This window comes from Tasmannia lanceolata, unplaced genomic scaffold (genome assembly GCF_043159265.1).
Source record: "Tasmannia lanceolata isolate RefF3 unplaced genomic scaffold, GAP_Taslan_0.1 ptg000007l, whole genome shotgun sequence".
Taxonomy (NCBI): domain Eukaryota; kingdom Viridiplantae; phylum Streptophyta; class Magnoliopsida; order Canellales; family Winteraceae; genus Tasmannia; species Tasmannia lanceolata.
The window spans coordinates 24,697,647-24,769,735 of record NW_027518684.1 but is presented as its reverse complement, the minus strand read 5'-3'; the positions used below and the strand labels follow the sequence as shown (position 1 = coordinate 24,769,735).

The following is a 72,089-nucleotide window of genomic DNA, read 5'->3' as shown; positions in this document are numbered from 1 at the left end:
AGATTCTGCTCCTTCGCTAGGTTCCTCACTGTCCAGCCTTCTCGCTTGGCGTCAGCTGTTCTTTTGGATCTCGTTGATCAAATGGATCGTGGCGCCAATCCAATTCCTACTATACTTGCAGAAACCTTCAATGGGTTAGATGATATGGCTCGCCTTCATGCTAGCTGAGATCCAGGTCGTTATGTTCGCTCTTTCAATGGGTCCTTCTCAGGATGTCCTGCATTACTCCAGGTGTGGTTGTGCTAGAAGCTAAAAATTGTAGCTCCTGTCCATTTTGATCATACATTGTATACCTTTAGCAAGTGGCGTCATGATGTTTCCTTCGATCATAAAAGCGACTCGGCTGATTGGTTAAGTTCTCGCCAACAAGATCAGATTTGTTGGCAAATTCCTGGAATCCAAGAAGCTGTCTTCAACACTGGAGAAGCTAACTACGTTCGCCTTCTTAGTCTAAAAAAGACTTCCTTTTATGTTCCTGCCAGGATTCTTCGTCAGTATGGAAGGGAGCAATCTATTGTGCCTCCCCTTCGTCATTTTTATCCGCCTGAGGATCTCAAGCCCAAGATCGTCAGAACCGTTTCATCTGCTTGGGATGTCAAAATTATCAAACCTTTAAAGAAGTCAGTTGAAGAAGATTATCGTCCGAAGAAAAAGTCTAGAAAGAATGTTTAGTCTTTTTAGTCCTGTCAGTTTATCTGTGATTTAATAAGAGTGAACCATGTACTCAAGCTTTAATGAATGATCAATAAAGTTCATCTTTCTCTCTCATTATCCTGGTCTATGTATGTATTATTGTCTGCTTCCTTCTGTAATTTTAAAATATGCCTTTCAAATATTTCAGGGCAGTAACACCATAGCTAAGCCTACTACTCATTGGGTTCGGATTTCTTCACGGTTGGAGAGGAAATCTGTCTCTCCACCACCTTCTCTGAGGACCCCGTCATCTGCTTCTTTCTCACCCTCATCATCGCTAATGGCAGAAAACCAAGATAATCCTCCACCCGTTGCTGTTACCAATACTCTCACCTTAATTCTCCAGCAACTTCAAGAGCTCAAAGAGGAGAACCGAGTTATCAAGGCTCAGCTTTCTAAGAAGTTGGAGCCGTCGTCTTCCAAAGATAAAGGGCTTATGCACCATACAGCTACTTCGGTAGCACCTGCCCAGCCAGTGTTCATCCCTATCCCTGATAAAATCGAAGAAGACTTAGAAAAAGAACAGTACAGCGAGGATCGCAGTAAGCCTTCTCAGTCCACGGTTGATAAGCCAATCACCCATTTACAGATGTTTACCACCATGTGTCAGCCTTAAGGCTTATCTCCTGAGCAGATGGCTCAACTGTTCCATGTTTCACTTACTAAAGTTGCTAGGAGATGGTTCATGGTCCTAGACAAAACCCGTTATAAGACATGGAAGGACATTGGTGAACAATTCATTAAGCAGTTCAAATACGATGATGGGACAGAAATCACTAGAAAAGATTTGGAGAGAACCAACCAAGACTCAAAGGAATCTTTTCTAACCTTCGTAAAAAGATGGAGGAAACTGGCAGCGCAAATGATGGAGCGCCCTTCTGAGGAAGAGCAGGTCCAAATAATTATGAAGAATATTTCCCCCAACTCTAGTATCACATGTCTCTACAATATTATCCGGATTTCAAACATTTCATCGTGGCAGGCACCCAAATAGAGGAGGCTATGGCTCAAGGTGTATTCAACCGTAGTAACTCAAACACTAGGGATTTCAAAAAGTCTTCCCCAGCCCACGTTAGTAATATTTCTCGTTCGAATGCTCAGTCGTCTAGGTCCCAGGAACCTTTAGGGATGGACTATGCCCAACCCGCGGCTGCACCTCGACAACGAACCCAAGTAGAATTTACCCCTCTTCCTATTCCATCTTCAGAGGTACTTAAGCAGTGTCTTGCCTCAGGTCGCATAACCCTACCTGCCATCCGGCCTCCCCCCAATCCTCTACCTGCAAATTGGCGAGCTGACCAACACTGTGAGTATCACAGGGGTCCTGGTCATCTTACTGACAACTGCATTGCCTTGAAATTTAGAATTCAGAAACTCATTGATGAGAAAGACATTACATTCCAGCCAAGACCCAATGTTACCCAAAACCCGCTACCTGGTCATGCCAATCCTCCTGCTGCCATTAATGCCATAACCATAGGAGATTCTGAGTTTGACCCTCTCACCCTCCTCTGTGCCTTAGAACCCGTTTCTGAACCTCAAATCATCTTCTGTGATGAGTCATACCTAAGAGAGTCTGTATCTCCCTTGGTGATCACCTATGAGCCACAAGTTCCTCAAGTTATTACTTATGACGAGCCGGAGCTAGATGAGGTCAGACATGTTACTAGGGGCGGAAGGATTTTCAAGCCTGCTGAATTGAGAGTTGAAAATCCAGGGGCATTAGCTCGAGGAGAAGAAGCGCAGTATATGAAAGACCCGAATGGTGAGGTTGTGCAGCAGTTGAAGAAAACTCAGGTTGTTATATCTGTTTGGGGATTGTTGATAGCGTCAAAGAAACACATAGAAGCCGTATTAAAAGAATTGAATACTACACAGGTATCCTCAGAAATATCTCCAGAGCAACTGGCTGAAATTGTTGCTCTAACCCAGGCCGCCAGAGTCATTAGTTTCTCAGATCAGGAGCTGCCTCCTCAAGGTCGGAATCATGCTAGAGCTCTTCATGTCACTATTGTCTGTGAAGGCAAGAAACTACCATCAGTGTTAGTAGATAATGGATCTGCGTTGAATATGTGTCCGTTGAGAACTGCCATTACCTTGGGTTTCAGCCCCACTGATTTTGCCAAATCAACCCTTGGAATCCTCGCATACGACAACACCCGCAGAAATGCAGTCGGGGTCCTTACCACCAAGATTGTTGTAGGTGGTCAAGAATTTGAAGTTGAGTTTCAGGTTATTGACATCAAGGCCTCGTTTAATATGCTTCTGGGACGTCCCTGGTTGCATACGGAAGGCATTGTTGCTTCAACCCTTCATCAAAAATTAAAGTTCATCAAAGATGAAAAGTTGATCACTGTCAGAGGTGACGAAGAGCCAGAAATAGGACAAATAACAGGAGAAACTCTGATCCTCCCAGTTGCAAAAGCAGAAGACTACAACTTGAATGGTTTCGCGTTCGACGTTGCTGCTATTTCCTATGAAGAGTCCTCTCAGGAGGAGTTGTGTTTACCTTTTGCCATCAGTCCTGTGGTTGCCAAGATAATGAGAAAAATGAATTACTTTCCTGGCATGAATTTGGCCCGTGATCCAAGCAAGGCGTCTCACTGGCGCCCAATCAAAGCAAACCACGAAACTTTCGGTCTCGGATATATACCTACTGAGGAAGAGGAAGAAGCCATGGAAGAATTGTTAAAATTGAGGGAAGAAATCCGCCGCACCGGAGGGGTACTCCCAATGGCTCCATACTCCTTATCGATGAACGGTCACTTTGTCAAAGAAGGTGAGACTTCACCATACTATGGGTTTTCCGAACCATGGTATGACTCGGTGACAGGAATCATGATACCTGGTTTTGAAATATTTAGTGGCCTTGTTCTCCCAGAAACAGAACCGCTGGTGCATTATGTTAAGAAAACTGTTGAGGACTGGTTAGTCTACCTTAAGCCAGATATGTTGGGGTCATTGTTTGAAGAAGATGAGCCTGATGTTGCTTGGCAGGAGTTGCCAATTTTATACCATTCTGAAGAACAAGAAGAGACAGACCGTGAAGATGTGCTAGTAGAGGTTATTCAGAGCGATGCTACCTTTACTGAATCTCAGAGTCAGATTACATCTGCAACAGAAAATCTTTCAAACTGGAGTTCTGATGTTTTTCCTACTTATCTTATTACTAAGTCGAGTCCAGTCAAATCTGTTAAGTCTGTGTCGATGCCTAGTCCAGGCGAGTCATTTTCTGATTTTATTTTCAATGTGAATCCTGAGCCTGTTCAGGATGAGTCCGATGATGATGATGTAATTTCTTTTAATCCAATGAAATCTAATTCTCAGCATGTCTCTGTGTTTGCTTATGACTTTAATAATAATAACACTCCCTCCTCAGACGAGGAAAAAGAGATCGACGAAACTCCCCTTGAATTGCAGCATATGCTCAAACAAGAGGAGGAGCGCCGAGCCTAGCCTCTTAAAGATGAAATCGATATTATAAACATCGGAACAGAAGATTTAATACAGGAAATATGAATTGGAAATACTCTATCTCCTGAAGAGCGCGATGAATTAATAAACCTACTTAGGGAATATAAAGAAGTTTTTGCCTGGTCCTACAAAGATATGCCCGGGTTGAACGAAGACATTGTTCAGCACAAGCTACCTTTGTTACCAGGAATTAAACCTAAAAAGCAGAAGCTAAGGAGAATGAAGCCCGAGTGGGTCTTGAAAATAGAGGAAGAGGTTACTAAGCAGTTGAATGCTGGATTTCTGCAAGTAGTGGAATATTCAAAATGGCTCACAAATATAGTACCTGTACCAAAGAAAGATGAAAATGTGAGAATGTGTGTAGATTTCAGGGATTTGAACAAGGCAAGTCCAAAAGATGATTCTCCTCTACCACATATCGATATCCTGGTGGACAATACGGCCGGGCATGAATTACTATCTTTCATGGATGGTTTCTCTGGTTACAATCAAATTAAAATGGCACCTGCGGACATGACTAAGACCTCGTTCATTACACAATGGGGGACCTATTGCTATCGGGTAATGCCATTTGGTCTTAAGAATGCTGGTGCGACATACCAAAGAGCAGATACAGCCTTACTCCATGACATGATACATAGGGAAGTTGAAGTCTATGTCGATGATATGATTGTGAAAGCCAAAGAAAGGAGCGATCATATCCCGAACCTTAAGTAGTTCTTTAAAAGAATAGTCAAATATCAGTTGCGTCTGAATCCAAGTAAGTGTGTATTCGGGGTTACCTCTGGTAAGTTGCTAGGATTCATGGTGAGCCAAAGGGGCATAGAGGTAGATCCTCAGAAGATTAAGGCTATCTAGGAGATGCCGCCGCCTAAAACCGAGAAGGAAATTCGAGGATTCCTAGGAAGGATACAGTTCCTAAGATGATTCATTGCTCATCTTACATCAACTTGCGAACCTATCTTTAAGCTCTTAAAGAAAAATACTTCCAAAGAATGGACAGAGGAATGTCAACAAGCCTTTGAGAAGATAAAGCAAAGTTTGTCTGAACCACCGATAGTAGCACCAGTAATACCGGGACATCCATTGCTGCTTTACTTGTCAGTAACAGAAACCACCATTGGTTGTATGTTAGCACAACAAGATCCAGAAACCAAGCATGAAAGGGCTGTATATTATCTTAGTAAGAAGATGTTGGAGTATGAACATAAGTATACTGTCCTAGAAAAAACCTGCTTAGCCTTGGTTTGGGCTACTCAATGACTCAGACATTATCTTTTATCACATACGGTTATGCTTTTGTCAAGGATGGATCCTCTGAAGTATCTCTTTGAAAAACCAGTCCTGACAGGTTGGACCGCCATATGGTTATTATTGTTATCTGAGTTTGACATCAGCCATGTAACCCAAAAATCAGTAAAGGGTCGAGCCATTGTTGAACAATTGGCAGAAGCACCCCGAGAAGGAAGTCAGCCTTTCAAGCCAATGTTCCCAGATGAAGAGATCATGATCGTAGAAGATGAATATCCGAAAACTGGTTGGACCCTCTATTTTGATGGTGCAGCAAACAAAACAGGGCAATGAGTAGGGGCATTGCTTGTGTCACCCCGAAATGAGCATGTTCCCCTTGCCGTTAAGTTACAATTTAATTGCACCAACAATATGGCAGAGTATGAAGCATGCATTGTTGGGCTTGAAGCCGCATTGGCCTTAGGCATAGAGAATCTTGACGTATATGGAGATTCGAAGTTAATCATTTGCCAAACTCAGGGAGAGTGGAGAACCAAAGAAGAAAAGCTACAACCATATCATAAATACTTGGACGTTCTTGTTCAACAATTCCGGTGCATCACTTTCAGTTATTTACCAAGATTGAAGAATAGATTCGCCGATGCCTTAGCGACGTTAGCTTCTATGATTGACATACCTCACAATATGAAAATGAGACACATCACGGGTCAGGAGCAATGGGCTCCTGCATATGTTGATGCTATAAAAATAGCTGCAATATGTCCTGATGGTAAGCCATGGTACACAGACATAAAGAATTACATCTCAGGCCATGAGCATCCCGACGAGGCCTCGAATAAAGAAAGAAGGACTTTGCAGAGATTGGCAGCTAATTTTGTCATTTGTGGAGGAGAGTTATATCGACGGTCTTTCGACGGAATTCAACTCTTATGTGTCACTGAAGATCAAGCAGAAGAAATTCTCGCAGATATTCATGAAGGGGTGTGTGGACCTCATATGAATGGAAAGATATTGGCAAGGAAGATCCTACATCTAGGGTACTATTGGCCAACGTTGGAAGCAGATTGTCACACGTTTGTGAAGAAATGCTATAAATGTCAAATACATGCAAATCTTATCCATGTACCACCCACCGAATTGCATTCTCTTACTTCTCCTTGGCCGTTTTCGGTGTGGGGAATTGACATTATTGGCAAGATTTCTCCCAAATCGTCTAATGGTCACGAGTACATACTCGTTGCGATTGACTACTTCACCAAGTAGGTTGAGGCCGCTGTGGACCCCGATCCTGAGAGGACGAGTGCGGCGAGGGACGCGAGGTCCCCACAGCAATCCTCTAAGATCTCCACAATGTGAAGGAGAGCTCTGCCAAGGAACTCTCGAAACGGATGCCACCCTCACAGCATAGCACGAGTGGCGATACAAAACGAATGAGATACATCCTGATCAGGAGCCAGGGCTCGAAACCGAGATGTACCTATAATAACTCAGAGTCGCCATCCATGGATAGGCCATGGAACCCTAAAATCAAATCCTCTGTGCAATGGATAACCAGAAATATATATGGGTTCGTGCCTGGTTACGAATGGGGAAGGTCTGAGAGCACCCCCAATTCGCCCGAGTGCAAGCACTTGGTCTCTTATGCCATTTTCATTAACTCCAAAGAAGTTTGGGTAAAAATCATATGAAATGGGAACAATCCTCAGGAATCGTCTACCTAAGCATGCATTTCCTGAGAATGAAGAAATAAACACATAAAATGAAAATGTGTCACCTAAGCAAAGCTAGGTTATGGGTGACATGCCTAACTCTAATGCAAGACTGGACTCGGACCAGAATGGCCATCCATCCTAGCTGCACTACGTATCCCGGCCTCGGGAAGAATCGGAGCCCACGTAGTTCGATGCCCTATTCAAAATTATGATGCCTAAGACACCTAGACCTCTATCCTAGACTCGATCTAAAAGACCGGACTAGTTATTAAAGCTTCTTGAACTATTATTTAAATTCCAATGAATGGTGGATTTTAGGACATCCTATATGCCCTAACTAAATGCAGATTGATTAGCCTTAAGCTAATGCAGGTGGTTCCTACAATCCTATGTGTAACTAGGCCGTGCAACCTAATGAAAACCACGGGATGACTATATGCCTAGTCTAGCCATCGGTTCGACTAAATGTCTAACCGATCGACTCGAGGCCTCCTAACTCTAGGGACACTCACACGACAGGACATACCATATCAATACAAATCAAGACAAACTCCTAACTCTAGAACACAACCTAAACAGCTAGGACATACTCCTAACTCTAGAGGAAGATCTTTTCGAAAATGGTTTGAATATTTTTGTAATTTTCAAAGGTTTAAAATTTTTATTTTTAAAGGTTTGGCTGGACTTGGGATGTGGATCCCAAGCTGCACTACGTACCTCGTGGAAGAGGATCAAGCCAACGTAGTTCGAAACGAACTCTCAAACTACGCTTCTAAAAGAAACACTCACACTTCAGATTTTTTAAGGTTTTTTATATTTTCAAATGTTTTTGATATTTTTAAAGTTTTCACATGTTTTTGGATTTTAAAGCTTTTCCAATGCTCTGAATCTTTAAATGTTTTCAATCTTAAAGGGAACACGCAAGTAATACCACAAACTAGGGCAAAGCCCTAAAGCAAAAGAGGAAACCCCGAATAAGCAATTAGCGTCTCAAAGAGACAAACCACAACAAGAAAGATAGCGTCCCAAGAAGAGAGAAAACGATCCAAGATCCCAAGCAAGCAAAGCTCTAATAAGACTGAGTTAGCCTCTAATCAAAAGCGAAGTAATCAACAACTCTAAAGGAGAAACTCCGAACTAACAACACTAAAGAGGGGAACAAATGAGTCAGAGACTCTCTAATACTACAACTTGGAGGAGGAATGAGTCAAAGACTCCCAAATAACGCCAACAGAAGAACCAATGAGTCAAGGACTTCCTAGTAATACAACAAAAGAACGAATGAGTCAAAGACTCTCTAAAAGAAATGGAAACATGAGTCAAAGACTCCAATAACACCAACTAAAGGATAGATGAGTCAAAGACTCTCTAAAAGAAAAGGAAACACGAATTTGCACATTTTATCAGTGTTACCTGAAGGCATCAACCCTAACCCTAATCTAGCGGAGTGGAGAAAGGATCTCGACTCATGACTTTGTTTGTGTACCTAGGACCGATCGTAGCCATTGGAAGATGGACTACGGCCTAATCTAGACACAAATGGGTAGGATATCCTAAACTAGGCTCACACACGTGATGCACATGTGTTCGTATACTACATGCATGTGTGGGTTAATCTAGGGGTAAGGCCAAGAGTTCCCTTAGCGCGAATCCATGTTCGATATACTGTACCAGTGTCCGGCGTATCAGTACGTGAACAAGAGATCCGTTTACGTACCATAAAGGTACTAGGCTAAGGGTGGAATGCTTCTCTAGCACAGAGGCACCAGGTGATGAAATCCCAGTCAACCATGCTAGATAACACTCCGGGTTCCTAAAATAGGACGTGTGTGCATGTGAGATGCAGGGGTTTAGATGCAAGTGATGTAAGTGTGTGCATTAAGTTCGCGCAATCTATGATGCCTTCAGGTTTTGTTAGATTAAGTTTGAGTAAATGTGATGAGAAAATAAAGCATACAAACTAATCACAGCACCAGGATTTTACAAAGGAAATCAGTGATTCCTAAGGTTTCTATTTTGATAATTTAATGATTGAATATGTGATGGAATATTATGATCTGGAAATTTTTAAAACAATTTGATTTTAATTCAATTTACTCAAGGATTTTAAAAGGTTTCAATTCAGATTGTAGATTTACACATCAACATATAACAAATCTTTTCAGCACAAGATGAAATTTTTACAGTAACTTCTCCTTAATTATATAAGATTATAATAAAAATTTCATAGATTTTAAATGTGGTTTGCTATTAGTTTTTCAATGTTGAAAGTTTCTGTCCAGATTGTGAATTAACATAGTAACGTATAGCAAATCAATTCAAAACAATATGAAATTTCTATAGTATGTGTATTACAATAAGAAAGGATTACTGTAAACGTTTCATAAATTTTAAAAATGATTTACTATTAATTTACGATTTTACAAATATCCATCCAGATTATGAATTAACAAAGAAACACATAGTAAATCAAATCCAAATCAGTTTAAACTTTATGAAAACATGTAATTCCAGTAGTAATTATCAAACAAATATTTTCAGAAGTTTTCATTGCAATTTACTATTTTTATCAGATTTAATACAGCATGCATGATTTTACGTAAAAAATCATAAACAAATATCCAACAGCAACCAAAAATCTTGAAAAATTCACGGGAGATTAGATTAGATTTAATTTGCATCTCATCCAAATTTCACTTTTGAAAACATTATAGAGTTTTTGAAAATTGGTTTTTTCCAAAAATACCCCTAGAGTTAAATGAATTTTTAAACCCTTTAAATCAAATCAAGAATTCATAAAGAAATTCGTACTAATTCAAAATCTTACAATTATGTTATGTTTAAATTTTCATTGATTTTGGATCTATGTTGACATCTTCTTAAATTCAATCTTTAGAATTTTACCCCTTTGAGGGTAAAGTTCAAAAGGTCAAATTACGGTCAAAACGAAGTCAAAATTCTTCGAAATTCCAGATTTCTACACTTCTTAATGTTCAAAACACTCAGAGATTGAAAAAAACATATTTTGAATAACAATAAGAAAAAATAAAAATAAATCACAAATTCAATCCTAGCATGCTTCTAGTTTAAGATATATGAAAGAGGGTTTTGGAATACCAACCTTGCTAGCTCTCCTTGTCTCTAGGGTAAGTAATCCTCGGATATACGCTTTGTCTTACCCTTTCAATTAGCAAAGAAAACCCCCAAAAAAAATGTTGCCGCCGATCCGTTCCGCCGTCTTCACTTTCTCTTAGAGGGAAGGATTGGGAGGTGATTGGGAGAGATAATGGAAGAAGAATATAGGGAAAGGGATTGGAGGGAGTGATTGGAAGAGATAATGGAAGAGAAAAAGATAATGGAAGATAAATCTCTCCTTTTCTCCTCCTTTTTTATGGATGGGAAGGAAGATATATATAGGGAGAGAAAGAGAGAGAGAGAGATGTGTTGGTGGAGAGCTCATCATGTTGTCCCTCTTAGTGGAGAATCCATCATCATTCTTCTTAGTGGAGGGCCCATCATGTTTCTTAGTGGAGAATCCATCATCATTCTTCTTAGTGGAGGGCCCATCATGTTTCTTAGTGGAGAATCCATCATCATTCTTCTTAGTGGAGGGCCCATCATGTTTCTTAGTGGAGAATCCATCATCATTCTTCTTAGTGGAGGGCCCATCATGTTTCTTAGTGGAGAATCCATCATTATTGTTCTTAGTGGAGGGCCCATCATGTTTCTTTAGTGGAGAATCCATCATTATTGTTCTTCATAAGAGGCCTCACAAGAGGCCCTACTGAGGCCCCACAATGTGGGCCCCACAACGCGGGCCCCACAACGTGGGCCCCACAATGTGGGCCCTCGGTTGATTCGAATTTTAAACAAATGTTCAATGCGGGCCCACCAAACGGGTCCAAATTCTCCCTCGCTTGGATTCTTATGAATAATCTCTCTCAACCTCTCACGGAAAAATGCGAAACATGGCGGAAATGATCGGATGGGGTTTCTCCCAAGCATAGCGAACTTGGGTCTGGTCAAAATGGGGTGTCTACAGATGCCCCTCTTTGGCAGAGCGTGTGTAACACGCGAATGGCAAAGCTGAACAGACGACACATTTTGACTGACCCGAAACCAAAACAAAGCAAATTTTTGGGTTTTCAGTTTTAAAACGATATTCACAAAGATAAAACTCTACTAACAATAGGGAGATAGTCTCTCACCGACTCTTAACTCGGCAACTAAGACATCTCAAAGAGATAGTCTCTCCCTAATACTCATGACTCGACTAATTAATAAAAAACGAACGAACGATTACAAAAACACAAACATTTTTTCTTTTTCTTTTTTTTTATATATCAGGCTAAGCCAAAGTACACATAACAATTGCTCAAAGAGCACAAACCAAACAAACAAACCAATCACTTCAATTACTCAAAGAGCTTTCATTTTTTTTTTCTTAGAAACCACGTTGCAATTTGTCTAAGACAAGCACAAACTCAAACACTTAAAGAGTTTTTCCTTTTTAGAAACCTGCAAAAATAGGCCAAAGACCAATGTATTGAAACTCGTCCAAAACAAGTTCAAAACCAAACACTCAAAGAGTTTTTCTTTTTTAGAAACCTGCAAAAATAGGCCAAAGACCAATGTATTGAAACTCGTCCAAAACCAAACACTCGAAGAGTTTTTCCTTTTTAGAAACCTGCAAAAATAGGCCAAAGACCAATGTATTGAAACTCGTCCAAAACAAGTTCAAAACCAAACACTCAAAGAGTTTTTTTCTTTTTAGAAACCTGCAAAAATAGGCCAAAGACCAATGTATTGAAACTCGTCCAAAACAAGTTCAAAACCAAACACTCAAAGAGTTTTTTTTTTTTTTTTTTTAAATCATGCCGATCAGTCAAAGACTCGACCAATTATTAGGGTAATCGAATATTCAAGCTAAACTCAAACTTCTAATACCCGAGGCGAGACTAAGTCTCAAGCCCAGCGATAGTTATACAGATCATTGCTGAAAATAAATCTGTGTAACTATCCGAGTAACTCTGACTCCTCTCTTTCAAGGTAGCGAATCACTTCGGATCATGCGGTTCTGCTAAACAGTTCCACGTAAATCCAAATTCGTAGGTCCTGCTAAACAGTCCCCTACAAACCTCTTCGCAGATACACATGACTCCTAACACGTTAGGAAGCTGCACATTGCGGGACGATGATTAGGTAAGTCACCACTTGACATTACACTACTAATCATCTGGGTACTAAGTACCAGAGGCGAGACTAAGTCTCAAGCCTACGATAGTTATACAGATCATTACTGAAAATAAATCTGTTTAACTATCCGAGTAACTCTGACTCCTCTCTTTCAAGGTAGCGAATCACTCTGGATCACGCGGTTCTGCTAAACAGTTTCACATAAACCCAAATTCGTAGGTCCTGCTAAACAGTCCCCTACAAACCTCTTCGCAGATACACATGACTCCTAACTCGTTAAGAAGCTGCACATTGCGGAACGATGATTAGGTAAGTCACTACTTGACATTACACTACTAATCATCGGGGTACTAAATACCCGGGAGAAGGAAGAAAAGACCAATCCGTGTAACACAGGATCGGAAATATTTTCCTTATTAAAACATTTCAAAAAGACCAAACCGTGTAACACAGGTTCGATAATTTCCATCTCTATTAAAATCTTTCAAAAGGACCAAACCGTGTAACACAGGTTCGGTAATTTCTATCTCTGTTAAAAACTTTCAAAACGACCAAACTGTGTAACACAGGTTCGGTAATTTCAAACTCTGTTAAAATCTTTCAAAAAGACCAAACCGCGTAACGCAAGTTCGGTAATTTCAAACTCTGTTAAAATCTTTCAAAAGGAATGAAGAATTTACCATCTTTGATCGATTTCACTAATGGGCCAGTCATCTCTTACCAAGAATAACTAGGAGCGCATGATCTTTGCTGAAAGCAAAACTCAAATAGATTGATGAGATTTTCAGGTGCTGACTCTCTTTAACAGGTGAGAAGCATTTTGATGAGGTTTGAAGGATGCAGGAGTAGATTTTATACTCCGCTGGGAATTAAAGTTTCTGAAACTGACTCCAAAAGAAACAATTGGATCAAGGAATTCAACTCAAAGAGCATGTTCAAGCTTCTCTGCTTTCTATTTGCTAAGAATAGATATCCCAGTTATCATTGTGTAATATCTTTTATGACGTAAGTCATAAAAGATGCCCCTAGTATGATGTGCTTCCATGACAAAGTCTTAAGAAGGCAAAAGCAAGGTAAGTAGAAAAAATTTGAGTTTGCATGGGTTCTTTCTTTGGTATAGTGGTAAAACCATCTCCACAAAGGCTGAATGTAAGAATTCTTCATTTTGCTCAGTGCTTGAGGCTTTGATGTTTCAGGCAGGTCTGAATAACAAATCTCTTGCCCTTCTTTGATTCTTAAACCAGGATCTACTTTGAATTTTCTTTTCACTTTGGAAGGTATACACCCATTCTCTCCAGTGCCAAACACTTTTGATTCTAAAAGAAAAACAATGATAAACCAGAAACAGACTTCTGATGACTCTTTCAAAGAAGACTTACAATATTCAAGGGACTTGACTAAATTTTGATTCACCCTTAGATAAAATGTGTTATTTTGTTATGGTAAGGTTAGCCACTCTTAGAGCACTCTCAAAAACTATGTCAAGATGACCTAATTTCCTCCATCGGGATCTCTGTCATGCTTGTTACCCCTTTCGGATTGCTCGGTCTTAATGCCCCTAGTTTAAAAAGGTGTCAAAATAAGTCTCGCTGACACTACTCGGATTTCAGGATTCTGCCCTGTGCAGAGGTGGCTTCTCCGTCTCCCTGATTTCTCTCTTCAAAAGAAGTCATAACTTTTGCTTTCCAAGCTTTCAGTCTGAAAGACCACTTATCTCAACTTTTGCTTGTGCTCAAACTTGGGAATTCTACGTAACTGAGGAACTCCTTCTGCTTCTATTCAACTCAACTGTTCATGGGAAGTCTTTGCCCTTGACTGGATTACCTCTTCAAGTTTTCAATCCAGCAGACCACTACCCTGACTTTTTGCATAAGCTAACTCTTTTGGCTGTTAACTTAGCAAATGTATATCTCTAGGCCGCCCTTTCGGGTTTTCAACCTAGTGGGTCTTCAGACTCTCATTCTTTTCTTTCTGTTTTTCTTTTCATTCGCCTCGAACCTTTGCTTGTTTCACCAGAAGGACTTTCTAGGTGGGCTTGGGTTCGAAAGGGTTGAATACCTAAGGTTCTAAAGATTTGAACCGAATCTGGTCTAGCCAGACTACCTACGTACCCCAAAGATGGAGGATCAGATCCGCGTAGTTCGCTTTGGGATTTTTCAAAGAATGGTTTAGCATTTAGCTTCAAAATTTTCAAAGGGGATTTTATCCCAAGGTTTGACCGAACTTGAATTAATCAAGTTGCCTACGTACCCCTGAAGAGGTGGGGATCAGGTCCGACGTAGTTCGGGTGCATAAATGCCCCGGGTTTATAATGTGTTTGAAAAGAAATTGTTTAATTTTGCTTTTGGCCCAAAGGGTTTACAAATGGATTTTAAAACATTAGGATTTTGGCTATAAAAGCTCAAACGATCAAGGATGGCCTCCTGATGTATTTGATGTACAAGCCCTTTTGTTTAAGGTTCAAAGCCTTTGAAAATTTTTTTTTTTTTTGAGGAGTCTGGTGGTTTTCTGGCAAAACTTCAACCACTGTGCTCCACTCCCGTCTCAAAGATCTTGAATTTATGCTCAAGATTCCACAACTCTGTCTGAAAATCTTCTCTCAATATCTCATCAGCTCCACAGGATGCCTGACGCTTATCTCTTTAAAATTTTATTCCTCAACTGGATGTCTAAAGCAGATGAAGTCTTGCTTTGATCAATGACAGGGCATTCCCCTGGTTTATCCTTATAGGATCAAGCAAAACTACCTCAAACCCCTCTAAACAGGTTTATCAATTCTTTGCGCTCCTTAGGAGATAAAGTTTTTCCAATCCATCCATCCCGAGTTTCGGATTTCGATACCACTATCAATGGATTTGATTTCTTCTTTAAGTGGCTATGCTCGACGCTCTTCCTCTCGTTCGACCATCTTTCAGATCTCGAGGTGAATTTCGTTTGCATTCTCATCTGAGAAGGGGGTCTTTAGTTGTTTAAACATTAGATCTAAGAGTGAATCATAGAGTATCAAAGATATGAAATCAACAATTTTATTGAATTGAAGACTGTAAGTACATTGATGATTTTTGACACACCTCATTGGGCTCTTCATCAGTTCTGATAGAAAACAGAATACTGACTCCATATAAGAAAGATTGACAGACATGACTTCTTTTTTTTTCTTTTAACATCCACATGACTGAACTTTTTCAACTTAGAGAGAAGAAAATTGATGTACGCTCAAAGACAAATCTAAAGATACAAGACACTTCTTCAAAGGTAGTGAACTGACACTGAAAGCTTATAGGTGATACACCTTTCCTCATGATAATGATAACTATAAAGTTCAATCCCGGAGTAGAAATCCCAGAAAAAGCAACTCCACAAGGTCTTGGTTAAATGGGGCAACAAAAGGCTTATGTTGACAATGTGGGTAAAATAATAGACTGCCTAGATCAAGTATGATTGGAAATTGTCAGTCTTTAGAAAGAATGGCCTTTCGCTAAACACAGACTCTTGACTTGGAAGCACACACACTAGATCAATAGTCATGGGATAAAGATTCTGAACAAATAGAGAAAAGAGTAATCTTGAAATACACCAAAGGGTATTTTATTCTGAAAATCAAAGAAATATTGTCTATGAAGGTCAAGGAAAAATAGACAGTGATAATATGACCTACATCAACAGGGTTTCAATGAATTCTCAATCCACACCTTGAAGTCTCATTTGAGTATAACTGCTCTTCTTTTTGGGAATGAAAGAGTCAGGAACGATAAACATCCATAATCAAAATAAATTTCGATCTCAGCAATGATCATGCACTCAAAGAATACAGGTAAGATCAAACTTTTCCATTAATGATTTCGATATGATCCAAGGGTAAAAGATATATGATAGGTAAACATGGATCAAAAAATCAATGGCTCAGATAATAGACCATGGCCATAAGAATGACAAAAGTAGGGTCAAAGACCAGATCTAAAATCTGAATGATGGATATCAACAACTGTACGATCAATATGAGATGAAATGATAGACCATGGTCATAAGGACAGCAAACGAGCTATCGGCCAGATCTCAAGACAAACAGGTTGACAAATAAGGATCTAATCCTACTAAATGATGTATACATGAGAATCAAGACAAGGCAGACTGACTCCAAAGGATAGCAATCATGCTTAACATACTTTTGGATAAAATCCAGCAGCATAACGGCTATACGAGGAGGTCAAGGTCCAGACTAAGTAAACTGACTCTAAAGAGTAGCCGTCATGCTCAAAATGTTCTGGATAAAATCCGGCAGCATAACGACTATACAAGGGATCACCCTAGCTCAATCGAAAGGTATGAATAACGGTTACTAGAGAAGGGTGATCAACAGATGGACTAACCAAAGGTGAGAATATACAACAATGGGTCAAACCCTATAATCAACAGATCAAGGGCTAAACTCGGCCAAGGTAATGACGGTCAAAATCCACTGACTAGATCTAGATCTAAATTCGGAATGGATATAACCGACTGAAAGGAATAAGGAATCTCTGACTAAGAGGAGAACCATAATATACATAATCAGTATATATAAGTAAATACACATACACACAAATCCTAACCAGGGGCACCAGCCCTAATTCTAATCTAACGGAGTCAAGGAAGTCTCGACTCAAGACAGACTGGTGAGTGTACTAGGACAGTGTTGTAGAAATGTAAAAATGAGCTACCCTAGTCTACAAATGGGGCAAAGCTCCTCTAGGCTCCACATGTGTAAGCAACAGATGTTCGACCCTATATGAATGCAATATACACACGGGTACTCCCTAGTTGGGCTTCACTAGGCCAGTAAGTATATATATAATATATATAAAACAAAGTAGGGCTCCGGACTCAATCTAATGGGTACTATGCGTATGAAACATACTTAATATGCTGCAGCGCTGGCGCATAGCTTGGAAATAGATTCAACAGTACCATCAGGATGTAATAACATCCCAGTCAGGCACGCATTGAATCTATCCCATGGAGCCAATAATGAAAAACAATGAAAAATAATAAAAAAAAATAAAAAATATGACAATGCATGATGTGCAGTGTGTGAATCCTTTGTTTTAATTACGCACCTACCTGGTGCCCCTGGATTCTAACGATAGAGTTCCCATTTAAAATGATTTTAGCTCAAATTTCTCCAAAGTTAATAAAAATGGCATTTTTAAAGAGTTAGGCAATGTTTCAAGAACTCCCCAGCAGAGTCGCCAGCCTGTGGACCCCGATCCTGAGAGGACGAGTGCGGCGAGGGACGCGAGGTCCCCACAGCAATCCTCTAAGATCTCCACAATGTGAAGGAGAGCTCTGCCAAGGAACTCTCGAAACGGATGCCACCCTCACAGCATAGCACGAGTGGCGATACAAAACGAATGAGATACATCCTGATCAGGAGCCAGGGCTCGAAACCGAGATGTACCTATAATAACTCAGAGTCGCCATCCATGGATAGGCCATGGAACCCTAAAATCAAATCCTCTGTGCAATGGATAACCAGAAATATATATGGGTTCGTGCCTGGTTACGAATGGGGAAGGTCTGAGAGCACCCCCAATTCGCCCGAGTGCAAGCACTTGGTCTCTTATGCCATTTTCATTAACTCCAAAGAAGTTTGGGTAAAAATCATATGAAATGGGAACAATCCTCAGGAATCGTCTACCTAAGCATGCATTTCCTGAGAATGAAGAAATAAACACATAAAATGAAAATGTGTCACCTAAGCAAAGCTAGGTTATGGGTGACATGCCTAACTCTAATGCAAGACTGGACTCGGACCAGAATGGCCATCCATCCTAGCTGCACTACGTATCCCGGCCTCGGGAAGAATCGGAGCCCACGTAGTTCGATGCCCTATTCAAAATTATGATGCCTAAGACACCTAGACCTCTATCCTAGACTCGATCTAAAAGACCGGACTAGTTATTAAAGCTTCTTGAACTATTATTTAAATTCCAATGAATGGTGGATTTTAGGACATCCTATATGCCCTAACTAAATGCAGATTGATTAGCCTTAAGCTAATGCAGGTGGTTCCTACAATCCTATGTGTAACTAGGCCGTGCAACCTAATGAAAACCACGGGATGACTATATGCCTAGTCTAGCCATCGGTTCGACTAAATGTCTAACCGATCGACTCGAGGCCTCCTAACTCTAGGGACACTCACACGACAGGACATACCATATCAATACAAATCAAGACAAACTCCTAACTCTAGAACACAACCTAAACAGCTAGGACATACTCCTAACTCTAGAGGAAGATCTTTTCGAAAATGGTTTGAATATTTTTGTAATTTTCAAAGGTTTAAAATTTTTATTTTTAAAGGTTTGGCTGGACTTGGGATGTGGATCCCAAGCTGCACTACGTACCTCGTGGAAGAGGATCAAGCCAACGTAGTTCGAAACGAACTCTCAAACTACGCTTCTAAAAGAAACACTCACACTTCAGATTTTTTAAGGTTTTTTATATTTTCAAATGTTTTTGATATTTTTAAAGTTTTCACATGTTTTTGGATTTTAAAGCTTTTCCAATGCTCTGAATCTTTAAATGTTTTCAATCTTAAAGGGAACACGCAAGTAATACCACAAACTAGGGCAAAGCCCTAAAGCAAAAGAGGAAACCCCGAATAAGCAATTAGCGTCTCAAAGAGACAAACCACAACAAGAAAGATAGCGTCCCAAGAAGAGAGAAAACGATCCAAGATCCCAAGCAAGCAAAGCTCTAATAAGACTGAGTTAGCCTCTAATCAAAAGCGAAGTAATCAACAACTCTAAAGGAGAAACTCCGAACTAACAACACTAAAGAGGGGAACAAATGAGTCAGAGACTCTCTAATACTACAACTTGGAGGAGGAATGAGTCAAAGACTCCCAAATAACGCCAACAGAAGAACCAATGAGTCAAGGACTTCCTAGTAATACAACAAAAGAACGAATGAGTCAAAGACTCTCTAAAAGAAATGGAAACATGAGTCAAAGACTCCAATAACACCAACTAAAGGATAGATGAGTCAAAGACTCTCTAAAAGAAAAGGAAACACGAATTTGCACATTTTATCAGTGTTACCTGAAGGCATCAACCCTAACCCTAATCTAGCGGAGTGGAGAAAGGATCTCGACTCATGACTTTGTTTGTGTACCTAGGACCGATCGTAGCCATTGGAAGATGGACTACGGCCTAATCTAGACACAAATGGGTAGGATATCCTAAACTAGGCTCACACACGTGATGCACATGTGTTCGTATACTACATGCATGTGTGGGTTAATCTAGGGGTAAGGCCAAGAGTTCCCTTAGCGCGAATCCATGTTCGATATACTGTACCAGTGTCCGGCGTATCAGTACGTGAACAAGAGATCCGTTTACGTACCATAAAGGTACTAGGCTAAGGGTGGAATGCTTCTCTAGCACAGAGGCACCAGGTGATGAAATCCCAGTCAACCATGCTAGATAACACTCCGGGTTCCTAAAATAGGACGTGTGTGCATGTGAGATGCAGGGGTTTAGATGCAAGTGATGTAAGTGTGTGCATTAAGTTCGCGCAATCTATGATGCCTTCAGGTTTTGTTAGATTAAGTTTGAGTAAATGTGATGAGAAAATAAAGCATACAAACTAATCACAGCACCAGGATTTTACAAAGGAAATCAGTGATTCCTAAGGTTTCTATTTTGATAATTTAATGATTGAATATGTGATGGAATATTATGATCTGGAAATTTTTAAAACAATTTGATTTTAATTCAATTTACTCAAGGATTTTAAAAGGTTTCAATTCAGATTGTAGATTTACACATCAACATATAACAAATCTTTTCAGCACAAGATGAAATTTTTACAGTAACTTCTCCTTAATTATATAAGATTATAATAAAAATTTCATAGATTTTAAATGTGGTTTGCTATTAGTTTTTCAATGTTGAAAGTTTCTGTCCAGATTGTGAATTAACATAGTAACGTATAGCAAATCAATTCAAAACAATATGAAATTTCTATAGTATGTGTATTACAATAAGAAAGGATTACTGTAAACGTTTCATAAATTTTAAAAATGATTTACTATTAATTTACGATTTTACAAATATCCATCCAGATTATGAATTAACAAAGAAACACATAGTAAATCAAATCCAAATCAGTTTAAACTTTATGAAAACATGTAATTCCAGTAGTAATTATCAAACAAATATTTTCAGAAGTTTTCATTGCAATTTACTATTTTTATCAGATTTAATACAGCATGCATGATTTTACGTAAAAAATCATAAACAAATATCCAACAGCAACCAAAAATCTTGAAAAATTCACGGGAGATTAGATTAGATTTAATTTGCATCTCATCCAAATTTCACTTTTGAAAACATTATAGAGTTTTTGAAAATTGGTTTTTTCCAAAAATACCCCTAGAGTTAAATGAATTTTTAAACCCTTTAAATCAAATCAAGAATTCATAAAGAAATTCGTACTAATTCAAAATCTTACAATTATGTTATGTTTAAATTTTCATTGATTTTGGATCTATGTTGACATCTTCTTAAATTCAATCTTTAGAATTTTACCCCTTTGAGGGTAAAGTTCAAAAGGTCAAATTACGGTCAAAACGAAGTCAAAATTCTTCGAAATTCCAGATTTCTACACTTCTTAATGTTCAAAACACTCAGAGATTGAAAAAAACATATTTTGAATAACAATAAGAAAAAATAAAAATAAATCACAAATTCAATCCTAGCATGCTTCTAGTTTAAGATATATGAAAGAGGGTTTTGGAATACCAACCTTGCTAGCTCTCCTTGTCTCTAGGGTAAGTAATCCTCGGATATACGCTTTGTCTTACCCTTTCAATTAGCAAAGAAAACCCCCAAAAAAAATGTTGCCGCCGATCCGTTCCGCCGTCTTCACTTTCTCTTAGAGGGAAGGATTGGGAGGTGATTGGGAGAGATAATGGAAGAAGAATATAGGGAAAGGGATTGGAGGGAGTGATTGGAAGAGATAATGGAAGAGAAAAAGATAATGGAAGATAAATCTCTCCTTTTCTCCTCCTTTTTTATGGATGGGAAGGAAGATATATATAGGGAGAGAAAGAGAGAGAGAGAGATGTGTTGGTGGAGAGCTCATCATGTTGTCCCTCTTAGTGGAGAATCCATCATCATTCTTCTTAGTGGAGGGCCCATCATGTTTCTTAGTGGAGAATCCATCATCATTCTTCTTAGTGGAGGGCCCATCATGTTTCTTAGTGGAGAATCCATCATCATTCTTCTTAGTGGAGGGCCCATCATGTTTCTTAGTGGAGAATCCATCATCATTCTTCTTAGTGGAGGGCCCATCATGTTTCTTAGTGGAGAATCCATCATTATTGTTCTTAGTGGAGGGCCCATCATGTTTCTTTAGTGGAGAATCCATCATTATTGTTCTTCATAAGAGGCCTCACAAGAGGCCCTACTGAGGCCCCACAATGTGGGCCCCACAACGCGGGCCCCACAACGTGGGCCCCACAATGTGGGCCCTCGGTTGATTCGAATTTTAAACAAATGTTCAATGCGGGCCCACCAAACGGGTCCAAATTCTCCCTCGCTTGGATTCTTATGAATAATCTCTCTCAACCTCTCACGGAAAAATGCGAAACATGGCGGAAATGATCGGATGGGGTTTCTCCCAAGCATAGCGAACTTGGGTCTGGTCAAAATGGGGTGTCTACAGCCGCTTCTTATGCAAAGCTTACATCCGCATCAATTGCTAAATTGATAGGCACCAATATCAAATGCAGATATGGAATTCCCCATGAACTTATCTCAGATAATGGATCTCATTTCAAGAAGGAAGTAATCACTCTTTGCCAAGAGTTCAAGATTAAACATCATAAATTCTCACCTTATCGACCACAGACAAATGGAGCAGTAGAAGCTGCAAACAAAAATGTCAAGACTATCATTAGCAAAATGTCAGAAACTTATAAGGATTGGTCGAATAAGCTACCGTACGCCTTGTGGGCTTACAGAACATCAATTAGAACTTCAACTGGGGCAACCCCTTATTCTCTTGTTTATGGGATGGAAGCAGTGCTACCTGTTGAGATCCGTGTACCCTCGCTCCGAGTATTGACTGAGGCTAAGTTGCCAGAAAATGAATGGGCAGATGTCAGATATAAAGAGTTGAACATGCTAGACGAGAAGAGGTTAAAGGCGCTTTACCATGTGCAGGGTTACCAGCGCAGAATAGCCCGGGCTTTTAATAAAAAGGTTAAGGTCAGAGATTTAGAAAAAAGGCAATCTTGTTCTGAAAGAGAACCGAGCACCAGTATTTGACCCAAGGGGCAAGTTCAAACCTAATTGGTCAGGACCATACATGGTAGACTAAATCTTACCCGGAAAAGCCGTCAAGCTCTGTAATTTAAATGGAGAAATATTACCAGAACCAACAAACCTTGATCAACTCAAGAGGTTCTATGCTTGAACACCAGAAGGCCGTCTTTTGGCCGAATAAATCCCAAATTCATAACCCAAGATAAAAAAAATATATGACCTTTTGCGAACCCTTTTGAGCCTAAGTAATATTTTCCTTCAAAAACCCAATATACTAGGGGCATCCGGCCTGAACTACGCAAGACTTGATCTCTACGCTGGGGTACGTAGGCAGCTCGGTCAAAACGAGTTCGGTCATGATAAAAGACAAAAAGAAACAAAAAAGAGAGAAAGAACAAAAAGAAGAATAATTTACCTTCAAACTAGGGGCACTCGCCCTGAACTACGATTCCTACCCTGGGATACGTAGGCAACCTGTTCACAGGTTCGGTCAAAATTCTTGCAAAACCTTAAGCTATTCTTTGAAAAGCCCTACCTCACCTATAAAGTCCTTTTGGTGTTCAAGTAAAAAAAAAATAATGATGAAAAACGAAAAAAGAGAAAAGAAGAAGAAATGGAGCTTGAAGATCCGCTAGATTGAAAACCTGAAAAGGCTATCTAGGCAAAATTTAGGATCATTCCCCTGCTAAGTTGAAAACGTGAAACAGCGGCTTAGGCAAAAGTTAAGGGGGTGGCCTGCTGAGTCGAAAACCTGAAAAGGCGATTCAGGCAAAAGTTAAGGCCAAGCGGTCCGCCAAGTCGAAAATCCAAAAAAGGAACTTGGTCGTGGTAAGATTTGGTTCACGCCAGAAGAATTACATTGATCTCTGAAATCACAATAGGTCAGGCAAAAATAGCAATGATTCTTGAAACTAGGGGCATTAATTTCTAGTAATCAGAAGGTTGACAGAAAAATACATACTGTTTTAAATAATAAGTGAAGATGTTTATCAATGGAGAAACATTCTTTAAAAGAGGCAAAGCCTAACCCAAAAGAAAATACTGATAAGTCAGAAGCATCACGGGATTACTTGAGTAATCTTTCTTATTTTGTCATTTCATTACAAATGTCTGTGGTTTTATTTTATTTTTAATTTTTTTTTACAAATTCTATTTTAAGAATTGTTGTAGGGTGTAATCACTCTGAAAATGGGTTCATCAACAGGTTCTGAGAAACTTGAAAAAAGCAGGACTGTCATGAATGGCGAAAGATCTTTGAAGATTGACCTCTGATGAAAGAATAGAAGGAGGTCAGAATTTCTCAAGCTGTGGCTGGTTGCTAATGAAGTGGCGACTCAAATTTAGGCCTTGAAAGTCCTTTATCATATGATCATTTACTTCTAAAGTTGTTAAATGGAGATTTCAATTTTCTTTTTCTGATAACCTCAGTCAAAACTCAAATTATGGTATCTCTTTGAACATGTCTCATCTCCTTGGAATCCGTAAAAATACGGTATTTCATTTTATCTGATGTTTGTTCAAAAATGGTCTCTTGTTTCTCTTTGAACATCATACAATTAGGATGTCTCATTTCCTTGGAATCTGTAAAAATACGGTATTTCATTCTCTCTGAGTTCATTCAAAGATGGTCTCTTATTCTCTTTGAACATCATATTAATATGATGTCTCATTTCCTTGGAATCCGTATAAATACGGTATTTCATTCTCTCTGAGTCCATACAATTATGGTCTTTCATCCCTTTTGAACCTGTATACATACGGTATCTCATTCTTTCCAAGCCCATTTGAAAATTATTTCTCATTCTCTTCGAGTCCATACAACTATGGTCTCTTATTCTCTTTGAGCATCATACAAATGTGATGTCTCATTTCCTTGGAATCCGTATAAATACGGTATTTCATTCTCTCTGAGTCCATTAAAAAATGGTCGCTTATTTTCCTTGAGCATACAAATATGACGTCTCATTTCCTTGGAATTCGTATAAATACAATATTTCGTTCTCTCTGAGTCCATTAAAAAATGGTCTCTTAATTATCTTTGAACATCATACAATTATGATATCTCGTTTTCTTGGAATCCGTAAAAATACGGTATTTCATTTTATCCGAGTCCATTAAAAAATGATCTCTTAATTCTCTTTGAACATCATACAAATATGATATCTCATTTCCTTGGAATCCGTAAAAATACGGTATTTCATTCTATTTGAGTCCATTTAAAAATGGTCTCTTGTTTCTCTTTGAGATCCATATGATGTCTCATTTCCTTAGAATCTGTATAAATATGGCATTTCATTTTATCTGAGTCCATTCGAAAATGATCTATCTCTTATTTCCCTTTGGCCTGTACAATTACAGTACCTCATTTCTGTTGAGCCTGTTTGAAAGCAGTATCCATTTGAAAATGATCTCTCATTTCCTCATTGCCCGTTTGAAAACGGCGCTGCCTCATAATTATCTTTCATTCTGAGTTGCGAAATTTTTGCAAATCAGATTAGATCCATTTCTCCATTATTCTGAACCACCAAGTCACGGTGTTTAGAATAAATGATCTTGAATATGTTCTAGGACTTCATCTAGGGTCTTGCATTAGGTTAGGTTGCATTGTCTAGTGAATCCATTGTTGATTAAAGCTACGCAAAACGGTTTTGTCACTTTTTGCTTTGGTATTCGATGACTACGTCACCTCTACCAAAGAAGCGCATCTGTAGACACCCCCATTTTGCTACGCTTTAAAAAGTAAAAGATTCGGTAGTATCATCGAGTTTTGAATCCGTATTCAGCATTAGATTAGGCATCCATGCATTTTAGGGTAGATTTCATTTCATTATGGGAGTTTTGAAGTTGATTCGCGATCCTAAAGGTCTCTGAGGGGTTCCTTTGGCCTATGGAAGATGAAAGTTCAAGTTTCCAAGCAAATGAAAAAGACCTGATATTTTTAGAATTTTCAGGGTTTCCCTCATTTTTGCCTATTTTGCACTGCAGGGGTATTTTGTCCATTCCCGATGTGTCTCGTTTGACCCCCGAGTTATATTTGAGAAATCTTGAGTGATTTTACAAATTTTGAAAAAGCTGCTATTTTTAGAAACTCATGGGGCTTCTACATATTCATCATCTTATTGATATTTCAATCATTTCTCATTTGTCCAAAACCATCTTGAAGGTACGGCTGATGGATTAGGAGTAATTTCGTAAGATTTGGGAAACCTGCTAAATTTAGATCTCTCAAGATTTTCTCTTAGTCTTGCACTTCGGGGGTATTTTAGACATTTCTAAACATATCATATTTGGTCCCTAAGTTGTGTCTAAGAAATCTTGAGTCCGTTCATAAATTTTCGAAAATCTGTTATTTTTGGAATTTCTCAGGGTTTTCCCTAGTCTCGCCAAATTCTAGCACCTCGGGGTAATTTGGTCTTTTCCTGTGTAATTCTTTTGATCCCCGAAATATGTCTGAGAGATTACGAATGATTTCCTGAATTTTGGAAAACCTGCTAAATTTAGAATTTCTTAGGAGTTTCGCTTCATTTGGAAATTCTAAGTGTTGAGGGCATTTTGGATATTTTCAGGGGATACCAAATGATCCTGTTTAATATTGCTCATCGAAAGAACCCAATTTTAAAAGTTTCTATTTTTGAAGTTTGACCACAAAGACTTTCCATTTTTTATTTTCCCCTTTAAAGGTGAACCAATCTGAGGGTATTTTGGTCGCATTTGGATGTCTAACAATCAAATAGGGACATTTTGGTTCGAAAAGTTATTTTCCAAAAAAGATGGTCCGATCATGTGTGAGGGATGCACCATAAATGTCAAATGGGTTGGGTCCATATATAGAATGTTGAATTTAGAAACATTTTAGTGATTTTTTACAGAAAAACCCGAAACCCGTGTGAAATGGCCCATTGGGCTAAAGCCCGCAAAGATGGAGCTCATGTGGGTTCACCCATATGGGTCAACCACCATGGTGGGCGGCCCACATGGTTGACCCACATGAGTTGAGCACCCAACCTTGATGAATGGTGACATCATATTTTTAAAAGAAAAATAAAAAGAAAAAAAAAGAAAAAGAAGGAAAAAAGAAAAAGAGGAATAATTGCTTAAAAAAGTTTTCTTCCAAAGAAGAAATGTGGAATGAGAATGGCATGTTTTGATTAACAAGAAATTAAGATTGGAATCAAATCCAATTTGGAAACAAGAAAGAAAGAAAGCAAGAGGGGAGAATTGGAAACAAGCCAAAAAGGGAGCTCTCACATTTTAAATTACTATTTCTCTTTTAACCCTAGCTTTTTTTGTATAAAAATCAAAGCAAACAATCCTAGAAAAGATTGAAAAAAATCCAAATTCGTCCTTTTTCTCTCTCCTCCCAAGAAAAAAAAAACCTCTTCTCTCTTGAAGTGTTTTCATATCTCTCAAGGGTTCTTCACAAAAGGGATTCTTAAAATCCATTTTCTTCTTCAACAAATCACACATCAAGGATCTTTGGGGTGTTCTTTGGGTCTTTTTCATCATATAAAAGGGTGCGACAAAGCGTATACCTCGGATCTACGCACCCTAGAGACAAGGAGCGCGATCAACGGTAGGATCTTTATCTTTGTAATATCAAAAGTAGAAAAACATGCTAGAGTTTTACTTTTGATAGATTAAATGAATGAATTTTTCCTTGAAATTCCAGTATGTTATAATATAGATTATAAGTTTTTAAATTTCAAAATTTCACCAAAAAATTAAATTTCCTCCATTTAATAATAATTTTCTTTCGTTTTTTATTCAATATGGATTTAAATCAGATTATCAAAGCAAGTGTTAGAAAAGGTGGGTGTCTTTAAAAATTGATATTTTATGGGATTTATATAAAATAAAATACTACTGGAAACTTAATTTCCAATCGCGGTTTGGCCGTTTTAATTTTCATTCTATTTTTCAAACAATAACCTCGAAAGGGGTTATTTCTTGATGAACAAATCCAAAAGTATATCAAACCATGTCCAAAATTTGTGAACTCTTGTTTCCAAACCAATGTTTTAATTTTTGAATTTTTTTGAATTTGTTTAATCTAGTTTTAAATTATTTTAAATTTCGGCCATTTTTAATAAATATCAGAATGTTTTACAAATTGATAAAACTCTTCAGAATTAATGTTCAATAATAAATTGAATTTCTCATAAAAAATTTTTTTCGAAAAAAGATTTTTTTATTTGTTTTCTAATCGTTTCTTCGTTTTATATGCCGTAATTCGTTTTCGTATTAAATTAGTAAATTTTTGAAAATTTTCTTTACAAACCAGTAACTTTGCTTACTGGAATGTTAGATAAAAAATTTCAATTGACATCAAATCGTAATAAAAGTCCATGAAATTCATACCATAGTTTAATCTCATGATTATCTTTATTCTCTAAAAGTTTGGATTAATTTTAAATTGATATGCTATAAGTTACTGTGTTAATCTATGCACTGATTTGAATTTTGAGAAATTGGAAATTGATATCAAATCTTAATGAAAATTCATATAAGTTTTCCAATAAGCTATAATAATCTAAATCTCTATTCTGTGAAAGTTTGGATTAATTTGAAATTGATATGCTATAAGTTGCTGTGTTAATCTATAATCGGATTTAAATTTTGAAAAATCAAAAATTGATATCAAATCTTAATGATAATTCATGAAAATTTTCCAGTAAGCCACAATCATCCCTATCTTGTTACTGGAAAAGTTTTCGCTGATTTGGGGTTTGATTGCTTAGGGTTTCTGTGTAATCCTAGCTATCTGGTCTTAATGTTAATAAATCATAATTTAATAGCAAATCAACACAAAAGTCAGTAAAAACCTCAAAGAAATCTTAACTTTACATCATGAATTTAATCCCTAACTTGTTTGAAACAGAAACCTTAGGGTTCATAGATCTCCATTGTAAATTCGCTACACCGCGATAGTCTAACTGCCGAGATCGTAACCGTAATCGTATACTAATTACGATTAATCCTGCATAATTGGAGTGCGTAAATTATACTATGATATTGGCTCCGAGGTCCACTGTCCACGGAAATCCTGAGAAATATGCCAGGCAATAAGATACTATAATTTACGTGCTAAATTATACAAGTGTTGAGAGCACGATTCCGTTCCATAGTTGCGATTCGAGGCCGAAACATGCGAACTATAGAGCCTTTGATATTCCTTAGATGTTTAGGAATAAAAAATCCTCAAAAATTGAAAATCATTAAGTTTAACAAATCAAATTAACTCGATTCGCGTCTTAGGAGCCGTTGGATTACGGTCTCCTATCGTAGGAACCTTTAGGCCCCCTTAGGAACACTTACGTCTCGTTGTGTCCTAGGCTTTAGGGAGTCCAGCCTCATCACGGTCGTTTGCTATGGATAGCAACCGTGCCAATAGATCTAGTTACACTAGTCACCCCTTTTTTCCATAAGACAAGCCTAGTTACCTAGGATGTAGGTTCACCTGTATTAACAAAGGGATGTCTTGCACTTAGATATGACCATATAACATCTTAGATGAAGTCCTAGGATAATAAAATCTTCAACTTGAACTAAATAATTTCTCTTAAACTGTTAAAACAGTAAATCCAGTCTAGATCTGTGTCCTAGATGAGTTAGGCATAAGTAGCTTAGTTCAGGTGCACCGAACTACGATCGACTCTGATTCCAGTAAGGCTGGGATACGTAAGCAACTTGGATACTTGAGTGGCATACCAAGCCCGAGTCGGCTTCACACATAAGTGGTGGAGTTTTGTACATTAATCCTTAAATTAAAAGTAATTAAATCACTTAGGACTTTCCATGAAATTAGAATTTTAGGAGAACTTTCACTTAAATTGAATTCAAACAAATTAAGAAAATCAAGATACATATTTAGGAATTACACTGAAATTAGATCTTAGGATGCATGTCATGTAGTTCGCACATTAATATAGAGTTAAATGAGCCATTTCAAAGAAATCCAAAAGAGTTAACTTTTGGAATTGAAGATCGATTATCGGGCAGGAATGGTGCATGTGGTGGTAACTCCCCATACCTTTCATTCTCGTAACCAGGTAACGAGTCTAGATTCTGGTCAATTATGGGTCCTAGATCCCTCATCTAGGTGGCGACTCTGTCACTCTCTTTTGCGTGGAATTCGGATTGCCTTAGTGATCCCAAGTTTATGGAAAAGATGAATTAAATCACACCTTGCTAGGCTCTGCTGCCCTTATGGGTACTGGGTTGCACGTTTGGTTGCACCCTATGGCTTGGTTGCTGCTTGCTTGGTTGGGTAATTAAAATCAATAATAAAAAACACACGCCATTCGCGTGGTACAAGACACTCTCGCGGGATCGAGTTCCACAAGTACAAAGGCCAGCACCACAAGTGCAATCTACCAAAGTTTCCCAGACTCGTAATTTTAATCCGATGCAAGGTAGCTCATCTACTATAAATTGCTTTAATTGTTGTCAAGTTGGGCATAGGATGAATGAGTGCAAGAAGGGTAGGAGAGAACGAAAGCATATGCTTGTGGAAGGATTTGAAGAACTTGAAGCTGGTGGGATTTATGATTACACTTACCACCTGTGTTTGACCCATATGATGATGATGTAGAGGAGGAGGTGTTACAAGGTGATGTGGGGGAGGCGCTTGTTGCTAGAAAGGTGTTTTTGACACCAAAAGATGAGTCTAGCGATGATTGGCTTCGCAACAATATTTTTCATATCTCATGCACCATTGGAGGAAAGGTTTGCCAGCTTGTGATTGACAGTGGCTCATGTGAGAACGTGGTTTCAGTAGAGGCTGTAAGAAAGCTTAGTATGAAGACTGAGAAACATCATAATCCTTACAAATTGGCATGGTTAAAGAAGGGTAATGAAGTTGCAGTGACACAGAAATGCTTGGTTAATTTTTCGATTGGCAGTAGATATAAGGATCAAGCATGGTGTGATGTAGTTGCTATGGACGCATGTCACTTGTTGTTGAGCCGCCCATGGCAATATGATCGTGGAGCTATTCATGATGGTAGAAGAAACACTTACAGCTTTATGTTTGAGGGAGTGAAGACTACTCTTACTCCATCTCGAGTTGTTGGACTCAAACCGAAACTTGGGGAGAGTGCCGAGCTTCTCAAGGCATTTGGTTTGTTTAGTGCAATAGAGGAGTCTGGTATTGTGTATGTACTAGTAAATAAGATGGAGGGAGAGGAGCATGAGCTACCAGAGTTGGTTAGGCCTTTGGTTGAGGAGTTCAGTGATGTTTTTCCAGAGCATTTACCACCTGGATTACCACCCATGAGGGATGTGCAGCATTGTATTGATTTGATTTCCGGTGCTAGCTTACCAAACAGAGCTCATTATCGCATGAGTCTTGTGGAGCATGCAGAGTTGCAAAGGCAGGTGAGTGAGCTATTGGAAAGTGGCTTCATTCTTGACAGCATGAGCTTGTGTGTAGTGCCAGCATTGTTGACTCCAAAGAACGATGGGAGTTGGAGGATGTGTGTTGATAGCCGAGCTATTAACAAAATTACTGTGATGTACAGATTTCCTATTCCAAGGTTGGATGATTTATTGGATCAGCTTGCGGGTGCTAAAGTGTTTTCCAAGTTGGACTTGAAGTCGGGTTATCATTAGATACGGATTAGACTTGGTGATGAATGGACAACTTTCAAGACCAGAGAGGGTTTGTACGAGTGGTTGGTCATGCCGTTTGGGTTATCTAATGCCCCTAGTATGTTCATGCGGGTTATGAACCAAGTACTATGGCCTTTCATTGGTAGATGTGTGGTTGTTTACTTCGATGATATTCTTATTTATAGCACTGATAGTGATACTCACTTATTGCATTTGTGTGGACCCCGATCCAAGAGAGGCGAGGGACGAGCCCCGAAAGTCTCTAGATCATCCAGGTGAAGGAGAGCTCTACCAAGGAACTCTAAAAAAAGTGCCTCTCACAGCATGAGTGGCAATGTAAAGTGAGACACCTCTCGATTCGGGGACTAGCCCAGATTCGAGATGTACCATAAACGAAGAAGAGTCGCCATCCAAGAAAGTCGGCCCTGGATCCCATACTATGCCTTGTTGCAATGGATAACCAGAGATACAAAAGGTTCATGCCTGGTTACGAATTTGGAAGGTCCGAAGAGCACCTCATCCGCCCAAGTGCAAGCACTTGGTCTCTTATGCTATTTATTTATTGATTTTGAAGAGTTTTGGGCGAAAATCATGTGAAATGGGAACATATATCTCCGAGAAGACGCCTACCTAATCATGCATGTCTCGGAGATGAATGAAAGAAGTGTCACCTAAGAGTAGCTAGGTTATGAGTGTCATGCCTAAATGATGTCTAAGTTCCGGTGTGCAAACACATGCATGTTACAACTAAAGGTATAAGGTCTGCACAAGATATAATAAATACGATAAGTTAGAAAGATAAATGAGTTACAACTAAGCATATGATCAAGGTAGATAAGCAAGTAAATGCTACAGCTAAGCATGCAATCAAGACAAGTTAGCAAGTGAATGCTATAGCCAAACATGTGAGTAAGTAAAGAAATGATCACACACTATCATAATCTTATGCAAGAAATCATAATCAATATACAAACACAAGCCTTAAAGTACTAACAACAAATCATAAGACTCTAAGGCCTAAACCCGAGTCTTTGGATGATCTGATGTTCATCCAAAGAAGCCTACGTATCCCCGCCTCTTACAGGAATCAAGGCAATGTAGTTCTTCGCACGTCTATTCTAAACTACAATGCCTAACACATCTAGGACTGTTATCCTAGACTCGACCTAGAAAACTTGACTTGTTCTTAAAGCTTCTTTTGTGATTATTTAGATCCAAGTGAATTGTGAATTTTTAGGAGTCCCTATATGCCCTAACTAGATGCAAGATAACCTAGTCTAATGCGGGTGGGCCCTACATCATATGTATAACTAGGTTGTGTCCCTAGGAAAAACAATGGGTTCATTAGCGCATCCTAGTCTAGTCATCAAACAGCGATGTGGATTGCCAACTGACCGGACAGAGACGTAACATACTCCTAGCTAGGATAGACTCCTAACTCTAGAACAAACACAATCAGGACAGACTCTTAACTCTAAGACACCCCAAACATCTAGGACAGACTCCAAACTCTAAGGGAAGATATTTTTGAAAAGATTTTGAAGAATTTTTATGCTCTTTTGGTTATATCTAAATTGGTATTAGCACTCTCCCTTTGTTTAAAACACCCCTCTATTACACTACACTACAATACTAAACTCACTAGGAAATTCTAGATGAATTTTTACGAAATTTTACTGGGACCTACTTGGGATCCTAACCTATCCTATGGATGCAATTTTGGGACACTAAATCACTTGTTTAAAGAAATTTTTATTCAAAATAAAGGCTTAGGGCTCGGTCAAAATGGGGTGTCTACAAGATGAGAACACATGCATTGGTTTTTACAGGGTTGTCGAAAGCTATCTTTGGGGGGACCAATTTGATTTTGTGATATCTTTCTATGTTATCACATTTAAAAATTATAAGGCTTCTAGTGCCTAAAAGTGGAGAACTTAGATATACAAGATCCACTGGGAAATTAATGCATGCTTCATATGTTCTTGACCCATGCTATGTGGTGCAGGCCATAACCAGCAAATAAAGGGCGGCCCAGTGCAGGCCGTAACCCGCAAATGAAAATACAAAATGAAATTTATCTAACAACAAGAATAAGAGGAAAATATGACCGAGAATCGCTCCATCGGTTTGTAGCGGAATCACTCTATGCCGGATAGGATATTAGGAATTGCTAGACTAGCAAGGCGGAATTGCGCAATGCCAATGGGAAATCACTCAACCCTTGGAATGAATCACTCAACTCCAGATTACAGCAAATTGCCATAGAGAATTTCAATCAAAAGTACCATCCATTGTTGCTCATTCTCATTGATATGCATAGAGATACAAATGTAGTAAATGAAATGCATTGAAAATGATTTAACAATAACTCACACGCCTATTCTCAAGACCCGATAATAACTTCTAAGAAAACTTTCATGACAATACCATTTCCTAATTAGTGAAAATACAAAGCCATTAAGTCTTCAAAAAGTCCTAAGAAGAATTAAAGAAAGACTCAACTAATTAATACTAATAACTAGAGATAAATATTACTTAGCTAAATTCTCATACAATAACCCAAGACCAAGTCAAACCAAGTGGATGTGCCACATGCCACATTGATAGCATCATCACATGGCTGGCACTTGGCTATGCCATTGCATCATTCACCCCTTCCCAAAAAGAACTTGACCTCATGTTCGTCATTAGGTCATGCCAAAGCTGCTTATCCAATCGATTCAGTTCTTCCACTAAGATCCATGCATCTTCAGAGTTAGGTTTGTCTTTCTATCTCACAAGATACTATGTATAGAATCCATGACGAGTAGTAATAGAATGCACGCCTAACACGTCGATATTTTCTCGCAGCAAGGTAGCAGGTATAGTAGAAAAATTAGTGGCTTCCAACAACTCTCCATCTGGGTCCCCATAATATGGGTGACGATCGCTTACATTAGAAACATGGCTGATGGCCAATCCATTTGGCAACTCCAAGTGATATGCATTTGGACCCAACTTCTTTAGAACTTTGCAAGGTCCAGACTTTCTTTGCTTCAGGTTGTTATAAGTTCCCATTGGAAACATTTCCTTGCGAAGATACACCATAACAAGAGCTCCTTTAAACTCGACATGGCACCTATGTTCATTAGCTTTTGCATTTTAGTGTTGTGTGGCCTATTGCAAATTTTGTTGAACTTGTGCACAACTTGTATATGTTCAACAAACTCTTCTGCTTCCATGCTTATTCTATTTGGGCTTGGCAAACGTAAGAAGTCCACAACATGATGAGGATTTCGACCGTACACAACCTCAAATGGCACCTTCTTAACAGATTAATTTATGGAACTGTTATATGCAAACTTGGTTTGTGGTAATATGGGCTCCCGTTTCTTTGGATTCTCTTCATTTTTCCCTCACCTTAAGGAGCGTCAAGCTCTCACGACCTATGGTGGGGCCCGAGATAGAGTAGGGGATAAGGAGAGAGAAAAGAACCCTCACTATGGAATAGGAGGGGATTTAGGCTGCAGGGTGAGGGGCCAATGGATCCCAAACCCTATAGCTACCCACTACTGAATTGTAATAAAAAATTTGGAAAGCGATAAAGAAAGCAGTAAATGTCCCTAGGCATTGGGAAACCCGTTTGCCTCCTGATGTGAAAGTGAGCATCGCTTCGACTCAAAATTTCGGTAGAGTGCCGACATCCTGTGGTTTGCCAGAGATTCTGAAAGAAACTGGGTAGTCATAGGTGACCGTTCACAGTTTCTTGGCGAATCTCAACAAGCTTCTCATATTCTCTCTCTCTCTAGATTTTCAAAAACCAGAGAACCATAAATTGAAAAATAACAAAAAACCCTCAAATTTTGATCTGGAAGTAAATGAACCTGAAGCCCTCTATTTATAGAGTTTCAAAACCCACTGCCTGTAATTTCCAAAATCGTAAGCTGCGATTTAGATATCGCAGCCTATGATTTCTGAAATAGCAGATACCCACTGCCTGCAATTTCCAAAATCGCAGGCATAGGTTCAGTTCCCGAAAAGTGGTTTTTTGTTTGGCCAAAAGTGGTTTTGAGTTCCTAAAAAGTGATTTTTAGTTGCCAAAAGTGGTTCCCAGTTGCCAACAAGCGGTTTTTGATTCCCAAAAGTGATTTTTGGTGGCCAAAAGTGGTTTCCAGTTCCCAAAAAGTGGTTTTTGGTAGCCAAAAGTGGTTTTCGGTGGAGTTTTCTGAGTTTGGGGGTTGGATCTTCAAGATTTTGGGTTGCCGTAAGAGGCAGGGTGCCGTGTGCTAACGGGCTTTTAGTTTGGATCTCAGAGATCTCGGTTTGGCAAACTGGGGACTCAGTTTTAAAGATTTTGGGGGATTTAGGTGGTTTTAAATGAGAGTTTGGCTAAAAGGATCACTGGTTTTTTCTGTAACTTTTTATTTTGAAAACTAGAGAAAAGATCGAGAGAAATATTGAGACAAGGACCAAAGAAGCTTTGAGAGTCATCGTAGGAGTCATCCTCATAGCTACCTATCATTAGTATGATCTTGACAAAGTGGGGTGTCTACAGGCAGGATCAATTGATGATATGGAACGTACTTCAGGATATTGTAGACATCCCATTTTTCCAAGATCGAACTGACGATAGTTTGGTGCGATGATGGTCCCAAAGATCAATCATGTCCAGGGGATAATACATATCCTTGTGATATTCTATCTCCAGTATAAGGACTGAAAAGTTTCGGCACTATACGGACAGCAGAATTATGTTCTATTATAGGCACAGTAAGTGAAAAAATTTCTACCTCATAACCTTTCAAACAGAACTGTTTGTATTCTTTACAAACATAGGAACTGGTCTGATTTGTACAAAATTCCCAAACAGTTTCAAAATTTGATTCCAATTTATTGAATTTTCAACTGAGACTTCAAAATTAAGCAGATATGATTCATAGAACCATGATTTCCTATGTGTAGATGGTGCCTAACACATTCCATCAACGTAACCTAGCACAACATAGTCCTTTAGTTAGATCTAAGCCTTAAATCAGAGTCCAAATAAGGGTCCTAGGTCCATTCCTGGATGGTGACTTTAGTGTCCTTACAGATCTAGTTCTAATAAGGATTTTGATTTGTTTTTCTAAAAGTTTTTAGAATTTCAAATGATTTTCAAAAGAATTTACAATTAAAAGCACAATAGGCTAGATCTGCAAGGTTCTAGGAGCTCTACAAAATTTTAGCGACTTTGGTTATTAAACTGTAATTTCGTACATTTTACAAAATGTATAAAAAGTCATTTAAAAAGTACGAAAATCCAATTTAACAGAAGAATAAAAATGTATGAATTGAAGAAGTTCGTATGATTTCATCACATATGAAATTCATTCAATTTGTATGAAAATTGATTTGTTAAAATCTAAGAAATGTCTCGAGAATGTAAAAAATACAATAAATAAATAAATAAATAAACTCTTAATTGTACAGGGTGGAAACACTACACATAGCCCATTTACTTGCAGGTTACTTGAGCCAATGCTCAAAATATTGCTAGAAATAGCCAAAAAGGGCTAAAAGCTTACGTGAGCCGGTTGCTCAAATATTTGCACTGAAAATGCTTCGAGCGGCATGTAGGGATCCAAAATATGCACACACTTCACTCGCATGCATCTGCATTCATATTTTGCATTCCTATTTTACCCTAGAGTTAGTAGCACACAAGACTATCTATGGTCCTTGCATGAGTGATGATGTGCTTGCATCTTGATGTGACACCGGGATTGTGAAAGCACATTAAGGGGGGTGTTGAAAGTTAATGTCTTTTCTAGGACTTTGCACTACCATGGAATTATGTTGAGTTAATGTTTTGGAAATGTGTCTTTTCTAGATATTTCTATTATGTTGGAAATGGGTGGCTTGTAAGTCTAAAAGTCTAAGCATTGGAAATGTAAAGTTAATTAAATGAGTATGTCTAGGAAATGAACAAGCATTGTAAATGACAAGTTTGGGAAATATCTTTGTCTAGGAAGTGCTAAGTCAAGCCTATGAAATGTCAATTCTAAGCCTCTGAAATGGCTATGCCTAGGTAATGTTAAGTCTAGGGAATGTTCTTACGCTTGGAAATTATGTTTTTCATTTAAGAGTGTTATGAGAAGAGCGTATGCAAAGTCTATATAAATAGTTGTATGCTTTATAAACCACAACAGAATGTTGTGGCTCAAAGAAGAAATAGAACAATACTTAACATGGTAAGGTTCATGCTATTGCACTCCGGCCGCTCCAAGGTATTTTGGGGAGAAGCATTAAGTACACATGTCTGCATATTAAATAGAATACCGACAAAAATAGTGGAAATAACCCTTATGAACTGTGGACTGGTAGAAAACAAGATCTAAGACAGTTAAGAAAATAGGGACATACAACCTGTGTAATGATTACTACAACACTAAGGAATAAATTAGATCCGTGAATATTGAAGTGTAAGTTCATAGGATACCCTAAACGATCTAATGGTTATAGATTCTTTCACCCTGAGAAAGGGTTGATAGAAAGTCGGGATGCAGAATTCCTAGAAAATCTAGAAATGAACAACCACAGTCAGAGAGTGATGAACCTCTAGTAATAGTTGGGGATGATAGGTCTAAAGAACCTGAAGATCATCCCAGTACTATAAGTGTACCTTCAGAACAAGAAATTCCTCACCAAGAACCCACATTGTCCTGCAACAAGAGACCTAGAGCACATCCATCTTATTTAGATGACTATTATCTCAACATGTGTATGGAATATGCCTATTCGTAGACTTAGACACAGATGAAATCATAGATCCCATGAACTTTGATGAAGCGATTAAATCGCACGAGTCAGAAGAATGGCTAAAAGCCATGAAAGATGAAATTGATTCTGTTGAAAAGAATTAGGTATGGGAGCTATGTATGTGAACTACCTGAAGGCAGAAATGTCATAGGATGTAAATGGGGACTAAGGAAGAAATACAAGTCTGATGGGTCTATTGACATATTCAAGACCCGATTAGTTTCCAAGGGTTCACATAAAGAAAAGGCATAGATTATCAAGAAACTTACTCTACAGTTGCCAAGTTTGGATTATACTGGCATTAGTGGCTCATCTGGATTTGAAACTTTTTCAGATGGAAGTAAAGATTGCCTCTCTCAATGGAGAATTGAGTGAAACCATTTATATGAATGAACATGAGGGTTTTTAGGTAAAGGGTCAGGAGGAAAAATTATATAGATTAAGAAATCTTTATACGGTCTAAAACAATATTCATGTCAATAGTATTTGACTTTTCATCAGTTTATTCTCAAACTTGGTTATGTAGTCAACAACCTAGACTATTGTGTATAAATCCAAAAAAGTGGAAGCAAGTTTACAATATTGTCTTTATATGTAGATGATATACTCCTAGCAGGAAATGAGTTAAAATGATTAATAAAAATAAGTAGGAACTTAGCCTAAGGTTTGAGATGAAAGACATGGGAGAAGCATCCTATGTGCTTGGTATTAAAATCACTAAGGATAGGAAGAATAAAAAGTTGTGCTTAGACCGGGAAATATACTTGAATACAATAAATTTTTTGGAATGAAGAATTGTAATCCTGCACTGACGCCCTAGTGGTAAATAGGAGATTGTCTATAAGTCAATGTCTAGGTAAATGACAGGAAAGACTTAATGTTTCGTATGCTCAAGTTGTTGGAAGCTCGATGTATGCGATGTAGTGCATTAGACCGGATTTGGCCTATCCGGTGGGTCTAGTAAGCAGATATCAAAGTAATCCAGGTCATGTTCATTGGAAAGCAGTGAAAAGAATAATGAAATACATTAGAGGAACTAAGCACCTCAAATTGTGTTTTCAAGAAGAAAATCTTGAACTTCATGGTTACTCTGATGTAGATTCGCGGGTGACAGAGATGACAATAAGTACACTTCTGGACAAGTGTTTATATTTGGAGGTGCGGCTGTTTCTAGCAAGAAACATGGGTGTGTGGCAAGATATGAGCATGAAGCTGTGTATATAGCATGCAGCATGGCAACTACTCATGCCGTCTAGATTATACAATTTTTGGTCGATTTAGACCTTAGTTTGGTTGATGGACCAATAGAATTATATTGTGATAATCAGACCGCAATAAGCTTGATATACAGTAGAGCGAATAGCTATAAGAGAAGACACATGCATGAAATATCACTATATTAGAGATATAGTGAGAAACAGAAAATGGAGATAACTTATATGCCTACCTCTAACATGATTGCCGATCCATTGACGAAAGAGTTCGTGCGGAAACTTTCATCGAGCATGTGGGCTTGATGGGACTTGGAATTGTCTAAGTCAAGGAAGTATGTTTAGGCGAAATAGCCAAGACGGAATAATTGCCGACAAAAGGAGTCGTGCAGAATTCATCATGTATGAGAGCTTGGTGGGATTTAGACATAATTGCCGATCCTTGACGAAAGAGTTCGTGCGGAAACTTTCATCAAGCATGTGGGCTTGATGGGACTTGGAATTGTCTAAGTCAAGGAAGTATGTTTAGGCGAAATAGCCAAGACGAAATAATTGCCGACAAAAGGAGTCGTGCATAATTCATCATGTATGAGAGCTTGGTGAGATTTAGAAATGTATAACTCAAGGAAAGGTGTTTAGGAGAAATATATCAGCCACAGAATTCATCGAGCATGTAAGCTTGGTGAGACTTAGAAACATCTAAGTCAAGGAAAGGTTTTTGGGAGAAATATCCCAGCCAGAAATATTAAAGGAATTCACTCGGCCAATGTGGCTAAGTGAGAGATGTTATGGTAGGTGGGCACAATGACTTGCTATAACATATAACGCATGGGGAGTAAGTGCATTTGTAACGCACAGAAATATGGAGGGGCGTAACGACAATAAGAATAAAGGATGTAATCAAGTGAAATCCTTTATAAATAGAAGGATGAATCTGTAGATGCCTAGAAAACCAAAAGGAAACTCCCCAAGGGATTGCCTGTGTAGCTCCCATCCATTGCAACATCTTCTTCTTCTTATGAGTTCTCATATTCCTTTAGTTTTAGGGTACGAAATGGAAAGAAAGATAATAGAGAGGAAGAAAGAAGAGAATAATAGAAGAGAGAAGGAGAAGAGAGGAGAAGAATAGAAGAGAAGGGAGAGAGAGAGAGAGAGAGAGAGAAGAAATCAACTCACCTTGGGCGTGAGTTTGAATGAGGAAGAAGATGAAAAAAACGCAATTAGCGTTTTTGGGAGGGACGGGTGCCTCTTTACATTAATTTCATTCCAAGAAAACTACGGTTGTTTTCTCCACTCACTCTCTTATATTATATGTGGTAAAAGAGTAGGCCCATTTTCTACCCAATTGTCTTCATTATAACTTAAGTGACTTAAGTTATAATGAAAGACAAAACTACACTCCCCATGTAAAACATAAACAACTAAGTTGCAAGGTCAAAAGGGTCTATCTAAGGAAAACTACCAAAATAAGTTGGTAAGTGGGTGAAAGGTGTGGGGGCTCCAGATGATGTGAACATCCCCCACATCTAGGCTCAAAATACTACAAAACAAATAACCATATGTCCTCAAATAAAACAAAATAATCAACGTATCAAATAGAAAGAAAAAAAAAGCGAGATTCAACGGCCGGATCACATCAACCAAGGTATCTTTGGCCGCAGTACTTGAAAATTTATCTACATGTCAGAACTTACACTTTTTTAAAACGTGCAGTGCGGCCCACATGGTTGGATCATCAATCCATTCATTTGTTGGATTTTTTTTGCTTGTGACATCCCTCATCGGAGGGTTAATTAGGTTCATTCTATGATGACGATTAATCTTTCTAAGCACAAAATGTTTAAGTCAGAGTGAAATAAATGAATGGTTTGGATCATCAAACCAGGTGGGCCCCACTGCAAATTAAAAAAAAATAATAAATAAACTAACATGTCATTGTATTCTTATGTTTATTTGCCCTGCATTGAAAAAATAGGCAAAGTAATTCATATCAGACTATCTTTTTCTTAGTTATTCTTCAGCAGGCATAATAGCTTTTGCTTCTGTTGCTGCTGATGTTCCTAAAGACAGATTAGATAGTAAGGGAAGAAGAAAAGTATTTTATTTTATTTTTGAATGGTTTTAATGACAGCTTGAGGTAGGGCTGCAACTCGGGTCGAGCGGGTCGGGTTTTGGAGAACCCAACCCTACCCGAGAAATATCTCGGGTCGGGTTGGGTCGGGTTTTTTTTTCCGGAAAACCCACGATTCCCAAACCCGGCCCTACCCATGATAAATCTCGGGTCGGTTCGGGTCGGGTCGGGTTTTTTCACGTTGACGCAAATTTTTAAGGAAAATTCTTGTTTGGCAAGGCAACTCAACTCATAGAAGCAGAAATTACACTCACATTACACTTGAATCAAACAATGATGTAATTACGCTCACATCACACTTGAATCAAATAATGCTGTAATCAAACAATGTTGTAATTACAATCAAACAATGCTGAATCAAACACTTGAATCAACTCAACTCATAGAAGCAGAAATTACACTCACATACAGTAACAGTGGGTGCGTGGGTTTTCACTTTTAACTTTGGGATAATTACATTTACACCCCCTCTAGTTTCTGACACATCCACTTCCACCCCTATAGTTTAAAACGTGACAAATACACCCCTGTAGTTTCAATTTGTTTAAGGTTTGCCCCCTCAGCTGAAGGTTCGTCCATAGATTGAAGGGTTAGGATGATCCGATGGAGCTGATTTTTTGGGCACACCATATCTATGTCAGGACCCATCAAATGAACGCTTTGGATCATCCAAATAATGTGGGCCCCTACCCGAATCCAAACACTACCAAAAAATCATCCAAATAATGTCGGCCCACATTGTTTGGATGATCCAAAGCGTTCATTTGATGGGTCCTGACATAGTTAGGGTGTGCCAAAAAAATCAGCTCCATCGGATCATCCTAACCCTTCAATCTATGGACGAACCTTCAGCTGAGGGGGCCTACCTTAAACAAATTGAAACTACAAGGGTGTATTTGTCACGTTTTAAACTATAGGGGTGGAAGTGGATGTGTCAGAAACTAGAGGGGGTGTAAATGCAATTATCCTTTTAACTTTTAACTAACAATAGAAAAAAATGTACATACTATAACTTATGTAACTCGGGTCGGGTCGGGCCCCTTCAAACCCGGCTCGACCCGAGATTCATGCGAGCTTTTGAATGCTGAACCCGGCTCGACCCAAAACCCATGAAACCTGAACCCGACCCAGGCTATTTTCGGGTCGGGTCACTGCGGGTCGGGTTTTACCCGGCTCGAGTTGCAGCCCTAGCTTGAGGGCATGCTTTTCTAATTCCATAATCTGTTTCATTCTTTATGTGTGAGGGAGAGTGTAAGCCCAAGGGTCTACTCTCCTATCTTGTTTTGATGATTCTAAACATAATTGATTGTGTTTTTGAATACTAATCAATTTGCTTTGAAGTGTTGTGTTTAAGATAGGATTGTTAGTTGAAGAAACCAACACTCAACTTGGTCATGCTTAAAGGTGTACCAAACAAGAGCCAAAGGAGCTAAGTGTAGCTCACATCACTCAAGCAAGCATCCAAAGATGGAAGATCATTTGAAGACCAAAGCTAAAGAGGGATCGAAGATTGCATAGGTATCATTGTACATCCTTTCTCTTTAGATTTTCAAGTCAAGGCAAAACGTTTTCAAAGTGTTTTCAATTTATTTTTCAAAGAACACTTAAGAACTTAAAATGGATTAGTGAATGGTTATGTGGTGGACCAACATGTTGGGACCCTCATAAACATTCCAAAATAACCATAGGAGTTGAGTTCCAAAAGCTAAAAATCAAACAAGCAATAAAAATCAAAAACTGCGGATTTTTAGGCTTCTCGGAACTCCGAGATTTTTCTCGGAGCTCCGAGCTCGGAACTCCGAGAGTTTCCTCGGAACTCCGAGAAAAGGTCCAGTAGCGTCTGGACATTTTCTCGGAACTCCGAGAAATGGTCCAGTAGAAATTTTATTTCTTCTGGCCGTTGTCTCGGAACTCCGAGAATATTTCTCGGAACTCCGAGAATTCTCGGAACTCCGAGAATATTTCTCGGAACTCCGAGAATTCTCGGAACTCCGAGAATGATTCTCGGAACTCCGAGAACCCTGCGACAGCTCAGAATATAGCCGTTGGGATTTGAATTAATTCTTGTATTTTGATATTTCCACCCCCAAACGGTCATATTCTTTGGAGAGGCTATAAATACAATATGTAGAGAAGTTTTTCTCTCTCTCTTGATCATTTGAAAACATCCTTGAGCATCAAAGAAAACTTGCAACCTATTATTGCTTGAGATTTTTGTTTTCCCCAAACTTGCCTTGCAACTTGCAAATCTATTTGAGTTGGGATTTTAGAGCTTTCACTTGCAACCATAATTGAAGAGCAATCAAGGATCTACAAAGAGCATCAAGCTTTCAAGAAGAAGCCAAGCTATTCAATCTTCATTCCTTGTATAGGTGGCTAGGGCATTCCTTATTTTAATTCCCTAGAGAGCAACCGCTTAGAACTCGGCGGAGAAGGAGAGTCTTTGTAAAGGTGTAAGGGCATCCTCATTTAATATCCCTTGGAAGTGTAACCGCCTCGGAGCCGGGCATCGTGGAGGTCTCCAATAGTGGAAATCCTTAAGGACGATCTTAAGAAGAGTGGAGTAGGGCTTTGCCCGAACCACTATACATCGGTGTGTTCTTTCTTGTCTTGCATTTCCATTATTAACTTTTGGTTTGACATTTCCTTTTTGTTTCTAATTATTTACACTAACCAAATATTTAACTAAGTGAAGAAAATTCCAATTAGGGTTCATAGGTAATTTTCAAAAGGCCTAATTTTGAGTTAAATTCAATTCACCCCCCCTCTTGAGTATTTCAATTGGTATCAGAGCCTTGTCTCTAATTTTTAGAAAACCCTAACCGGTCTAGAGTAAAGATTCTAAAATGGCAAACTACCCTCAACACTATGAAGGTTATTCAAACACTAGGCCACCCTATTTTGATGGAACAAACTATGGTTTTTGGAAAACCAAAATGAAAATCTTTTTAACCCAAGACTATCAAATGTGGAGAGCAATTAATAATGAATACATCTTACCCACAAGAAATTTAAATGATTGGACCGAAGCCGAACAACAAGCTTCGAATTATAATGCCAAAGCCATGAATTCTCTTATTTGTGCTCTATCTCCCGGAGAATTCAATAGAGTATCAAATTTGAATTCGGCTAAGGAAATTTGGGACACTCTAGAAGTCACCCATGAGGGAACCAATCAAGTAAAAGAATCTAAAATGAACCATCTTTTTCGGCAATACGAACTCTTTCAAATGACACCAGATGAAACAATTGCCGACATGTACACTAGATTCACCAATCTTGTAAATGGATTAAGGGGTCTTGGAAAACAATTTTCCAATAGAGATTTAGTGACTAAAATCCTTAGGTCCTTACCTTTGTCTTGGGAATCCAAAACCTCCGCAATCACCGAAGCCAAGGACATGAACACATTGAACCTAGATGAACTAATAGGGTCCTTGATCACCCATGAAATGATTTTCAAAACAAAAGCACCCGAAATCTAAACTAAAATCGAAAAAGGAAAAGGAATTGCTTTTGCTTGTAATATAGGTGAAAATGAAGATGCAAAAGAAGACATGGAAGATGAAGTTGCCCTCCTAACAAGAAGGATCAAATTCTTGCAAAGGAACATGGGAGGGATGAGAAATAGAAGGACAAACCCTCCATTCAAGAAGAAAGAAGAACTCGGTGATGGATCTTCTCAACCACGATGTTACGGTTGCAAGAAGCTTGGACACATTCGCCCGGATTGTCCACTCAACAATGAACCCACTTCAAACAACCGCTTCAAGAGAAGAGAAGGCAAGAAAGGAATGACCGCCACATGGGATGAGGAAATTAAAAGCGAAGGTGAACAAAATGATGGCGAAGATTGCTTGATAGCAAGGAACGTATGCTTCATGGCCTCAACAAACGACAACAATGAGGTAAACACTTTAAATGATGTTATTGTTTTAAAAGAAGTTCTTGATTCCCTACAAAATGCAAATGATGAACTTGAAATTCAATTTGATAAAATTGCATCACTTGAAAATTCTCTTGCTAACATGACAAAAGAATTTGGTTGGTTAAAAAAGGATCATGAATTTTTAGATGATAAGAATGAAAAATACAAAGTAGAAATTCATGAGTTAAATGCTTCTATCAAAATCTTAAATAAAAACCGACAAGAACTCTCAAATGAAAACAACAATCTAAAGCATGAAAATGGTAGATTATCTTTTGAGTATGATGAACTAAAGAAACTTTTTGAAAAATTTGAAAATAGTTCATTAAAATTGGATAGGCTTGTAAATCTTCAAAGAATGTCAAGTGACAAAAGTGGACTTGGACATAAATGGAACACCACAATATCCAACTATAAAACTAAACTTGAAAAGGTTTCTTCTAGCGGTACCAAAATTTGCTTTTATTGTGGTCTAGAAGGTCATTACAAGGTTGCTTGCTTACATGCTAAACAAGATAAGATTAAGTTGAACTCTAATGTGAAAACAAATGAACATAGCAAGATTAGGAAGATTTGGGTACCTAAGGGATCTCACTTGCCTATTCATATGTAGGTATGCCTTAAAAGCCATAACAAGAAGAACACATGGTACCTTGATAGTGGATGCTCTAGACATATGACCGGAGACCTTACTCAATTCACATCCCTATCGCTCAAGGATGGTGGAGACGTTACCTTTGGAGATGATAAGAAAGGAAAAGTCAAAGGTGAAGGCACCATAGGTAACTCTACCTCTCCCATACATGATGTACTATTTGTTGATGGCTTGTCCCATAATCTTATTAGCATTAGTCAATTATGTGATAATGGTTTTGAAGTTGTCTTCAATCCCGATAAATGCATTGTTAAAAATAAGATAGATGGAGTAGTCAAATTCATAGGTTCTAGAGACAATAACATTTACACAATTGGATTAGATGATCTTAGACTCCAAAATGTAACTTGTCTTAATGCCATTAGTGAGGATTCTTGGCTATGGCATAGGAGGTTGGGTCATGCCGGAATGGATCTCATTTCGACCCTCTCCTCAAAAGAAAGTGTTAGAGGATTGCCTAAGTTCAAATTCATCAAGGATCACATTTGTAGAACTTGTCAATTAGGAAAACAATTGAAAAGCTCATTTGCACCTAAAAATATGATTTCAACTTCCTACCCCTTAGAGCTACTTCATATGGATCTTTTTGGACCAATGAAGACTAGTAGCCTAGGTGGAAAGAGGTACGTGTTTGTAGTTGTGGATGACTACTCACGATTCACATGGGTCATATTTCTAGCACACAAAGATGAAACTTATGAAAACTTCCTTACATTGTGCAATCAAATACAAAATGAAAAAGGTGTTGCTATCTCTTACATTAGAAGTGATCATGGAACTGAATTTGAAAATGTACATTTTGACACTTATTATAATGAACATGGCATAAAACATAATTTTTCCGCACCTAGAACACCTCAACAAAATGGAGTAGTAGAAAGAAAGAATCGAACTCTCCAAGAAATGGCTAGAACTATGTTGCATGAAAATGATCTCCCTAGATATTTTTGGGCGGAAGCGGTTAGCACCGCTTGCTATATTATAAACAGGGTATATTTAAGGCCAATTTCTAAGAAAACACCTTATGAGCTTTGGAAAAACTTGAAACCAAATATAAGCTATTTAAGAGTGTTTGGATGTAAATGCTTCATTTTGAACATTAAAGATAATTTACACAAATTTGATAGGAAATCGGATGATGGAATATTCTTAGGGTATTCTTCTCATAGTAAGGCATATAGAGTATTTAATAGGAGAACCCTAGTAGTAGAAGAATCCATGCATGTGACATTTGATGAAAGAGAGCCAACACCACAAGAAATGCCACATGATGAGGATGAACTCATTGAACATCTTTTTCCAAAATTGAGTGCTCCTCCTCATGCATCAACAAGTCATACATTACCTAGTGAGGAAGTAGAAAATGAAAATGATGACTCATTGCCTAGGGATAGGAGAACATTGGTAGATCATCCTGAATCCCAAATTTTAGGTGATGCCACATTGCCAGTAAGAACTAGATCATACTATCGTAGTGTGAGTAACAATTTGGCGTTCCTATCCGAATTAGAACCAAAATCCATCAAGGAAGCTGAAAAGGATGAATATTGGTTGATGGCTATGCAAGAAGAGCTAAGTCAATTCGAAAGGAACAAAGTGTGGAGGCTAGTGCCTAGACCTAGTGATCATCCAGTCATTGGCACGAGATGGGTGTATAGAAATAAATTGGATGAAAATGGAATTATCACTAGGAATAAAGCTAGGCTTGTAGCCCAATGGTACGATCAGGAGGAAGGGATAGATTATGATGAGACATTTGCTCCTGTTGCCCGTATGGAGGCTATTAGGATACTTTTGGCATATGCATCTCATAAAGGATTTAAACTATATCAAATGGATGTCAAAAGTGCCTTCCTAAATGGCTATATCCAAGAGGAAGTGTATGTTGAGCAACCTCCAGGTTTTGAAGACTTCAAACATCCAAATCATGTCTTCAGGCTTGATAAAGCTTTATATGGATTAAAGCAAGCTCCTAGAGCTTGGTATGAGAGGCTTTGCACTTTCTTAGTTGAAAAGGGATTCGAGATGGGAAAGGTGGATAAAACCTTGTTTATCAAAAGAGAAAATCATGATATCCTCTTTGTCCAAATCTATGTGGATGATACCATCTGTGGCTCAACTAATAAAAAATTGTGTGATGAATTTGCAACCTTAATGAAAAATAAATTTGAAATGAGCATGATGGGAGAATTAACCTACTTCTTAGGACTCCAAATTAAACAATACAAAAATGGAATATTTTTAAATCAAGAAAAATATACAAAGGAGTTATTAAAGAAGTATGGCATGGATAGCAGTAAGACATCAAGAATTCCCATGAGTACTTCTGCTAAGCTAGAAAAAGATGAATTTGGCAAATCTGTGGATCATAAATTGTATAGGGGTATGATAGGTAGTTTGCTCTATTTGACAGCCAGCAGACCAGACATTATGTTTACTGTCTGTCTCTGTGCTCGATTTCAATCGGATCCTAAAGAATCTCACCTATCAGCAGTTAAGAAGATCTTCAAGTACTTAAGAGGAACCTAAAGTCTAGGACTGTGGTATGAAAGATCATCTTCCTTCACTCTCATCGGATATTCAGACGCAGACTTTGCTGGATGTAGAGTAGATAGGAAAAGCACTAGTGGGACTTGCCAATTCTTGGGTAAATCACTTGTTTCATGGTTTAGCAAGAATCAAAATTCAGTAGCTCTGTCCACAACAGAAGCAGAATATGTGGCAGCTGGAGCTTGCTGTGCTCAAGTCCTATGGATGAAAAGCACATTGATGGACTATGCAATCAAAATGGAAAATATTCTCATCCAATGTGACAATACTAGTGCTATAAGCTTAACAAAGAACCCCATACAACACTCAAGAACAAAACACATTGAGATTAGGCACCACTTCATCAGAGATCACTCACAAAAAGGGGATATTTGCTTAAAATATATCAACACTGAAGATCAATTAGCGGATATCTTTACAAAACCCCTTAGTGATGATAGAATTTGTTATATCCGAAGTGCCTTAAACATATGGAGTGCGGATCAAATCAAAGAAATTGCCAAATAAATACTTTGTGCCTTTCACCAGCTTATCTATACAGTGTTTATATATATATCATCTTTGTTTGGTAGTATCTGCATGAATGAGATGTAAAATACTAATCTTAAAAATCACTCAATTGATACTCTTAGCCTTCTTAGTTTTCTAAGATGGAGAGGTATCTTCACTTTAATTAAAATACCTAACATTTTGACATATGTCAACATCTCGATCATGTACAGGTATATGTACATTACTTGGTTATATATTTTTATACCATAAGCATTGATTTAGGGGGAGTTATCCACTCCTAAATTTTTTTTACACCCTTTCTGTCGATGACAAAAGGGGGAGAAGTTTGAAATTGATTATCTATTCAATTGACTATATGCACCTCTTGCGTATAACTTGTATCATTTATATGTGTGCATATATTGAGGGGGAGTTCCAGTATTCACTTGCCTACTATGTCACTCCACACACACCTCATAATCAATTTTGTTTGTCATCATCAAAAAGGGGGAGATTGTAAGCCCAAGGGTCTACTCTCCTATCTTGTTTTGATGATTCTAAACATAATTGATTGTGTTTTTGAATACTAATCAATTTGCTTTGAAGTGTTGTGTTTAAGATAGGATTGTTAGTTGAAGAAACCAACACTCAACTTGGTCATGATTAAAGGTGTACCAAACAAGAGCCAAAGGAGCTAAGTGTAGCTCACATCACTCAAGCAAGCATCCAAAGATGGAAGATCATTTGAAGACCAAAGCTAAAGAGGGATCGAAGATTGCATATGTATCATTGTACATCCTTTCTCTTTAGATTTTCAAGTCAAGGCAAAACGTTTTCAAAGTGTTTTCAATTTGTTTTTCAAAGAACACTTAAGAACTTAAAATGGATTAGTGAATGGTTATGTGGTGGACCAACATGTTGGGACCCTCATAAACATTCCAAAATAACCATAGGAGTTGAGTTCCAAAAGCTAAAAATCAAACAAGCAATAAAAATAAAAAACTGCGGATTTTTAGGCTTCTCGGAACTCCGAGATTTTTCTCGGAGCTCCGAGCTCGGAACTCCGAGAGTTCCCTCGGAACTCCGAGAAAAGGTCCAGTAGCGTCTGGACATTTTCTCGGAACTCCGAGAAATGGTCCAGTAGAAATTTTATTTCTTCTGGCCGTTGTCTCGGAACTCCGAGAATATTTCTCGGAACTCCGAGAATTCTCAGAACTCCGAGAACCCTGCGACAGCTCTAAAATATAGCCGTTGGGATTTGAATTAATTCTTGTATTTTGATATTTCCACCCCCAAACGGTCATATTCTTTGGAGAGGCTATAAATACAATATGTAGAGAAGTTTTTCTCTCTCTCTTGATCATTTGAAAACATCCTTGAGCATCAAAGAAAACTTGCAACCTATTATTGCTTGAGATTTTTGTTTTCCCCAAACTTGCCTTGCAACTTGCAAATCTATTTGAGTTGGGATTTTAGAGCTTTCACTTGCAACCATCATTGAAGAGCAATCAAGGATCTACAAAGAGCATCAAGCTTTCAAGAAGAAGCCAAGCTATTCAATCTTCATTCCTTGTATAGGTGGCTAGGGCATTCCTTATTTTAATTTCCTAGAGAGCAACCGCTTAGAACTCGGCGGAGAAGGAGAGTCTTTGTAAAGGTGTAAGGGCATCTTCATTTAATATCCCTTGGAAGTGTAACCGCCTCGGAGCCGGGCATCATGGAGGTCTCCAATAGTGGAAATCCTTAAGGACGATCTTAAGAAGAGTGGAGTAGGGCTTTGCCCGAACCACTATACATCGGTGTGTTCTTTCTTGTCTTGCATTTCCATTATTAACTTTTGGTTTGACATTTCCTTTTTGTTTCTAATTATTTACACTAACCAAATATTTAACTAAGTGAAGAAAATTCCAATTAGGGTTCATAGGTAATTTTCAAAAGGCCTAATTTTGAGTTAAATTCAATTCACCCCCCCTCTTGAGTATTTCAGAGAGAGAGAGGCAGGAAGAGTAAGCCGGTGAAGAGAAAGATTTCCAAAGGAAATCTGCTGATTCTTTCTGTTTTTAGTTTTTAATCCAACTTTGAATAGAATGGCAAAGGCTACTGATATTGGCACTACCATGATTTGATAATTGCACAAACTCAGCTGGTCTTTTCTTTTTTATTGAACTTTTGAGAGCTTTATGTGAACTGTAATAAACTTCGACAGCTATTTAAATAAATAAAAGACAAGCTAATTAGTGCAATAATCAAAACATGACCGTGCCAATATCAGTAGCCATGGTAAATCAATGAAAACTAGATATTGGCACTACCATCTTTTGATAATTGCACAAACTAAGCTGGTCCTTTCTTTTTAATGAACTTTTGAGAGCTTTATGTGAACTGTAATAAACTTCGACAGCTATTTAAATAATAAAAGACAAGCTAATTAGTGCACTAATCAAAACATGACCGTGCCAATATCAATAGCCATGGTAAAAATCAATGGAAATTAGAAGAATCGGCAGATAGTAGAACTAATAACAACAAGCCACGTCAGCATTTTATTTTGAAGGAAAAAATCCTTTTAAATACATTGTTTGCGGTCCCACAACACGATCAAAGGACAAAAAGAGTTGTGAGATGAAATAGAAAAGGATCCGGCTGACGTGGAGAAATATGATACCACATCAGCACTGGAAGGTACATGTGCACACCATGGGGTTCACACACAGGGACTCAATCAGTGTCTCACCAACTGTCCTTGTACATTCTAAATTGCATTGACCTGGGTCGCATTCGGGGAAATCGATGTTCGTCCTGCAGTTGTTTTCTTCCGTTGGGCTCCCACCTGTCCATGTTAAATAAGCACGGATTAAACGGGAATATTTTTGTTATAGGAAATAATATATTCACCCCCCTTTTTAACCTTCCTTTTTTTTTTTTTTCTCCCCCTGATGACATAGGGTATCCCACCCCAATTTTTAGGGCGGGACTATTCCCTACTATGCGCACAATCACCTGTAAACCATGCGCATCGGGACATGCCCATGACTTTAAATAAGCCAAAGAACAACACCCGAACGGTTTTTTTTTACTTGAGAGTTGGGACAGCCCTGTCTAGAAGTCATAAATACACTAGAGGCCCTGTCTGGCTGTCTTATATCACTTCCCTTTACTTTCAAAGTTCCATGCAAGTGGACCCACCATATCATTCATGTCCGATGAATGTTCATGGATGTGGTGCCACCTCATTGTCAAAGTGGGCCCACAAGTTCATCCGACGATGGATGTTCATCTGATGTCAATGGTTGCACATTGGATCGGACCCGCCGACAATTAGAAATTTAGAACACGTCCCGTCTAGTGCTTTTAATTTGGCCCGTCCATAGGAGTGTCATAGGTCTTACATTCCCACGGTTAGGGCTTAAGGTTAGGAGAGGAAAGAAGGAAGAAACTTGAGAGTTTGGATCAAGAATCGTTATCAATTCAAAACTAGGGGAATACTAATGAAATATTGTTAGTAGTTTTGAGTTGGGTTTTAAATTATTTCAGAAATACCCCTCATGAACATACATAAGTGAATGAAAATAAGGGGTATTTATTTTTGAACATTAATGCCCTCCATTCGGATCTACGACACTCCATCAGATTTTGTGGGTACATCTAGGTTTCGGCCCCAAATAATTTTGGGACTTAGGATCCATTGGATCCATTGGACCATCTAGGTTTCATTGACACCCCTAGGTTCATCACGGATGAGATGTGTACTCAGCACAAAGAGAAGAGATGAAAGTGGGCCCATTTCAGGAAGAGTTGAAATCAAGTGGGACCTCCAAGCCAAATATAAGATTTAGAAAAATGAAATCTTCACCCTATCAAAAACCAATCTCAAAAGAGGTCAATACATACTATACAGTAAGGACTACCACTGTCAAGTAGGGGAGTGTGGGTATCATTTCCAATTTGCTAAAAGCATATAATTTTCTTTTAAAAGAAGAGGAATTCTAGACTGAAGGGAGCCCTTGCAAAAAAAGGTGAAAGGGCTCTCCTATTGGCTGCACATCACCATCATGCATTAATAGTGGCTGAAAAGTCAAACATGATGGTGATGTGCAGCCAATGGGGAGCCCTTTCACCTTTTTTTCCAAGGGCTCCCTTCAGTTTAGACTTCCTCTTAAAAGAACAGATTTTTCCTACAAAAGTAATAAGAATAAGATATACTTTACCGAAGGAAAAGGGGAAGAGAAGGCATAAGAGCAAGAGTGGAGCAAAGGAATTCTTCATCTTGGGTTGAGAAGAGATGAGAACAGATGCATTGATTTTTATAGGGTTGTAGAGAGCTGTTTTTGGCAAAGGAATTAATTTATGTTTATCTAATGGAATATGTATATCTTTTCAAAGTTATAAATGGACAGTGCCAGTCTGAAATTGCGTTACAAAATCACTGAAATTGCGTTACAAAATCTCAAAGTCAGTCGGAATTTAATGACTGGTTCAAATGGTTTAGACGAATAATTGAATGCATCCAACATATGAATTGATTTTTTTAGGGGTGTTGAGGAATGCTAGAAATGGAATGTATATCTTTTTAAGTTATAAATGGAGAGTGCCAGTCTGAAATTGCGTTACAAAATCTCAAAGTCATTGGGAAATTAATGCAAAAGGGCCAAAATTCATTAGGCTGTGCTTTTAATCTTAATTCCCCGCTTGATGATCTTAACCCCCCGATTTGTTGAGGTTTAATATGGACCAGCAGGATTGAAACCTTACATATTGGAGTGTTAGGATTTTCCTATAGTGACAATTTTAGGGTTATGACCTATCTACATCTGAGATGAATAAATGAATGGTATAGATCACACGATAATGTGGGCACCTCTAGCATGTCCTACGCGGGCTCTGCGAAGAAAAACGTGTGAATCCTTGATCATTCAGGGGCATCTAGGGCCCGATTCTGCTGGGAATATTCAGAATAAACATATTTGTAACACCTAGGGGTTGTCCAGAGAGTTAGTTTGATTCACAGCTGGAAAATTAGCGGAAATCACGGACGAAATGCAAGCTAAATGGGCAAAAAGGCCGCAAAAATGAGCGAACAGGGAGGGGATATTCCCAAAACTGGGGGAATATTCCCCCAAATTCGTTCCAAACGAATCAGGGATTCGTCCCACTTGAATCCCAGTTCGTTTGGGACGAATGGGGGAGGGTTGTACGGGGACGAGGAGCGGGATCGTGCTCCATAGTACCAAGGTACTCTTCTCAGAGGTACGGCCGGTCACATATTGCGACGATTTCGCGATGGAGAGGTATGCTCTTTGAACTTTAGCTGTTTACATTTCCTGAGTTCTTAGGAATATAAGTTCGCTTAAGTGTTTGCTCTCCTTTTAGTAGTGTACCCTTTTAGACACTCCTTGTCATTTTTGGTACAGGCTCTCACGAGAGGTTCCGTGAGAGATACCAAGACCAGATGGGAGGTCCTACCTCCTCGAGCTCAGGCATATATAGAGAGGACAAGTTTGGACATCTTTGTCCGCACTGACTCCGAGGGGGTAGGTCTGGTTTTGTGATGGCTCTTGCTGAGCGATGATGGGAGTCGACCCACAGTTTCCAGTTCCCATTTGGGGAGGTTATGATGACTCCGGCAGCTTTCTCAGTGCTTACAGGACTCTGGATGGGAGGGATCCCTATTCTGCCGACTAGTGTCACCGAGGCAGACGTCAAAGAGCTTTTGGCACTGCCCAAGCATGATCCTCGGGATGAGGAGGGCAGACCTCCGCATGCTTCTTCGTCGAGGTTCCAGATGAGCCATTTGGATCACTGGCCAGCCAGACCCGCAGTGCTAGGGTAGGAGTACTATCACCAACTGGCGACGAGTTTTGTTATGGGCCTTCTGGGTCACACTTTGTTCAGCAACACCGAGAACATTGTTAGGAGAGATTTTCTGAGCATAGTTCGTGATATTCACCGACTTGCAGAGTATGATTGGGGAGGAGCGGCTTACGCTTATTTGATCCGTGAGATGGATGCTTTGTCACGAGACGGATTGCACTCTTTGTGTGGTCTTTAGTACATTTGGGCGGTACGCTTCTATCCCTCTCTTTTAAGTTTGAAAATTATTCTAGCTACTTCTTTTAATTCATGTGATATGAACTGTTAATGCAACTGAAATATTTTCTAATGACTCTGAACAGGCATGGGCCTATGAGTTCATTGGCCTTCTTGCTCCTATACCGAGGCAGCCGACGAGAGTTTTGTTTCCAGCGCAGAGACGCTGGACGGTTGGGGTGATAGGACCTCGCCCCTTGTACTCGACGGATCAGGTTCGTCGGGCGATCAACCAGATTCAGCTAGACACTGTGAGTACTTCAAATTATTTTAACTTTCAGTACTGCATCCTTTCAATTTGAAATTATATGTTTGATGCTTCTGATGCATGTTATATAATTTGACAAGTCCGCTGGAGACCACTGGATGATCATCCCATGATTATGGATGAGGCGTACGGTCACACTCGAAGAGTCACTCAGAGGACGGTGGCATTTGTTTGCCACATGGGACTGGCCGTCTACCTTCCTGACAGGATAGCCTGACAGTCGTTGGGGCACGAGCGTCAGAGGATTCCTTACGATCCTGCTGGCAGTCTGAGATCCCTATCTTGGGTGCCTAAGGCTCGGCGAGGGATTCTACAGACACAGGGATTCCCTGTTCCAGATGACCACTTCCATTCCGGAGACTACGGAGCTTGGGCCTTTGTGGAGCTGATGGGCCTTTGACCTCAGGAGAGGTATTCTTCTTTACCTTTCTTCTCCCTTTTTGTGGTTGGATTGCTCGCTTTTTGAATTGCAAAAATGATGTGATCCTCTTGCCTTCTACAGGAGGACATGGAGACAGATGATGTCTCCGACGTTCCTGCCACCGTAGAGGATTCTGACGATGACAAAGCTTTTTATGCGGCTATCAGAGCCACGGCCGTTGCGGGCAGAGGCGGTCCTGTGATCAGAGAGCCTGCTCCGACAGCACCATTGTCAGAGAAGGAGGGACCTGTGACATACAACAGGGGAAAGGCACGAGTAGAGGCGTCTTCCTCGAGGTCCTCCGCTCCTAAGATGGCGGCTCTTCATCCGTCAGTTGTGCCGAGAGGTACTGCTAGAGCGGCTAGCAAGCGAGACACTCGTCCTAATTCTTCAAGAGCTGGCCCTTCTTCTCTTCCTCCTTCTTCACTTCCTGAGTACTATCCAGTACCGGGGTGGACGATGCCGTCTGGTGATAGCAGAATGGAGTTTGGGTTGGTCCGGCCATCAGGGGCGATAGGATATCCCATTCCAGAGACTTATGCTTGGGTAAGTGAATTTGATTATGCATTAATTTCAGAATTTGAAATTTGTTTGCATATCTTGATTTGGATTTCTCTTGGCAATCACAGATTCCACGCCATCAGGCAGATCAGCTGTTGCTGATGATTGGGGCCCTTCGGACATTTGCCAGTGATGAGATTGGGAGGAATGAGGCTGCCACTCGAGAGGAGGACATGTGCGGGTATGAGCAAGAGATTGTGACTTTGAGGCCGAGGCTAGAGGCATATGAGGTTCATTATGCTGGCCAGGTATTTGCTCTTCAGATTTAAATTCCTGCATTTATGATTTGATATATCTTAGATATTCTGATACACTTCGTGGGTATAGGAGAGGAGACGCAGAGCAACGGTCCCCCAGTTAGAGGAAGTGTACACGCCAGAGATGTTCGTAGGAGAGGGCGAAGGCAGCACTTGCGAGGGAGACAACGGGTCTGATGATGATTATGTCGCAGAGGCCGCGGATTTGAGGGCTGATGATACTTCCCAGCTTGCTTGAAGGCAGAGTAGTAGGCCGACGAGACAGAGCACTGCTCGGGCACAACGAGTGAGGATTGGAGTTGGTCCAGGAGGCATGTATGCACCCCCTCCTCGAGAGCCGGGCGTGGGCTCTAGTGACAGAGTAGCAGGAGCTGCAGGGTCAGGTTCGACTCGCGACAGACTGGACACTAGGATGGGTCCAGTTCCATAGATCGCTTGCAGGGTGACGTGGGATGGTGTAGGACCAGATCCGAGAGATTTGCCACCACCTGAGCAGTGACTCCTCTTTATGTTGTTTTCCTTTTGGTTCCCCCAGTTGGGGATGAGATGTATTTGTACTTATCAGACATATATATATATATAAATATATATATATATATATATAAATATATATATATATATATATATATATATATATATGGATCACTTTTGATTTGTTTGCTTTTATCTGCAACGGTTTGTGTTGTTGCTTTTAAGAATAAGTGGATTTTTGATATTTATACAAAAATGCCCCTAGTTTGGTTCTGTAAACAACTTGGACACCTTGAACATGTGAAAATAATTGGCAATTTTAGCAAAGGCTTATATTCTTGAACATTTTTGCATGATTAGTGACTACTAATAATGTAAAAACTAATAATGCAAAAATGCCCCTTGCATGGTTTCTTAATGATTTGATTATGCATTTTGTATTATTAATCATACTTCTATTATTAATAATACAAAATGCCCCTAGTGTACTCATTCCCATAGAAAAGAGAAAGATAAATACAAGGTCTGAAACAAGGGTAGCAATTTTATTGCAAATGAAAGGAAGATACATTCTGATAGCCACAATATTTAAGGTTACATTCCTTCGAGTGTTGCTTCTGTACATGGAGCACCAAGCTGGATCTTAATCCTTTGAGAGCTGTGTGCAGAAAACGCTGGTCTTCTGAGACCTGTATACGGAGTACTGAGCTGGACAATGGTCTTCTGAGGCCTGTATATGAGGTCCTGAGCTGAATTTTCTAACGTTCGTACATGGAGTGCTGAGCTGAATCTTCTGAGGTTTGTACATGGGGTACTGAGCTGGATCTTCTGATGTTCGTACACGGAGTACTGAGCTGGTCTTTGACCTTCTAAGAAATCGTCGTATTTTTCTTCAACGTATGATTTTACTGAAACAAATGCTTTCGATTTAATTAGGTAATGGAAGAAAGGACTTTTGTTTGTTTTTCTGATTTCTCATATAGAGAAGAGATGAGGGAGACTTGATTTTACTGAAACAAATGCTTTCGATTTAATTAGGTAAGTCAAACCCTAGACAGATGAGTTTGAAAGTTCTTATGCATAGGCAGTGTTCTTTGCTTCTGATTTTTAATCATGGTCCAGAGACCCTTTAGATTGTTTAAAGTATTAACTCATTTTGTTTTGGATCAAAGAATTCTTCATCTGGTCTTTCCAAAGGAATGCCCTGTCAACAATCAAGTCATCCTTTGAGGATTTTCAAATTGATGGACTATTTATACCTTAACTTTTGCTAAAAATATGGTTTCAGTTTCTACAGGCATGATGACCGTAACTTTTGCCTAAGCTGCCCTTTCGGGTTTTCAACTTAGCGGATCTTCAGATCTTCTTGTTCTGGACATTTTGAGGAACTGATGGGGATCCTGAAACAGGTTTGTTGGTTTAACCAATGGTGACCGAACCTGAAGTGATCAGGTTGCCTACGTACCCCAAGGAAGGGTTGGGATCAGGTCCGCGTAGTTCAAGGCTTTCTGCTGGAGAACTAATGGGGAAAAGGATTAAAAAAGATGATATGAAAGATTTTGGCTTCGCCAAAGGTTTGACCGAACCTGGGTTGTCAGGCTGCCTACGTACCCCAAGAAAAGGTTGGGATTAGGTCTTGCGTAGTTCGCACATATTTTTGTTGGAAAATGAGTATGGTGAGTCATTTTTGCTCTAGTTGGCACAAAGAGGCCTTTGAAGTTTTTAGGAGTAGTATCTTTTAGCTGATCGAGGTTAGTGGGTTCAGAAATTCTATCCCCATTTTGGTCAAGAAGTCTGACGGCTTTTCCGGACAAGATTTCATCTACGATGTAGGGGCCAGACCAATTAGGTCTAAATTTTTCCCGTGGATTGAAGATAGAAGCTCGACATTCTCTAAGCACCATATCCCCCACTCTGAGTTCGCGGATTCTGAACTTCTTGTTAAAGGCTCTTTTTAATCGACGCTAATAACCCTGAACATGGTATGCTGCTTTCAGCATTTTCTCATCTATCATACACAACTCTTGATGACGAATAGGGGCCCATTCAGATTCTGGTAGATCGGTTTCCATCAGGATTCTAAGTGACGGGATTTTTAACTCGATGGGTAGGACTGCTTCCATGCCATACGTGAGTGAATACGGAGTGGCTCTGGTAGACGTGCGGACAGACGTTCGGTATGCCTTGAGTGCAAACGGGAGTTTAACAGACCAATCCTTGTATGATCGAGTCATCTTTCGAAGAATAGTTTTGATATTCTTGTTAGCTGCTTCAACGGCGCCATTAGTCTGAGGTCTGTAAGGAGACGACTTATGGTGTTTGATTCTGAATTCTTCACACAACGACGCTACCTCTTTCTTAGAATGCGAACCACTGTATGATATCAACTCGTGAGGGACTCCATATCTATAGATGATGTTGGCTCTGATGAACTTAGCGACCGACGTTGATGATATCGAAGCGTACGATTGTGCTTCAATCCACTTAGTGAAATAATCGATTGCAACGAGGATGTATTCGTGTCCACTGGATGACTTGGGAGAGACCTTGCCAATGATGTCAATACTCCAGACTGAGAAAGGCCATGGGGATGTGAGTGAGTGGAGCTCGGATGGTGGTACGTGTATCAAATTACCATGAATCTGGCACAAGTGACATGTCTTGACAAAAGAGAAGCAGTCTGCCTCGAATGTAGTCCAAAAGTAACCAAGACGGAGAATCTTTCGGGCTAGCATTTTGCTGTTCATATGAGGACCACATACACCAGAGTGGATATCTTCTAAGATTTTTGCGGCTCTATCTTCGTCGACACAAAGGAGCTGGACTCCGTCAAATGATCTGCGGTAGAGGTCTCCTCCACAAATGACATACCTAGATGCCAGTTTTTGTAATGCTCTTCTCTCTTTTAAAGAGGCCTCTGAGGGATGTCCGCTGCCGGAGATAAGATTTTTGATATCAAAATACCAAGGTTTTCCATCTCGATATCTGGATGCTATCTGAACCATTTGTACATGTGCTAGGACAACGTGTCGCTTTATTGCCAAAGGATGGACCTTAATCCCAACTGGGATATCAACCACGGACGCAAGGATGGGTAATGCATCTGCGAATATGTTAATATAGAGATATAAGTGAAACTGATTTTTTGAAAATTTTTCATCAGACTCGTAAGGTAGGTGTGATATGGGATCAACCTATCTTCTTTGGTGAGCCATTTTCCATTGGTTTGACAGATGATTAACAGAGAATCTTCATATACATCAAGGTCTTGTACCTCTAAGGACAGGGCTGCTTCCAGACCGGCTATGCAAGCTTCGTACTCAGCCACATTGTTGTTGCAGTCGAAATCCAATTTGATTGAGATCGGTATGTGTTCATCTTGAGGCGAGACAAGGACAATGACGACCCCTTTGCCTTTTGAGTTGGATGCTCCATCAAAGTACATGGTCCATGTAATGAGACTACGTGCATCGCTGATCGTCATGATTCCTTCGTATGGAAATTCATGGTTTAGCTCTGTATCCTTAGTGGGTGCATCAGCTAACTGTTCTGCAATGATTCTGCCTTTGACAGACTTCTGGGTGACATACGGGATGTCAAATTCTGACAACAACAACAACCAACAAGCAGTTATGCTGAATAAACTGGTTTCTCAAACAGGTATTTCATCGGATCCATACGAGATATGAGGTAGATCCTCTGTGATAGCAAATAGTGCCTAAGCCTTTGGGTGGCCCATACTAATGCTAAACATGTTTTCTCAAGTTGGGTGTCATTCAGTTCATATTCCAACATCTTCTTGCTAAGATAATAAACTGTCATCTCTTTTCATGTTTCTGGATCTTCTTGTGCCAATATACATCCGAGAGATGTGTCCGTGGTTGAAAGATAGAAGAAATGGTCGTCCAGCAATTGCTGGTGACAATACTGGAGGTGACGACAGACATTCTTTGATCCTTTCGAAGGCTATCTGGCATTCAGGGTTCTACTGTTTGGATGCATTTTTATTCAGAAGTTTGAAATTTGGCTCGCATGTACTGGTAAGCTGAGTTATGAAACGGCTTAAGTATTGAACCTTTTCCAAGAATCCTCTGATCTCTTTTTCTGTTTGTGGAGACGGCATCTCCTGGATTGCTTGGACCTTAGCCGGGTCCACCTTGATTCCTCTATGGCTGACAAGGAATCCCAAAAGTTTTTCGGAAGTGACTTCGAAAACACACTTGTTTGGATTAAGCCGGAGCTTGTACTTGGCGATTCTTCCGAAGAATTTCCTCAACGTGGGAATATGATCTACTCGATCCTTGGCTTTGACAATCATGTCATCAATGTATACCTCTACTTCCTTGTGAATTAAGTCATGTAAGAGGGTAATTGCAGCCCTTTGATAAGTTGCACCAGCATTTTTGAGACCGAAAGACGTCACTCTATAGCAGTAGGTTCCCCACTGTGTAGTAAATGTTGTCTTGGTCTTATCTTCTGGAGCCGTCTTGATCTGATTGTATCCTGAGAAACCATCCATAAATGAGAGTAAGGCATGACCTGCCGTATTATCAACGAGAATGTCAATGTGAGGCAAAGGAAAGTTATCCTTTGGACTGGCTTTATTCAAATCTTTGAAATTGACGCAGCAACGCACTCTGCCATCCTTCTTGGGCACGGGAACAATGTTGGCTAACCACTCGGGGTATGTGACGACCTCTAGAAATCCTGCTTTCAGCTGGTTCTCTACTTTGTCCTTGATTTTGAGTAGGGCTGCAACTCGAGCAGGGTTTTACCCGACCCACATCGACCCGACCCGAAAATAGCCTGGGTTGGGTTCAGGTTTCATGGGTTTCGGGTTGAGCATTCAAAAGCTCGCATGAATCTCGGGTCGAGCCGGGTTTGAAGGGGCCCGACCCAACCCGACCCGAGTTACATAAGTTATAGTATGTACATTTTTTTCTAATGTTGGTTAAAAGTTAAAAGTGAAAACCCACGCACCCACTGTTATTGTATGTGAGTGTAATTTCTGCTTCTATGAGTTGAGTTGATTCAAGTGTTTGATTTAGCATTGTTTGATTGTAATTACAACATTGTTTGATTCAAGTGTAATTTGAGTGTAATTACATCATTGTTTGATTCAAGTGTAATGTGAGTGTAATTTCTGCTTCTATGAGTTGAGTTGCCTTGCCAAACAAGAATTTTCCTTAAAAAATTGCGTCAACGTGAAAAAACCCGACCCGACCCGAGATTTATCATGGGTAGGGCCGGGTTTGGGAATCGTGGGTTTTCCAGAAAAAAACTCAACCCGACCCGACCCGAGATATTTCTCGGGTAGGGTTGGGTTCTCCAAAACCCGACCCACCCAACCCGAGTTGCAGCCCTAATTTTGAGGAGGCTCATTTTTCTAAGTTTCTGTTTCTTCAGCATAGCTTCCGGGTAGAGAGGGATATGATGCTGGACAATGTCCTCACTTAATCTTGGCATATCTTTGTATGACTAGGTAAAGACTTCTTTGAATTCTTTTAACAATTTGATTAATTCCAGACGTTCTTCAGGGGATAAGGTTTTGCCAATCTTAATCTCCTGAAGCAGGGATTCAGTGCCTATGTTAATTGTTCAAACTCATCTTCTAATGGTTTTGCTCGGCGTTGCTCTCGTCGTTCGATTAATTTTTTAATCTCGAGGGGAGCTTCGTCGGATTCCTCATCTGAGGAGGTTTGTTTGATGTTATTTAAAGCATTAGTTTCAATATTATCAAGAGACAAAGGCGAGTATTGTAAGCCCAATGGTTTCCACCTTGGCATTCCCATCTTATTTTGATGATTCCAATACACAAGTGATTTATGATCACTAATGTGTTTGATTGTTTAAGTTGTAGATCTTAATTTTGCTAAGACAACATTACTTGGATTGAGGCCAAGAAGATCTCATTGGACCACATCATGAAGGCCAAAGTCATCGGAGTCCAAGACGAATGAAGACTTGAAGAATCGCATTGAAGATCGAAGTCATTTTAGATTGTAAACGATCCAATCTTAAATTAGATTTTAGAGGCACAATTAAGTTAATCTCACACACCCTAAATGTATAAGAGATTGTCTTTGTGGAGTTCCAACACCTTGGAACCCTCACAGCAATCCCAACTTAGTGTAGAGTTGGAAGCCCAAGAAACAAGAATTGAAAATCTGCTTGACATAGGCTTCTCAGAACTCCGAGAGAATTCTCAGAGCTCCGAGCTCGGAACTCCGAGAAATGGTCCAGTAGCATTTTTCCATTTTCTGTGTGTATTCCCGGAACTCCGAGATTTTTTCTCGGAACTCAGAGAATATTCTTGGAACTCCGAGACCACTATAACGGGAAGAAAAATAGCCGTTTGATTTTTTGCCAGAATTACCACTATGCCCCTCAAACGGTCATATTTGGTTTTTCTATATATATGGGCATTCTAAACTTCCCAATAACCAATCCTAACACTCTAAAACTTCATTTGAACATCCAAAGAGTGAATCAAACTTGATTATGCCTCTCATCCTCTAAGATTAGGATTTGGATCATAGGCTTAAATTTGTACATCTTCTACAAAGTTGTAAACCCTTGTGAGGGATTGTTTTTAGTTCTTTCTTTCTTTATCAAGATTGTATTCGGGCGAGTGTTCGGAGAAGCGTAGCCCATTCTCCGTGGTGAAGATTGCCACCAAGGTTAAAGGTAATCGAAATTTGTAATCCGCACCGATCTTCGCCGAAATTAAGAAGATCACATAGTGAAGCCATCAACGGGTTTGGTTGGTGGAGTGGAGTAGGCCTCGCGTTTTGAGGACCGAACCACTTTAAATCTCGGGTGCACTCTCTTTTAAACTCTTGCTCTTTATTTGCATTGCACCTCTAGATTTAACTTGTGTGCTTGGATTTCATTGTTGATCTCTTAATCTTCTAAATTAGGTTTGAGTTTTCAAAATGTTAAAACTTTCTAAGCAACCTAATAATTTTCACTCCTCATAGTTGCCATTTCGGGACCACCCTTGGAATTTTACTTGGTATCAGAGCCTTGGCTCTTAAAAGATTTTTGTTTTCTTAAAATCTTTGGTAAATTTTTCTTTAAAAATTTTAACAAGGGAAAGATCATTTGATCTTTGGCAACTTTCTATTTTGTGAAATGGCAAATACAAATGGAACCGGACTTCCGGAAGGCCATTCCACAACTAGACCTCCCTTCTTTGATGGGTCCAACTATGGACATTGGAAGACAAGGATGCGCATCTATCTTCTTTCGATAGATGTGGAACTTTGGCACATAGTTGAAAATGGATACATGTTACCTTCCAAACCATTTGAAGAATGGAATGTCGTAGAGAAAAGGCATGCAAATTTAAATTACAAAGCTATAAATTCTTTGTTTTGCGCCTTATCTACGGAGGAGTTTAATCGAGTTGCTCTTTTTTATTCCGCCAATGTTATTTGGGATACACTTGTCGTTACCCATGAGGGAACATCACAAATCAAGGATTCCAAAATAAACTTGTTAAAGAGCAAATATGAAATGTTTAGAATGAGTCAAAATGAAAGCATTTCCGAAATGTATACCTGATTTTCTAAAATTTCTAATGAATTAGCTAATCTTGGTAAATCTAAATGTATACCTGATTTTCTAAAATTTCTAATGAATTAGCTAATCTTGGTAAATCTTATCCTACTGATGAGCTTGTGAGTAAGTTGCTTAGGTCACTTCCTCCACATTGGGATCCAAAGGTCACCGCAATACAAGAATCAAAGGATCTCAAGGCACTAACCGTGGAAGAGCTTGTAGGATCTCTCATCACCCATGAGATGCTCCTCACTAGCCGACAAGAGGAGAAGAAGCCAAAAGAGAAGGAAAAAGAAAGCCGATTTCTAGCTCTAAAGGTCTCCAAGGTAAAAGCGGACTCATCATCCTCAAGTGAGGCGGATAGTGATGAAGAAGAAGCTTTAAGAAAATTTAAAAGCTTATGGAGAAAGAAACATAAAAAGGACAAAAAGAAGAAGAAAGAAGAAAGTGAAGTTGAGGGAGCTATAAGATGTTACAATTGCAAGAAGACTGGATAGAAAAGACCGGAGTGTCCACTTCTCAAGTCATCTTCCTCAAAGTACAAGGGAAAGAAGGATTGGAAGAAGCATAAGGCTCTTGCCGCCGGTTGGGATGCTTTGAGCACCTCGGGAAAGAGCTCAAGTGAAGGAAAATAAAATAAAGATGATCTTTGCCTCATGGCATTCTCCCATGAAGTTGAGGTAAATTCTAACCTCTCTTATAATTCATCAAGTAGTGATAGTGAAAAAATATCTTATGATGAATTGTGCTATACTTTGCATTCTCAAATTTCAAAAAACAAAGTTCTTAAAAAATTTATTTCCAAATTAGCAAATGAACTTGATGTTTTGAAAAATGAGTCATCTCAAGCACAACTTGAAAATTTTAAACTTGAGATTAAAACCCTTAATGCTCTGTTTGGTTGCTGGGTTTTTTTTGTTCCCAGGATTTATGTGGGTAAAGGTTTAGTGGTCACATCAGCTTTTTCTTGCTGACATCAGCAAAATCTTGTCTTGAAAAGGGTGTTCTCTCTTTCTCTCTCTACCCTCTCTCTCCACTCATCATAATATCCTTCTCTAATTAATGCTTGTCCCCTCTTTTGTCTCCTACCTTTACCCACATAAATCCCAGGAAAAAAAAAACCCGGCATCCAAACAGAGCATAAGGTTTGTTTGGATGAGAAAACTTGCCAATTAGTACAATTTCAAATTGCGGCAAGCTCTTCCAAATCTTATGAAGATGAATTTAATGATTCTTTAAATCAAATAACACATCTTCATAATGAAAATGAAAGGTTAAGATTATGTCTCCATGGGTTCCTAAATGGTGACAAAGTAATTGACATAATCTTAAAGAAAACTAGTCGTAATCCTACTCATGCATATTATGATAGGACTAGCTTATCTAACCCTCATGTTAGATGCCATTATTGTGGAATAAATGGTCATTACCAATTCCAAGGTGCATCTAAAATTAGGGTTTGTGGTGGAACTAAGAAATCTTGGGTTCCCAAAGCCCCCATATGATCCTCTTCATATGTGCTTAGATTAAGGGCTTATGCTTAATATTGAATATCTTTTTATGGTTAATTTAATATCCCCTCTTGTATTGAATTTATTTTCCAAATAGGGAGAGTTCTAGGTTTGTCTTTTTCCTTGAAAAGGGGGGAGCTTAAATTGTATATTTCATCCCTTTGTTTCTCTATTACCCCAATCTTTTTGATTGATGCCAAAGGGGGAGAGAATTCTAGTGTAAGGAAAATATTTATGCTTTTATTGAAAAATCTCTTGTGCTTGTCATCATAAAAAAGGGTGAGATTGTAAGCCCAATGATTTCTACCTTGGCATTCCCATCTTATTTTGATGATTCCAATACACAGGTGATTTATGGTCACTAATGTGTTTGATTGTTTAAGTTGTAGATCTTAATTGTGCTAAGACAACATTGCTTGGATTGAGGCCAAGAAGATCTCATTGGACCACATCATGAAGGCCAAAGTCATCGGAGTCCAAGACGAATGAAGCCTTGAAGAATCACATTGAAGATCGAAGTCATTTTAGATTGTAAAAGATCCAATCTTAAATTAGATTTTAGAGGCATAATTAAGTTAATCTCACACACCCTAAATGTATAAGAGATTGTCTTTGTGGAGTTCCAACACCTTGGAACCCTCATAGCAATCCCAACTTAGTGTAGAGTTGGAAACCCAAGAAACAAGAAATGAAAATCTGCGTGACATGGGCTTCTCGGAACTCCGAGACATTCCTCGGAGCTCCGAGAAATGGTCCAGTAGCATTTTTCCATTTTCTGTGTGTATTCCCGGAACTCCGAGATTTTTTCTCGGAACTCAGAGAATATTCTTGGAACTCCGAGACCACTATAACAGGAAGAAAAATAGCCGTTTGATTTTTTGTCAGAATTACCACTATGCCCCTCAAACGGTCATATTTGGTTTTTCTATATATATGGGCATTCTAAACTTCCCAATAATCAATCCTAACACTCTAAAACTTCATTTGAACATCCAAAGAGTGAATCAAACTTGATTATGCCTCTCATCCTCTAAGATTAGGATTTGGATCATAGGCTTAAATTTGTACATCTTTTACAAAGTTGTAAACCCTTGTGAGGGATTGTTTTTAGTTCTTTCTTTCTTTATCAAGATTGTATTCAGGCGAGTGTTCGGAGAAGCGTAGCCCATTCTCCGTGGTGAAGATTGCCACCAAGGTTAAAGGTAATCGGAATTTGTAATCCGCACCGATCTTCGCCGAAGTTAAGAAGATCACATAGTGAAGCCATCAACGGGTTTGGTTGGTGGAGTGGAGTAGGCCTCGCGTTTTGAGGACCGAACCACTTTAAATCTAGGGTGCACTCTCTTTTAAACTCTTGCTCTTTATTTGCATTGCACCTCTAAATTTAACTTGTGTGCTTGGATTTCATTGTTGATCTCTTAATCTTCTAAATTAGGTTTGAGTTTTCAAAATGTTAAAACTTTCTAAGCAACCTAATAATTTTCACTCCTCATAGTTGCCATTTCGGGACCACTCTTGAAATCTCAAGTACAGAGAAAGTTCTTTTATTGATTCGTAAGATACATTGGAAGAACTGACTGACACGCCTTCTTGAGGCTCATTTACATTGATAATATTTTTAGAAGATGAGTCAGAATCCTAAGAAGAGTCTGGTTCGGAAGACGAGAAGTCTGCATCCGAAGGGATGACTGAGCTGAGGAGTGGGACAACAGTGTCTGTCCAATTGGAGAGTTATGAATCGCCAGCATTGGTAATCATACTTTGAGGGGAGAACTGCGGAATGGGTTCCTCAATTGTGCAAACGGGTAGAAGGTCTTCCTGGAACATTGATCGCATCAGTACCGGTTCAAGGTAGTCTGCCCAATCGAACTTCAAAGTCTCTGCATGTTTGTACTGTTTCTTCCACCAAACATCATCTTCTTCACTTGGCCAACCTATATTAGCGAAGATTTGAAACCCAGGAACACTTTTGCCTGTGACGGGATGCGTGAACCATTCTGGAAAACCATAGTAGGGGAAGTCTTCTCCTTCTTGACAGAACTGTCCATTCAGGGTTTGCTTGATGACATTGCCAGATGGGCTTGTGCGAGCTGGTTCGCGGAACATGACTTGCTTGTCACCATAGATGTCGTGAAAGCCTAGACCGGTTTCTCCGACATTAGAAGGGAAGTGTAGATCATCGAACTAGACTACTCCTTGTTGGTATTGCCCTAATCCCATGCCAGGAATGTATCCGTCGATTTTGAGCATACGGGACACAATGGGGTTGATATCATAGGGAAGTAGAACCAATTCCCTTTTTGCATGTTCCCAGCTGATATGAGTGACATCAAGGTGAAAACCATTGAGGTAGACACTGCCTTCTGTGGATTTGCCATGAGGATCAGACAAGATAACACCGACTTCTAAGTCTTCGTCACCTCGGACTGTGATAACTCTGTTTCCTTTCATGAACTTAAGTTTATGATGTAGAGAGGAGGGTACAACTCCTACTTTATGCAGCCAAGGTTATCTTAGCAAGAGATTGATGGATGACTTGATGTCAAGTACTTGAAATTCAACATTGAAGGCTTCATCGGCCATAAAGATGGCAGTGGATAGGGTTCCGACTACATCTCGTCAGGAGTTATCGTAGGCCATGATGCCTTAATCAAACGGGGTGAAATCGCTGGGACCGAAACCGATAGCTGTGGCCATGCTCAGTGGGCAAATGTTCAGGGCTGAACCATTGTCCACGAGTCCGGCTAGTACTTTCTTCTGATTACACAGAACTGTGACGAGGAGAGGCTTGAAATGGTTTTTTCCTACCAACATTAGATCCTGATCTGAAAATGAGAGGGCTGTAGAAGCTCTGACTGCCATGACCAGATTTGTGACTTGTTCAGGTGTGGTGTCCTTCGACACTTGGAAAGTTTGAAGGCTCTTGGGATGAAAAATAACTCTTATGAGTTATTCAAAGTGTATATGATATGTCAATGAATCTCATATGATGCTTATCAAAATATAAAACATGTAAAATGCATGGTAAACAGACTTTTTTTTGTTTTATTTTTGTTCTGTTTGTCTTTGGTTTCTTATGTGTTACTTTTAGCTTGCTTACTTTTCTAGCATGTGATTGATTACTATTTTCTTAGCATTATCTCTTACACAGACTCGCACGCTAGTGTATTTACTCTACTGCTTCTTATATTTCAAATTGTTTTTTTGTCCACCGACTTGGTTTGGCTATGAAATATTAGCGCTCTTATAAGGGTATTTTTATCATTGTTTGGAAGTTGGAAATGACTCCCGGCGATTGACATCCTCTTGTGGTTTGCTGAGATAACTGTAAAAGAAAAAATCAAAAAGTGAAATATCCGCCTAACGACAACGTATAGGACTTTGATATAGTTAGATGACGTTTATAGAAGTCCCAATATCAATTAATAAAACTTCTTTGGATAATGTCTGTATTCAATTATGTCTCCCTACTTTTTCCTAGAGATATGGATCCAAAACTCTTTCTTGGGCAGTATTGAAAAACTCTGACAATCTCCACGTTGTGTCATATAGATAACCTCATGCAACTCACAATTCAGAAAAGCAATTTCAACATTTATCTACTGCAACACTAAGTCAAAATGAGGTACCATTCCTATAACTACCCTAATAGAGTCTTTATTTAAAATCGGAGAGCAGCTTCTTTGTAGTCTATTCCCACTTTGTAAGCGATCACTACAACAAACTTGACATGCACAGACGTTCTTTTAGCGGTGGGCTAAAAAAACGTCGCTAATTAGCATGAATTTCTGGTGTTTATTAATTAATGCTGGTGAATAAAAGTTTCATGCGACCCCGCCATTTCTTCTCCCAGGTTTAATCACCAACGTTAATTAAACACCATTAAATGTCACTAAACAGCAACATTAATACTTAATACGTCAGCGTAAATGTACAATTTATCTGTTCTTTTTAGCAACGTTTGATGAACGTCGGTAATTTAAATTTCAGCGACAGTTTTAATTGACTGTCGTTGAAATTCTAATTTAAAAAAAGCCCTAACAGAACCCACGCATATATTCTCTCTTTTCTTTCTCTAGCCCGCACGTGTTTTCGTCTGTTTTGGGTCTTTCCCCTACCACCGACTATATCTTCGGTATCTCATCGGCGAGTGTCTCTCTGGCTTTTTCATCAGACTGTAGGTATTTATAATTTTGTTTATAGTGTTTTGATTTCTTTATTCGGGTTTTGTCCATTTCATTTTTTTAGGGTTTGCATTTCTTCAGGAGAAAGGGTTTTCCTACATTTTCTTTCAAAAACAGGGGTGAAGAAGAAAGGGTATGGGTTTTGAATCTCGTTTTCTTTTCTTTTTTTTCTCTTGGAAAATTTGGTTTTTGAATTATTTTTTTCTGAGATTTATCTTTAATCTCTAATCCCTTCTTTAATCCTTTTTCATTTCCATCAGAAACCTAAATATGATGCTATTTTTTTATTTTCTTTTATATTTTAACATGACCATCGGTAAATCAGGTTAGTCCTGAACTATTTCTAGGCTGGGTTTCGTTTTGAAGCTGGTTGCAATATTGTAAATCAGTTCTTTAATCTACGATTCGGTAAAAGCATCGAAAAATCATATGATTGCATGCCCTAGGGTTTCTTCGACCCGCCATCATTGATTTAGTGTGATTCTGCACACCTCTAATTGACTATTTAGGGAAGAACTTGGACTCAGATGAGAACCTGTCCATGGTAAATTTGAGTCAATTTTTGGCACAGATTAACTCTAGGGGATTAAAAGTTAATAAAAGTAATTTTGAAATGGGAAATGGTTGGAGATTGCTTAGTTCTCTCAACAGAAGACATTTATCAATTATATTATTGGATAACACAATTTTTCAAGATCCTCCTTTGTGCATTCTGTAAAGTGATCCTTGGTTAGTTTTCACTAAGCAATTCTTAGTAAGTGGTATGAGTTTTCAGCCCTATGAAGCAACCTAGTCAAGTGTAAATGAGAGTTGTTTGAACTTCGTAAACAAGGAAGACAGGCTTGCACGTACCCTTGAAATTGATGAATTTGCACTACAAGAAAAATAATTATTACCATCGTTCGCGTATCGGCATTTTACAAAAAAAATTCCCCTTTGAATTTTGCAAACTGTGTTATGTGCCCAATCGGTAGTAACACAAATAAATAAAATAAAAAGGAAGAATAGGAAAGAGGATGGTTGATTCGAGGCAACCGGGACCTCCTAACGGCTCGGTTCGAGAGGAGCCATTACTCTCCTAGAAACAAAGTCTCCATTTTGCTGTAAATTCTCTTCTTCTTTATTAATAATAAACATGCCATTTAAATACATCACCTTCACCCATACGTGGGAATATTTGCATAACTAAAAGATAAGAAGCAATGAGAGAAATAAGGAACTAACAGATAAATAAATTATTAAAATCCTAAAAACTAGGGATTTATTTGTGCACGCATCATTCCTTCCCCCTTAAAACAACCTTGTCCTCAAGGTTGAATTTCTCGCTGGAGAAAATACTTCAATCCACCGGGTTCCCAGATCCTATTGGCCATAGTTGATATTAGCCTTTGATATCCTTCAAAAAAGGATCGCAATCATTCGGACTCCGTCTTCAAAATCTGATGCGATCCATGTTGGAAAGAAATACGATCTTTCTTGGGGTCGCATCAAAACGACAAAATGATTGGATAGTTGAATAAAATAACTATGCTCGTCGGTAGTTTCTTCAACTAACCCAGTCTTGTCGCCATCAATTCTTGCACTTTTCTCGACCTGAACATCAATATTTTAAAGATTCTTCTATTCTTCATCTTTGCATATTTCCTCGATTAGCTCGCTAATTTTGTCCAAGCCTTCTTCAAATCGACGTTGATCTTCTATCCTTTTCGAAAAAGATGCTTTAACCTTCTTCAAATCTTCATGCACGGAATCCAAAATCTCACGAAATGA

General features: G+C 39.0%; 1 protein-coding gene and 1 long non-coding RNA gene across 3 annotated transcripts; both read left to right on the top strand.

Moving 5' to 3' along the window:
* The first annotated feature begins 54,191 nt into the window (after nt 1-54,191).
* On the top strand, nt 54,192-55,563 carry LOC143881170 (uncharacterized). 2 transcript variants are annotated; one of them, XR_013251893.1, is made up of 4 exons: nt 54,192-54,284; nt 54,633-55,057; nt 55,170-55,334; nt 55,432-55,563. It is a non-coding gene; the product is annotated as an uncharacterized LOC143881170 (long non-coding RNA). The 2 variants fall into 2 exon arrangements; XR_013251892.1 differs by lacking the exon at nt 54,192-54,284 and having other exon boundaries at nt 54,428-55,057.
* A 24-nt stretch (nt 55,564-55,587) lies between these two features.
* On the top strand, nt 55,588-57,149 carry LOC143881169 (uncharacterized). The gene is made up of 4 exons (XM_077384155.1): nt 55,588-55,762; nt 55,854-56,318; nt 56,402-56,581; nt 56,661-57,149. Exons 2-4 carry the CDS (start codon nt 55,860-55,862, stop codon nt 56,826-56,828), a joined length of 807 nt encoding a protein of 268 aa, XP_077240270.1. The 5' UTR covers nt 55,588-55,762; nt 55,854-55,859; the 3' UTR covers nt 56,829-57,149.
* Nucleotides 57,150-72,089: the final 14,940 nt, after the last annotated feature.

Coding starts and splice junctions, on each gene's coding strand:
- LOC143881169 (XM_077384155.1), top strand. CDS start 55,860: ATGGAGACAGATGATGTCTCCGACGTTCCTGCCACCGTAGAGGATTCT. Junction 56,319..56,401: donor TTCCAGAGACTTATGCTTGG/GTAAGTGAATTT, acceptor TGGCAATCACAG/ATTCCACGCCATCAGGCAGA. Junction 56,582..56,660: donor AGGTTCATTATGCTGGCCAG/GTATTTGCTCTT, acceptor TCGTGGGTATAG/GAGAGGAGACGCAGAGCAAC.